Source organism: Anser anser (genome assembly GCF_964211835.1).
Source record: "Anser anser genome assembly, chromosome: 1".
In the NCBI taxonomy this organism is placed as follows: Eukaryota; Metazoa; Chordata; class Aves; order Anseriformes; family Anatidae; genus Anser; species Anser anser.
This window is the reverse complement of record NC_139720.1, coordinates 211,161,077-211,230,824: the sequence shown is the minus strand read 5'-3', so window position 1 is coordinate 211,230,824 and position 69,748 is coordinate 211,161,077. Positions and strand designations below refer to the sequence as shown.

General features: G+C 49.5%; 2 protein-coding genes across 2 annotated transcripts; one reads left to right on the top strand and one right to left on the bottom strand.

The window, feature by feature from the left end:
• Positions 1 to 31,829: 31,829 nt before the first annotated feature.
• On the top strand, positions 31,830 to 52,674 carry LOC310901221 (glycerophosphodiester phosphodiesterase domain-containing protein 5-like). The gene is made up of 14 exons (XM_083840495.1): positions 31,830 to 32,615; positions 33,355 to 33,458; positions 34,320 to 34,413; positions 38,996 to 39,055; positions 40,624 to 40,722; positions 42,043 to 42,136; positions 43,623 to 43,768; positions 44,111 to 44,193; positions 45,053 to 45,203; positions 45,731 to 45,955; positions 46,752 to 46,909; positions 48,642 to 48,789; positions 49,903 to 49,985; positions 51,086 to 52,674. Exons 1-14 carry the CDS (start codon positions 32,433 to 32,435, stop codon positions 51,330 to 51,332), a joined length of 1,875 nt encoding a protein of 624 aa, XP_083696621.1. The 5' UTR covers positions 31,830 to 32,432; the 3' UTR covers positions 51,333 to 52,674.
• Positions 52,675 to 52,798: 124 nt separating this feature from the next.
• Positions 52,799 to 65,259, bottom strand: LOC310892281 (unconventional myosin-VIIa-like). Its single transcript, XM_083819784.1, has 12 exons — positions 64,097 to 65,259; positions 62,834 to 62,987; positions 62,507 to 62,662; positions 62,195 to 62,300; positions 60,795 to 60,908; positions 59,910 to 59,997; positions 59,617 to 59,723; positions 58,510 to 58,695; positions 57,443 to 57,559; positions 56,650 to 56,733; positions 56,258 to 56,377; positions 52,799 to 55,257 (listed from the first exon to the last, which is right to left on the bottom strand). The coding sequence occupies exons 1-12, from the start codon at positions 64,221 to 64,223 to the stop codon at positions 55,168 to 55,170; spliced, it is 1,449 nt and encodes a 482-aa protein (XP_083675910.1). The 5' UTR covers positions 64,224 to 65,259; the 3' UTR covers positions 52,799 to 55,167.
• Between the last annotated feature and the right edge of the window lie 4,489 nt (positions 65,260 to 69,748).

Sequence of the window (69,748 nt, the reverse complement as noted above, 5' to 3'; positions counted from 1 at the left end):
CTGAGGAAATTTGGAGGGTGCTGGAGCAGCCTGCGGTGGATTGAGGCATCCTGTTTGGGAGCAGGAAGGAGCGGGGGGCTCCTGTGCAATGAAGGGGTGCTCAGAGTGAGGACTGAGCCTTATGTCTTTGAGCAACAACCCGTGCTAAGTGAGCTGGAGCTAATCTGACCTGCTGCCAGATGTCTGTGTGTCTTGTCCTGCTGGGAAATAACAAGGGCATTTGCCGTTTTAAAATCAGCTGGAAAACGTGTTTCTCTTTCTTTGTACTGCCTTGGTGTAACTCTCCGGTAGTGCCCGGTTTGTTAGGGTCAGCTCAGCCATTTAGAAAGCAAAGCTGAAACCTTAAATAAAACCTGAATGAATGACCTGCTTCTCCTCCCCTTTGTTTCAATGACGCTTGCAGAAATGAATTGGGGGGTGCTTGAAGGAGTTGTGTTTCTCTGATCTGTTTTAATTAGATCTTACTTGATAGAGCAAAGTGACTTTACACTGAAAGCTGATGCAGAAAGTGTGATTTCTACTGCTTATTTTCACCTGTTTGGAAGTCATTAATGCTCTGAGAAACACCAGTGTGGAAGCAGGATGTAGAGCCCAGCTTGAGGAGGAAGAGGAGGAGGCAGGTGGTGAAATTGACCCTCCTGGTTGCCTGTTGTCTCCCCAGGCAGAGCTTGGTGTCTGCGGCTCCAGGTGCAGAGGAGGAAACGGGGGAGGATTTGGGATCGGTCCCTAAAGCTGCCCTCCCCAGCATCACTTTTACATGTGGGGTCAGTAGGGTGAGGCTGATGACAAGAGCAGGAGTTTATCACCTACATAATTGTGCAAGTGCCTCGTCCCAGCTTGGGTTAAGGAATATTAAGGGGAGGACATGTGTGCCCCCACAAGCCCCCTGCTGTAGGATTTTATCCGCTTGTGGCTGTAGGGCAGAGCTGGGTGCTGGAAGTCCAAGAAACCAAGCCTAACGTGAAGAGGACTTTCCCAGCTCAGCCTCCTGGCGCTGGGAGCCCTGCCGAGCTCTCACAAGCCATTTGGGTGCTGAGCCCCACGTCGGAGGGGGAGCTGGAAGAAAAGGGAACGTCTGGAAGGGGGAGCTGGCAAACTAGTTGGTGGTGGCACTGCTGCGATGTGCATCCCATGTCCATGTCCTTGTCCCACGAGAGCCCGGCAGCCAAACTGTGTCATCCTGCATCCTGCTGCTCCCCTCGTGAAACTTCACAAAGCCGGGCACCAGGCAGACCGGAGGGCCTGGTAACGTACCCCAAAAGTGCCTGAAAAAGTGGTAACGGGGCTGGTGGCTCTGCCAGTATTTCCCTCAACACCATTACTTGAGTGTTTATTTTATTTTATTTTATTTTATTTTAGTCCCATGGCAAAGGAGAGGAGCTTCTGCAGAGGTCCTGGTTGAAACCTTGGGGCTGCAAAATGCTTCCCAACCCCAGTCCTCTCGTCCCACTGCTGCCTTTTTTTTCCACCTGCACGGGAGGGAAATGTACCTGTGGTTATCTCAGAGGGGTGTCCCAAGGCTAAATATGCACTGGGACTCACAAAACCTGCCCTGGATCTTTAAACTTTTACTTTTTCATACCTAAATTTAACGTTTTCACTGGTGGGAACAGTTCTGCAGGGTCTTATTATTTGGGAGCGAAGTGGGGGGAATGAGCAGGAGCAGAGGCAATACGCTGGTAGGTACAAGAGAGGAAGAGAGGGTTATTATCGCATGCTTCAGGGAAAACTGCTGCACTTTATATAAGTGATGTTTTTCCTGCATCCCTGATTTTTATTGCCCAGAAGGGTCCCAAGTTTTGGTCCCGAGGCTCATCTTTTGGGAGAATTTAGAGCTTGAACTCCGTGAGCTTGCCGGGCTTAACCTGGCTGCTCCCCTCCAATTCCTGGGGCTGTGCTGCCCTCAAACAGATCAAAGATCTCCTGAAGATGGGTACTTCAGCTGTGACCGCTTTAGCCTTTTGAATGGGTCTGGTTTGGTTTTGTTGATGGAGTTTTCTTTTGTTAACCAGAGATTCTAAGCCTTGGAGATGGGGAGAAAAAATGGGTTGAGGCAGGATTGCATGGGGCAGCCTTTCTCTCTGTCAAGCCAAATGGCCTGGGGGGGAGCCAGCCCCAGAAAAGGGGCCCCTCAGCCCCCCCAGCCCTCCTCCTTGTCCACATGAGGGCATCTTCCAGGCCTCTCCCAACGCAGCCGCCTTTGGCCTCGCACGGGCCACTCCATCACAGAGCCTTGCTGAGGTCACAGTGGCCACCGCTGTCACGCCTTTGCCCCGGGCCCTATAAAAGAGGCCCCCTGCCGCTGGCCCGCCACTTGCTCAGCGACTCGGTCCTCTGAGAGCCAGCGTAAGCGGCAGGAGGAAGGCCAGAGAAAGGAGCAAGGCGAGCGGCAGCCCTCCTCGGTGTGAGGACCGCGAAGCGATCTGAGGAAGCACCGAGAAGATGGCAGCTAATGGGAGAAAGATGTCTCATGGGCAGAGGGACAGCACCTGCGGCACAAAAGACATCAGTGCCTGGGGGAAGTCTGCTGCCCGGCCCAGAGACGATTATTGGAGATATCACTGGCACCGCAGCGATGCGGGGAACAGGCCGGCCCCTCAGACATCCAGCAGCAGGGGGCCTGGGCCTAACCAGAGGTGCAGTGGTGGTGTGGAGCGAAGACGGGAGCGTGATGCGGAGAGCCGTGGGGAGCAGAGGCGTGCCCATCGGCCAGATCGCAGCGAGGGACCCAGCCGTGGCCGTAAAAGAGATGGCGGCGTGAAACCCACGAATGAATATCAAGTGGAGAGTGGCATGGGACCAGGCAATGGAACTGGGCGACCCCCTCGTTCGGCACCCTGGCCGGAGAACACAGCTGATGGGAGGCATCCCGTGTGGGCAGTCCCAGGCAAGGACTGGCTTGTCCTCCTGCCTGACACCGTGGAGCCCATGGAGGTGGATCCACAAGAAGAGGCGGAGGAACCCATGGAAGTGGATCCACCTCGGCCACATCAGACCTGGGACTACCCCGGCAGCTCTCTGCTGCGTGCCATGAGAGAACACCGGTAGCTACGCAGCAGGGCCCGGCGAGCTCCCTACTCCTCGTCGCGCAGGTTCCATCCCAGGCATTAGCTTGGAGCCACCAAACACCTGGCAATAAAGAACTCTTGCTGATATTCAGGGCTTGTGTGCGTGTTTCTTTCCCACCCGCCAGCCCTTGTGCGAGAGGTGTCAGCCCCTCTGCACAGAGCCTCGAGGAAGAGCACAAGAGAGGACCCAGCTCCCTTCGGGCTGCTGCGCTGGGCTGACAGGAGGAGTCCCCAGGGGCCACCATGCGCCTTTAACATTTGTGAAAATAAACTGAGGGGTGAAAATAGTAGTGTGGAAGCGATTAGAGGTGGCTAATTTCTTATATTAGGAGTGAGTTTCTATACCTGAGTAATTGGTAACGACAGACACGGAGAAGGCTGAGGTACTCAGCAACTTCTTTGCCTCCGTCTGCACTGGTAGATGGGCTTCCCAAGTCTTTCATTTCCCTGAACCTGTAGGTGGAGGCTGGGGGAGCAAAGTCCCACCCACGGTAAGTGAAGAGCAGGTTCGAGACCACCTGCTGAATGTAAACAGGTCCAGGTCTATGGGACCTGGTGACATGAATCCCAGGGTCCTGAGGGAACTGGCTGATGGGGTTGCCAAGCCGCTCTCCATCACAGTTGAAAAGTCCTGGCAGTCAGGTGATGTCACTGGTGAGTGGAAAAATGGAAACGTCATGCCCTTACTCTTCAACAATTAAAACAAAGAATTGAACAAAGAGTGCTACTCTTCACCAATTAAAACAATTAGGAGACGTTTCTTCTCAGAAAGAGCGGTCAGGCATTGGGACGCGTTGCCCAGGGAGGTGGTGGAGTCCCTGTCCCTGGGGGTGTTCAAGGCAAGGTTGGACGTGGTGCTTGGGGACGTGGTTTCGTGGGTGACATTGTTTGTAGGGGGATGGTTGGACCAGGTGATCTTGGAGGGCTTTTCCAACCTTAATTTTCCTATGATTCTATTATTCTGTGATCTTTTGGAAAGTCAAATGCAAATAAGACAGGGCCAAGCAATTTCCACAGGAAGGCTCTCCAGCTTTCTGTCTTCTCAAAGAAAATAATAAGTACCAAATTAGGTACTTAAATTTATTCTGAACACAGTATTTGCTCTAGAAAGCAAATCGTGTTTGAGAGATGGTACATCTTCTGGGGAAATACTATCTCCGGGACTGAAAATACGACCAGATAATGCTGGTGGGTGTGGGTGGAGGGAGGACAGACTGGGCATTGGTTTCTGTTTTCACAGACCCAGGAACAGGCTTGAGAGCATGTGTTACACAGTGTATTACAGCTGCCAAATGCTGCACTGCCACGTTTCACAGCATCCATGTACAGCTCTTTACTGATCACCATCACATCACATCGACAAGTGAGCAGCTCTGTGATGTTGATGGCCTCAGCGAGTCAGATTTAGAAGCTTACTCCTGAACACCTTGTTAACCACAAAACCAGGGCCTCCTTTGCAGCAGCAATGTAGCAGGCAGTGCAACAGGCTAGCTTGTACCACAGCTGTGGCATCAGTACGTGTTGTTTTTGGAGAAACCTGCTGATTTCTAACTTTTTCTTCCCTCCTTCTTTGCTTTTCCAGCTGACTTTGGCTTCTGTGCCCAGATCACTCCCGAACAGAGCAAGCGCAGCACCATGGTGGGGACCCCGTACTGGATGGCGCCTGAAGTGGTGACACGAAAAGCCTACGGGCCCAAAGTGGACATCTGGTCACTGGGGATAATGGCCATCGAGATGATCGAAGGAGAACCCCCCTACCTCAATGAAAACCCCCTGAGAGTAAGCGAGTGCCTTTTTTTTGCCCTCAGGCCTTCGCTGAGCCTGCTGGTTAACCTGGGCTCTGGAGGAGGCAGGTGAACCTCCGCTGTGGTTTCATCACATGCAGCTACACGTCTCCTTAGATGCTGTAGTGAGAAGATTGTGGTCATTTAAGTTAGAAGCCATGACTGGTTCTGGGTGGCAGAGGGCACAGGCTGTTCCTGTTGCAGACCTTCAGGTAGGGTCTGAGTTAATGATGTGGTGCATCCATAATTCCCCCCTTTCTGGAGAGGCCGATAGGGGCACCTTCTGGCCCCAGAGTGCCCGGCTTCTTAAATCCTTGTGAGTGGGGAAGAGAGCTGTCCTTGAATTCAAAGAATACCACATTACTCTTTTATAAACAGGGCTTTTTCTTGCTGGTGCATTGTTCCTCTTTGCATGCTCCCAGTAAAGCTCCAGGTTTAACAAGCCTTTAGTCAGGCTTTGCCCCTGCTGGTGTCTTTCCCTTCGTATTCTTTAATGAAAGGGGAAATTCTATCAGTTTGTAGGAATGCGGCTGCTCTTGGTGTAAGCCAGTTTTATGGCTTTTTTTCTAAGCTAAACAGGACGAAGGGATCTAGAACAATTCTGTTTAACTTGTTTCCACCTCTTTTACTGGAGATGATTTTGGGAGAGAAGCGCAGCAGTGAAGAAATGCGAAAGGAAAAAGTTGGTATGGAGTTAAATGAGGATGGCTAAGCAACGGGGTGCTTTGCTCTCATTTAACTTAACTTGTTGCAGTTCCCAGGCTATCAGACCTCTACCTTGAGATGTGATGAGCAGTGAGCTCAGAAGGCCTCTGCCAGATGTCTGTTTCCTTTTAAAAGGCATCTAGCGATTTTCTTTTAATAGTAAAATTTTGCAGTGGATGAATTCTGAATTTCCTGATTCTTAGAGAATTCTTCATTCCCAAGCAGCAGCAAAACGACTCCACTTGTTTCTGTAGGGTGTTAAGTGCTGCTTGAGAACCTACTGGCCATCTTTTGTAAAGGACCAACTGCATCTTTAGAGTATTGACTTTTTAGGCCTTGTGCATTTGGGCAAAGTATCGAGAGAAGAAAGCCTCCTGTTTCTTCAGGGGTACCTTCCCATGAGGATATAGTTATTGCAGGAGTCGAGCACTGGCAGAGCTGTGCCAGCCAACTTCCCTCTGTAAACACAGTCTGGACTGCTGGTTTTGTCCTCTTAATCCCTTGAGAGGGCTGCAGGATCCAAACCCAGATTACGAGGGTAAAGCAATAAAGGATTGGATCCCATCCACATAAAAATAGGGCTGGCAGCTCCTCTCTTTGCTGAAACTTAAGCATTTCTTCGTCACCCTGATAAGGGTTTGTTTTGGTTTTGTTTTTCCCCATTGAACTGTGGGGAGGGAGAGGAAAAATGGGTGCCTCTGTAATCTGCAGCTGGAGTCTGACCTTCGTAACCTCCTGTTTCTTTGGTGCTTGCTTTGCTTTAGGCCCTGTATCTCATTGCTACTAACGGGACTCCGGAACTGCAGAATCCAGAAAAGCTTTCACCCATATTCCGAGACTTCCTAAATCGCTGTCTTGAAATGGACGTGGAAAAAAGAGGTTCTGCAAAAGAGCTGCTCCAGGTAAGTGCCGGGGAACGGGACGGAATTAAGCATTCTAGAGTGAGAATAGGCATGTGGAGCAATGTCATTTGGGGTCTTAAATACTGCGTCATCTGAAGTCACAAGCACAGCAGAGATAATTTAGCATGAAGAAACGAGCAAAAAAAACCAAAACCAACCAACCAAAAAACCCCAAATCCCTAACGAAGCGTTAACAGAGTACTTTCCTTTTTGTGCTGTACTTGCTACTGGCAGCATCTGTGCAGCGTGTTCTGTAACCAACCTCAAATAATTGCCGTGCCCCGAGCCTGCCAACTGCCGTGCCCCTTAATTCCCGTGGCTTCTTCACGCAGCTCACCCTAACATCTGGCTGTGGTGTTGCGGTCTGGCCATGCTTGTTCCCATTTGGATAACAGGAGGGCTTCCAGCTATCGAATGCTCTGGTTGTCTCCCTTCTGGGGGAGAGTTCCCAAAGCTTTCTGGAAGGGGCACGTCTTGCACTAACTGCAGCAGTTTGGCATTAACACATTTTGCCAGATACAGCTCTTCCTGCAGAGGTGATGGAACCAAGCTTGTGAGAAATCCTCAGTTATTTCACTGAAAACCTGGTGTCTTTGTCTGGACTCGTGAAAGTGAAGGACGAAGCTGCCAGGCTTTTTACCAACACAGATGAGGAGTGTTCATGTGTTTCCTTTTGTCAGACCTCCCACGGGGGTGGAAAATGTGCTTCATCTCTTTGTAAAATAAATCTGTGATGATGGGGCCCTCAGACCTCGCCTGTGAGACAGTTGTCTCTTTTTTGGTGTTCCTTTCTTTCCTTTAGTTTGTCTACTGGGTTCAGCTTTGGGAGTGCTGCTGCCTTTCTGAGGCTCTAATGAAGTATTAATCAGCAGCAGAAAGAATGGCAGTAGATGAAAGCTGACTTTTTCTCCTGGACTTGCCAGCTCCAGAGTATCAGACAGCAGCAGGGTTGTGTTCCTTGGGGCAGGAGAACATTGGGACTGCAGCATTTCTGCCTGCCTTTACCTTTTGGCCTCGGATTTTTCCACCTCTGAAGTGTGTTCAGATTGGGTGGTTGATCCCTTCTGGTGCTCAGAAGAACAGCTTGTGGGCTTCAGGCCTTCACTCGTCTGATTGGCTGTTTTGTGTCAGTCTCTGTCCTCAACCTAGACTTTCTCTGCGAGGCTGGAGTATTGCAAGCTTTCCACTTAACCCTGAACACAGGGAAAACTTCTTCCTCTGTTCCAGATGTTATGTTTTAAGCCTTGCCCCCGAAACAAACACCACATGTGCTGCAAGAAGCACTTTGTGACACCACCTACTGCTTGTTGCATGCTCGATAATCAATATAGTTTAACAGAACAGAGCACCTGGTATAGGAGATGGCCTGACTGGTCCTGTTGTGAATTCCCTGCTGTGCTCCTCAGTCCCAGCTGTTCTGAAAATTTCTAATAGCTTTAGAAGGCCAAGGCAATGTTTTCAGCAGATCTGTGGTGACAGGAAAGGAAGAATGGAGAGATGATTGCTGCAGGAAGCCCTGTGCAATGTTTTGGAACTGCGCAGGTTGCTTTTACTTACACCTCCCTTCCACAAAGAATTTCACTGTAGATTTTGCATGAATTTATTTCCTGGGAGAACTTGCTTGGTCTTGGGAGTGTATAAACATTGGAGAAATTAGGATGTGTTGGGTGCAAAGCTCTTTATCAGTTCAGGTGAGGCCCAAAAGTCACGGTGAACTTTCTTGTTCATCGTGCCTTTTTTGTTTCGCCTGCTTGGAGGTTGTTGGAGTTCATACAGGTCTAGGTCCTGATATTTTGTGTAAACACCAGGCTTTTGGGACATGTTCTGAGAAATGTAACCTTTTTTTTTTCCTTTTTCCTCTTCCTAGCACCAGTTCCTGAAAATTGCAAAGCCTCTTTCTAGTCTCACTCCTCTGATTCTTGCTGCTAAAGAAGCAGCAAAGAACAACCATTAAAGCGGGGGAGCCAGCACAGCCGTCGTGTCAAGCCTTTTAGATGTTCCCTACAGAAACCGAATTACCTGTCCCTGTCCCCTCCCGCTCCTCCTTCACAGGGGTGTTCTTAAAACTTTGATCTGCCTTGAAGGGTAGCAGATGTATCATTTGCTGAATGTGGGAGGGCACGCAACAGGTACGCTGCTGATCTCGCGTAGTGAACTGTCTTTCCATCCTCCTTGATGGGCACGGTAGGGGAAGGGTATATTTTATGGCTGGGAAGATCTTCTGAGAACATCTGAACCTGACCTACCCGTAGCAAAGCCAGTTTGTTTTCGTATTTCTTACTGTGTTTATTTTTAAAGATAATGTGGAGCCTTTAGACCATGTTTATCTTAATAAAGTAAATCTTCTGCTGGCTGGACTCCTCCTGCTTTTGCCAAGCTGCTCTTCCAGCACTGAGGCTGCTCTCTGCTTTGGATGACTTGAGGAGGGAAGGAAGCAGGCAGCAGCAATCGGAACAGCTAAAACAACTGGAAGGGGAACGAGGGCAGGACCATGCAGCCCTCCCGCAGCACCGCTGGATGCTTCGGGGGAGCAAGGAGAAAGCCTGTGTGTGCTTCTTGCAGCTGTTGGACAAGTCGTGATCTTTTTGCCAAATTGTGTGAATCAAGGTCCTTCCCCGCACACTTTCGTTTCAACTCAAGTAATTAAACAGCTTTCAAATAGTTCTGATATTCTAGAAAAATCACAGGAAAAATCAACTGGGATTTCTTTTAGGGTTATTTTATTAGTGCTGTCAGGCTTCGTGGAGACCTGCCCTGTAAGAGAAAGCAAACAGAACAATTGCTCTTAGGAAGATAAGATCTGCCTGCAAGATGATGGTGAAAACTCTTGCTTCTTAGACCAAGGCCAACAGAAAACAAACTGATCATGGACAGTGTTTCCTTGGAAGCATAGGGGCATTCATTTTATTATTTTTTTTTTGAAATGAGCGAGTGAACTGATATCTTTATGCTACTGACTCCTTTGGTTGCTAATGATATGTAAAACAACAGCAATCCTGGAACTACTAGAGAGATCGGGTGTAAACACTGGCGTTATGTTGAACTGTATCCTGATTTTTAATAAAAGGACTGCTGCATTTCTTAACTCGGGGCTGAGGGAGGGTTGGAGAATTCACTGTCACCAGACAACTCTGTCGGATGGGATGGGTTTTCATGTTATCGTCACTGGGTGCTTACAAGCGATGCATTAAGTGATACAAGCTTCTGTAGTCCTGTGGGATAGCGAGTGGCTCTGAAGAGGAGTAACTGCACACAGAGGGAACGGATAAAAGATCTTGCTTTCTCTGTACGTATCGCTTTGGTCATTTCCAGGGTGAGTTTAATCCAGTTCTCCTCTCCCCAAAGCACTTGTGTTGCACAGAAACTCATTCCTGCTTCTTGCTGAGACCTGCTGCTGGATCAGTCCTTTCCTCCCTGCCCTGGGCATGTGATTGAAACATATACATATATTTGTCTTTTTTGGTGTCTTCTCCCATCCTTCAGGCTACAGGGTGGCCACTGTTTGACATGAGGCTGTAATGTCTGAAGCCCATTGCCAAATCTGCTGCCTTCCTCCCCTTGTGTACATTCTTCATCTTCATGTAATACGGAGAGTTTCCCCTCGCAAGATGAATTCCTTGGGCAGAGCAGCAAAGCTGCCAGCCCTGGGGGGAACCTGATCTCTTGATGAGCTCCTCTGCTTGGGGCTGGGGTGGAGATCGGGAAAGGGAAGGCCACTGCCCTCGGATAATTCTCTTTGGTGAGGAGTTTGGTTTTATTTTCTATGCAAGTCTCAAAATGCCATGTGTGCGGTGGAAGGAATGATGGGCTAGAGCTCACTTGATCTAAAATCTAATGTTGCTCTGGTCTTATTGACCCATCAATTGACATTTTTTGACAGCACAGGATTAAACCTGATCCATGAATGTACTGAGTGTTGCTGACTTCCCTTCGCCTTCCCTTCCCACTCCATCCTTGACACCCCTTTGAGGTGAGAGTGGTAATGCAGATGTGCCCTACCTGCGAGCAAATCCGTGAGCTTATTTTTCTGCAGGAGGAAAAATGGTAAAAAGGGTGACTTGTGTTTAAGTTACTCTGCTGGATTCTCTGTTGCCTATTGGAAAGGAATCTGCAGGAGTGACTGTTTCTCCCCATTCTTAAGCTCGTGATGTGCTTCTGTCTCATTGACTTCAGCTGTGAATTGGTCCTTACTGGTTTGGTAAGGACTGAGAGCTGTGCTCTGGGAAGCTGTAAGACAGCGGCTGTAGACCTGTCATCTTCTCCTGTTTTTATTTTACCAACCTGTGATGAGAAAGAAGTTGACTTGCTACTGTGTGCCTAGCCCCAGTTCCAAGTTAACAGATGCATCGTGTTTTCATGGTCTCAGAAATCTTGAATAAAAAGATAAATAAAAGAATGTAGTTAGTTTAGGAGAATGAGATACATTTTTTTTGTCCAGAGATGGATCCTTTTCTCTACTCTTAGGTTCATCTGGGCATCGCTCAGCTTCAGCACTGGTGGCAGCTGCTGCATAGCCTTTTACAGCACTTTCTGGTCACTACAGAGAGCTGTTAGCACAAGTGTCTGACTTAATAATTCTTATTTTTTTTTCTGAGAACATCCTTACTGCTGGGATTTGAACGCAACTTCCAAGAGAAGAGAACTGATTTGGTAGCATTTTAAAATATATTTTAATATACCTACAGTATGAACTAATTTTACTGAGTCTGAACCATTTTTAATCGCAGCCCTTAATTATTTATTTGATTATTAGATTCTCTCTTCTATATTAGAATATGAAATATTCAGTTGTTTGACTATCCATCCTGAAAACCTGCTTTGTTTTTATGGGATCCTCAGCAACCCCATCAGGTTAGGTGCCGAAATGGCACAATGTGCTACAGCTCCCAGAGCTCCTGGTGGTGGCGGAAGGTAAAACTCATCTCTTTTTTTTCCAAAGCACTGAAGATTGTCGTATTTAAGAAGCAGCTGGTGCATTTCAAGCTTCTTATATTTAAAGAGCTGATATGGAGTTGTGTTACTGTAGCCCTAGGTTTTATTTAAACAAATGATTGATTTAAGTTCAGTGGGGCCAAGAGTTTGGGTGAGAGGGGCTGGCTGAGCTGAGATCGCTTCTGAGCTGAGATCTCCGTTAGTATCCTAACGTGTCTGTCTCAAGGTATCACGGGTTGGTATCACCAGATGATATTTACCATGCAAGGATGGGCTGAAGTGGCCTGTAGGCTGCTGGTACTTCAAGTTTGCTGAGCTCAGCTGGCAGTGAAAGGTCCAGCCCAAAGTCCAAGAAGAATGGTACGTATCTGAACGCCTTTCTTAATTATGAGCTTACAGATTCCCCAGCATCTTTCATATGGAAGCTGTCAAAGGTGAAGGCTGAGTCTGTTTGTCTCCCTAGCATAAAATACGGAGACTTTTCAGTGGCTTATTTTGATAGTAATAGAGAACACGTGGATGTATTTTGGGGTTGTAAACGCACTGGATTGAGCGTACAGATAATGTCCTAGGGCGGATCTCATGGTTTGCTGCTTTGCTGCTAATGACGGCTCTCAGCATCAAGGCTGGGGTCTTGGAGAAGCAGGGAGCTGCCGCAGGTGGTGGCAGAACAGCGATGCCGGCGGGGGCTGGACGGAAACTTGCAGCCGAAATGGATGCCCCCAGGGAAGGGGTGGGAGGGCAACAGAGGATGGTGTTGGTCTGAGGAAGAGGATGGTTGCAGGTGTAGGTGGAAGCAAAAGGTAAAAGCTCAGTTTCCCAACTGCTGAGGGAATTTGGAGGATGCTGGAGCAGCCTACGGTGGATTGAGGCATCCTGTTTGGGAGCAGAAAGGAGCGGGGGGCTCCTGTGCAATGAAGGGGTGCTCAGAGTGAGGACTGAGCCTTATGTCTTTGAGCAACAACTCATGCTAAGTGAGCTGGAGCTAATCTGACCTGCTGCCAGGTGTCTGTGTGTCTGGTCCTGCTGGGAAATAACAAGGGCCTTTGCCGTTTTAAAATCAGCTGAAAAATGTGTTTCTCTTTCTTTGTACTGCCTTGGTGTAACTCTCCGGTAGTGCCCGGTTTGTTAGGGTCAGCTCAGCCATTTAGAAAGCAAAACTGAAACGTTAAATAAAACCAGAATGAATGACCTGCTTCTCCTCCCCTTTGTTTCAATGACGCTTGCAGAAATGAATGGGGGGGTGCTTGAAGGAGTTGTGTTTCTCTGATCTGTTTTAATTAGATCTTACTTGATAGAGCAAAGTGACTTTACACTGAAAGCTGATGCAGAAAGTGTGATTTCTACTGCTTATTTTCACCTGTTTGGAAGTCATTAATGCTCTGAGAAACACCAGTGTGGAAGCAGGATGTAGAGCCCAGCTTGAGGAGGAAGAGGAGGAGGCAGGTGGTGAAATTGACCCTCCTGGTTGCCTGTTGTCTCCCCAGGCAGAGCTTGGTGTCTGCGGCTCCAGGTGCAGAGGAGGAAACGGGGGAGGATTTGGGATCGGTCCCTAAAGCTGCCCTCCCCAGCATCACTTTTACATGTGGGGTCAGTAGGGTGAGGCTGATGACAAGAGCAGGAGTTTATCACCTACATAATTGTGCAAGTGCCTCGTCCCAGCTTGGGTTAAGGAATATTAAGGGGAGGACACGTGTGCCCCCACAAGCCCCCTGCTGTAGGATTTTATCCGCTTGTGGCTGTAGGGCAGAGCTGGGTGCTGGAAGTCCAAGAAACCAAGCCTAACGTGAAGAGGACTTTCCCAGGTCAGCCTCCTGGCGCTGGGAGCCCTGCCGAGCTCTCACAAGCCATTTGGGTGCTGAGCCCCACGTCGGAGGGGGAAGAAAAAGGGAACGTCTGGAAGGGGGAGCTGGCAAACTAGTTGGTGGTGGCACTGCTGCGATGTGCATCCCATGTCCATGTCCTTGTCCCATGAGAGCCAGGCAGCCAAACTGTGTCATCCTGCATCCTGCTGCTCCCCTCGTGAAACTTCACAAAGCCGGGCACCAGGCAGACCGGAGGGCCTGGTAACGTACCCCAAAAGTGCCTGAAAAAGTGGTAACGGGGCTGGTGGCTCTGCCAGTATTTCCCTCAACACCATTACTTGAGTGTTTATTTTATTTTATTTTATTTTATTTTATTTTATTTTATTTTAGTCCCATGGCAAAGGAGAGGAGCTTGTGCAGAGTTCCTGGTTGAAACCTCGGGGCTGCAAAATGCTTCCCAACCCCAGTCCTCTCATCCCACTGCTGCCTTTTTTTTCCACCTGCACGGGAGGGAAATGTACCTCTGATTATCTCAGAGGGGTGTCCCAAGGCTAAATATGCACTGGGACTCACAAAACCTGCCCTGGATCTTTAAACTTTTACTTTTTCATACCTAAATTTAACGTTTTCACTGGTGGGAACAGTTCTGCAGGGTCTTATTATTTGGGAGCGAAGTGGGGGGAATGAGCAGGAGCAGAGGCAATACGCTGGTAGGTACAAGAGAGGAAGAGAGGTTTATTATCGCAAGCATCAGGGAAAACTGCTGCACTTTATATAAGTGATGTTTTTCCTGCATCCCTGATTTTTATTGCCCAGAAGGGTCCCAAGTTTTGGTCCCGAGGCTCATCTTTTGGGAGAATTTAGAGCTTGAACTCCATGAGCTTGCCGGGCTTAACCTGGCTGCTCCCCTCCAATTCCTGGGGCTGTGCTGCCCTCTCCGGGCAGCTGCACTGGGGATAATTCCTCTTTGTGTTCCCCTGCTGCCACTGCAAGGCTCCAAGTTTGGAGGCTGAAGGCAGGCAGCACACCCCAGCAGGCATCAGGAGATGGTTGTGGTGCTCCAGCACGGTCCTTGGCCACCATCCCACGTCCTCCACCTCCATCTGGTCGAGGTTTGTGCCACGGTCTGGAGGAGGCGTCCTGTACCTCACCTTGAGAGCTGGGCGTTGAGGAGTGCCTGCGCCTCCGGAGCAGGGGAACAAAGGTGGGGAAAGGGCTGGAAGGCAGGTGCTGAGAGGAGAGGCTGAGGGCACCTGGGTGGAGAAGAGGAGGCTGTGGGGTGGCCTCGCTGCTCCCTGCAGCTCCCTGAGGAGGGAATGCAGAGAGAGAGGCACTGGCTTCTGCTCCCTGGGCACCGACGTTGGGTTACGTGGGAATGGCACGGAGCTGTGCCAGGGGAGGCTCAGCCTGGACAGCAGGAAAAGTTTCTTTACCATGAGGGTGCTCAGACACTGGCACAGGCTTCCTCGGGAGGTGGTTGATGCCCCAAGCCTGCCAGCATTCAAGGGGCGTTTGGAAAATGCTCTCAGGAATGTGCTTTAATGTTTGGTTAGCCCTGAGGAGAGGAGAGGAGAGGAGAGGAGAGGAGAGGAGAGGAGAGGAGAGGAGAGGAGAGGAGAGGAGAGGAGAGGAGAGGAGAGGAGAGGAGAGGAGAGGAGAGGAGAGGAGAGGAGAGGAGAGGAGAGGAGAGGAGAGGAGAGGAGAGGAGAGGAGAGGAGAGGAGAGGAGAGGAGAGGAGAGGAGAGGAGAGGAGAGGAGAGGAGAGGAGAGGAGAGGAGAGGAGAGGAGAGGAGAGGAGAGGAGAGGAGAGAGCAGAGAAAAGAGAGCAGAGCAGAGCAGAGCAGGGAAGAGAAGAGCAGAGAAGAGCAGAGCAGAGCAGAGCAGAGCAGAGCAGAGCAGAGCAGAGCAGAGCAGAGCAGAGCAGAGAAGAGAAGAGAAGAGAAGAGAAGAGAAGAGAAGAGAAGAGAAGAGAAGAGAAGAGAAGAGAAGAGAAGAGAAGAGAAGAGAAGAGAAGAGAAGAGAAGAGAAGAGAAGAGAAGAGAAGAGAAGAGAAGAGAAGAGAAGAGAAGAGAAGAGCCCCCAGGGTGCATGTCTGAGCATCAGCAGGGTGGGTGCCTGCAGGTGCCCTCGTGCTTCCCCAGGTCTAACGGGGCCTTCTGGTGGCCCCATACTCACTAAGCGTGATTAGAGGGAAGGGACCTGTCACCACTGTGCTGTGACAGCTGGTGGGTTTGATAGGTATTGGCACCAGCATCAGGGCCTGCTTAGAGCTATGGGATGAGTGCAAGGTGGCTTCCCCTGTCCTGCTCAAGCTAAAGTCCTCTAGTGGTCTCCAGGACTCGAGCACACTGGGATTGTGCCATAAAGGGCCATGGGCAGAAGGGTGAGAAGCCTCTGGAGAGGTCAAGTGCCACCAAGCACAGCCTGGGCCGTTGGAAACATCGAAACTGGAGCACCAAATCTGAGCCCCTCCAAACTCAGTGGGGCTCAGGAGCAGCTGGTGCTGGTCCCTAAAGGGCGCCCAGCCATGGGGTTTGTAACCCAGGGGTGGGGGAACCTCGCTGTGACGTCCCTGCTGGGTGTAGCAGGGTGTCCCTATAACCCGGGGGCCACCAGAGAAGGGACAAACGCCTTGGTCCAGATTGACCCACTGAATCTGGAGGAGCGTGAGGCAGGAGGCAGTGCAGAGCAGCAGAGCAGGCAGAAAACAAAGCAAAACTTCTCTGTGTTCTTTTCCCGACATCCAGCGGTGTCTCCCCCACCTCACTCTGCTCAGGCACAGAAACGTTTGGCATTTTCCTGAGCTTTTCCCAGGGGTTTTCATTCCTCGCTGCTCCTTGAATCTGCTTCACTGAGACTTCCTTGGACCTTTGGGTTATCACAAGTTGCATCCTCCTGTTTGACCTGCATTGCAAACTCCTAGTTTCTGCTGGGAAAGAGCAAAATGATGACTAAAAGACAGCCATGAAACAGAGAAGAAGAAAGGAGAGGACAGGCTTTCACCCTTTTTTTGTAATGCCATGCAAGCCGGACCACAATGCAGCAGCACCAGCCCCATGAAGGAGAGTAGGCAATGGAGTTACAAGAGGCAGAGCGCTTGTTGCTGTGGGAGGGAGAGCTTTGGGGTGCAGTGTGAAAGTTTCCCTGGCCATACCACAGCCTGTATTTGTGCTCCCTGTAGCTGGGTGTTGCATTGGGCTGTAGGATAAATCTGTGTGGTCCCAGCTGGCTGCCTGCCCGAGGGATGTAGCTCATTAGGAGAAGATGCTCAAAGCCCAGCTGTAAGTCCCAGGGCTCAGGAGAAACTGCCTGGCTGCCTAAAGCTGATTTTTGAGTTTAAATTCTGTCGCTTTGGGTAAGGTGTGCAGCCAGCAGGTCACGGGCTCTAGAAGAAACCTCTGGCACGTCTACATGGGCTTTGCTCCTCCTTTGCTCAGCGTGAAGCTGCCCTCAGAGTCTTTACATTCAGACATGCCCCGTGTCGAGGGTCTGGAGGTATCTCTGCCCGGGGCCTCTGGGCCTGGCCCCGGGCACCCCTGAGCAGAGCCTGGCTCCGGCCTCTCGGCACCTCCCGGCAGTGCCGGTGGCCATGGCTGGCAGCCCCCGGAGCCTCCTCTGCTCCAGGCCCAGCAGCCCCAGCTCTCGCAGCCTCTCCTCACGGCAGAGGTGCTCCAGGCCCTTCGGCACCTCGGGGGCCCTGCGCTGGGCTCTCCCCAGGGTGCCCAGCTCTGGCTGGGGCTGGGGGGCCCAGCGCTGGGCCCAGCACTGCAGGGGCGGCTTCAGCAGCGCTGAGCAGAGGGGAAGGATCACCTCCCTCGGCCTGCCGGCCCTGCTCTGCCCCAGGCAGCCCAGAAGACCACGAGGCCTCTGAGTGCCAAGGGCACGTGGCTGCCTCCCGTTCCACCCGGTGCCCACCAGGACCCCCAGGTCCATTTTTGCAGAGCTGCTGCCCAGCTGGGGGCCCCCAGCACATCCTGCTGCAGGACTTTGTGCTTCTCCTTACTGAACCCCTGCTCCTTTCCACCCCCAGCCCATCGCTAACTGGACCTTCTGCCTTTCGGTGGGACACAGCTCCCTGCAAAAGGCAGACTTGCCTGCTGCCACAGGAGAACAACCCCAGGGGAGAGCAGGGGCTGAAGTCCCCTCCTGCCCTCCTCCTGTATCGTTCCTGCCCATAAACACTGCAGTTTCTGTGGTTAATCTTACGGGGACCTCGCTCCCTGCACGAGTCACCTGCTGTCAAGGCTCCGCAGCAGCTCCTTGTGCAACCCTACGGAGCGGGGACACAAGCTCAGCCCAGGGGTGACCGACCCCATCGATACAAATGTCCCAAGCCACTGGGGGACAGTGGTAGGATGAAAATGTGATTATTTCTCACCAAAATGCAGCCCGGGACTCTGCATCTAGTCAGGCACCTGGGCACCGAGATGTCCCTGCTCCCGGCGCTCCCTGTTTGTGCCGTTCCCCCCGCGGTTTTATCTTCTCCTGACACGAATAGAGGCAAAATTCAGCGGAGTTCAAGGCTGATATCCCCGAGCCGGGCTGTTACAGATGCCCTCTTTATGGGCTCATAAACCTCAGGGCAGGGCTCCAGCAGGTCCTGGTGCAAAGCAGGTCTGGATGAGGTCCATCACGTGGAGCGTGATAACAACCCCGCTCGCTTGCTCTCCCTTCAATGTCAGCTGCTGGAAGGGCTGGGACACCGGCCGGGACACCGGGCAAGGATTTTCTGGTTGAGATAAGCTGCTGAACTCTGAGCCAAAGATACCGCAGGCAGAGCAGCCCCCGCCCTGCCCCTACGTCATCTGCCAGGTGATCGCAGAGCAAACCGAGGGCTTTGCGTCTCTGCACCCAGAGGAAAGGGCAGGATGCAAAAGCACGCTGGTATTTTGGAGGGGGGGGGGGGAAGCAGGGATATTTGCTGGTTTGGGGTAGGGCTTTGGTTGTGTTTTCAGTGATGGTCCTTTCCTTTTTCATGGTCTGCCCTTTGCTGCAGGGAGGAGTTTTGTGCTGATGACGTTGCTCAGCCCTGTCCCCTTTTTCCCCACATACCCAATGGAGCCTGTCCACACCTTGAGGATGCAGCAGCTGGAGGAAAGGCAGCCCGGGCAAGGACCGCAGTGAAACTGGGCTCAGCACAGCCACAAGCACACCGCTCAGGAGGATAACCCAGCACATCAACCCCAGAGACTAAAACTGCTGGACACCCACCTGTCAGGTACCTGGGGAAGCTGCTCTTGCTGCTCCCTGCATCGTATCAGTGCCATCAGGCTTCTCAGTCTCACCCTTCCCTGCCCTCGCTATCAGTTTTCCAGAAATCAGACCATAAACCAAGTAATTTATCTACAGGCTTGCACACAGCCCCACGCCGTGCCTCTACCCCAGCCAGCTGAGTGTTAGCTTGAAGGTGGTCAGGAATAGAAACAAGCAGCAACAGAAACAGCTGCTTCTGCCTTCGGCAACCTTTTGTGGCTCCCTCATTATTTAATATTCTAACTCCAAAGGAAAATGATGGTACTGTAGGATCTAGTGCTACCCAAGGATTACCAGTACTGCTTTTACAGTGGAACTGTTATATGCCCTTTGCTCGTCATTAGGTTTCAGAGTGAATCAGGCTGTCATCTCTGTGGCCCATCTTCTAATCAAAAGTTTATATTTGTAATGTGATCTGCCTAAAAAACACTGGGCCATCATTTCTGCCCCCTTCTTCTCCTCTCCATTTAGACAGCAGTTTGCTGAATTTTCTTTTCAGGGACCTTCTCTTCATCCAACAGGAAAAATCCCAGTGTAAAAAGTGATGGGGATGAAAAGCCTGCAGTGGTGGCATTTCAGGCAGCCCTTTGGGGCAAGGGGGGATTTTTTTTTTTGGCCTCTTGTGCAGTGGAGAACTAAATAGAAGTTGGAGCTGTGTAAGGTAAGCCTTATAGCCTGAGAAACTTCACGGATATCCCTCCAAAAGGCCACCATGCATTGGAAGTTACAAAATTCAACCGCACAAACTGCTCTTGTTGCACTGATCTGCCCCTCACCCCCTCCAAAGGGAGTTATGTCTCTAATAGGATTAAGATCTTAAAGCCAAAAACCATTGCAAAATAAAAAATAAATAAAATAAAATAAAATAAAATAAGCACTGTTTGCATCTGGGGCTGCTCAGAAATTGTGTGCTACAGATTCATGCCCCGGGCTCATGGCTGCAGGAGATGCTTTCCAGGAGGAAGCTTGTTAGTTTTAATTCTGAAGATCAGCAATGTCTTGCCCAAATCGCCTTTGGGATATCTCCTCGAATCCCAACCTGCGGGCACATAATTCTGCCAGGGCAGCGTTTTAACACCAGCCTCTCACATTCTGGGTGGTCAGGGCGTGGGACGGATAAAACCCGGCTTCACCCACGAGTCCCCAGCTCCTCCAGGAGCCATGCCCCCATCCCACGATGGGATTTTAATTTTCCCAGCCTCGGGGGGCTGAATTTATGAAGCCTCACGTGGCCCCTCCTACGGTGGGAGGGACGGCTCCGGCAGCCTCCCTAACACTGGGTGTCACACAGCGGTGCCACCATTCGGGTCCTGAGTGTCACGGGCAGAGGACACAGCGATCCAAGAGCAGCAGAAAGCAAAAAATAACCCCTCCATGTGCGTCCCGGCGAGGTGAGTTACCTCCAACGTCCTCGTGCTAAAGATTCCCCCCACCTATGTGAAATGCATACCTCCTTGCCCGTTCCTGCCTGCCCTAAAAGTTAGCTTTGCGAGGGGGAAGGTGGATTTTTAGGACTTTTCTTGTATTCTTCGGAGTTTTGAGAGTGTTGGTTGGCGTCCGACAGCGGGGCGATTGTCGCAGCTGCTGCCTGGGTGGCAGAGAAACAAAGCCCGAAAAGCAGGAGGATGGGGAGAAGCGGGAACAAAAGGGGATTATTTGCAAAGGGGGGTGTTCCCGGTGACTTCTTGGAGAGAAAAAGGAGTTTAGGAGTCCGGCTTCGCTCTGGCACCCCTGCCAGAGAAGTTTGCCGTCACCTGTTGAGGGGAGGAAGGGGAGCTGGGGAGAGACGTGAGCGGTGGGTGGCCGGTGGGGCTGCTGGAGCCGGGGGCTGGTGGGAGGGAGCTGGCAGCTGAGCATTTGTAATGCCTCGGATAAAGGGCTGTTTCCATAGCAAACGGGAGAAAGGAGCCTCTCTTTCTTTCCGCGAGCTTGCCCGGCGTGTGAACAGGGAGGTCGTCCCGGGAGCAAATAACCCGTGAAAGGGCAAACATCTGGGAAGAGCTGCAAATCATCGAGACCTCTTAGGGATGGCTGGAAGGGGGCAAAGGCTCTCGGGTCTGCCACCCGCTGCGAGCCAGCTCGGATGGGCGACCTCTTCCCTTCCCCAGGCTGGGTGCCCTGGCGCAGGGCTGAGTGCTGGTGTAAATCAGGAGCAGCTCGGTTAGCTGGTGTCAACGCGGGGACCAATTGGGGTTGGATAACGCAGATTTCATCTGGCTGGAGGTCCAGAGGGTGTACATCACCCTCTCTTCCCTCCTACTTTTTCTTTGGGAATCCAGGTCTCCAAAGGGAGTCTCTCTCTGGACTTATTCTCCGGCACATGACACCAGGTGGAAGGGTAAAGGAGAAGGGAAATAATTTCCTACAGCTGCTCAAAGAGTTTAGCTGCATTTAACAAAAGAAAATGCAGAATGTGCTGTGGGACCAGCTGGATTTTAACTGAAAAAATGCTCCGCATGCGAAGGGAGCCAAAGCTGCCTCTTTGCAACTTTGCAATTGAAATGTTTAAAAGGTGTGCAGGGTTTCCAGGGCGACCTGGAAACTTTGCGGAGAAATAGAAAGCTGGGTTTCACAGCCGGTCCCGTGGCTTTCTTATCACAGAATCACAGAATATGGCATGGCATTGGACCGAGGAGGTGACTGGATGGTGTCTTTTGGGCTCGAGGTGTCATTAGGGGTGATGAAAAAGCAGCTCTTTAATCTTGGTGATCACTTGCTGCGGGACTGCGTGTGTCTTAGGAAGTTCCTCTGTGCAAATAGTTGATGTATGGTGGTGTTTAGTGTGATAAAATAACAGCCAAGACATACAAGAAGCATTATTTCTCTACATTTGTAGCTTTGGGGCAATGAGGCTTTGTTTGCTTGCTGTGCAAGAGCCCAGAAGCTTCAGAAAAATATTTGTAATAATCGTGTGCAAGCGGCTTCTGAAGGCATCACCCATCAGCTGAGGTGCCCTAACCCGGCACATGGGCTCCTGCATCCTCCCCACGTGGAGCAAATCCTGCCCAAGTGACCTCTTGGTGGCTTGGGACAGGAGGGTCTTGGACTATTTCAGAGAAGAGTGGATAGGATAAGAAGTTGGGAAGATCCTTTGGGCTCCAGATCCCACAGGAAGGGAGGCAACGGATGGAGCAGCTCGGAGAGGATGCCTGCGGTGGGCTTCACACCAGGCTGAGCATGGGCTCGGCTCGGACACCCTGTGCAGGGGAGCAGAGGAGGCTGCCCGAAGGAGGAACACCTCTGCAGGCAGGACACGGCACGGGAACAGCTCGAAGCACCGCCGTGTGCCTGCATGCTCGGGCTGGAGCCTCGCTGCTTGCGTAGACCTGCTGTGGAGCCAGTCCCCTCCTTACCCTCCCGCCTCATTTCCTCCCTTCTCAAAACTAACTGCAAAAAGCAATCCCTCGTCCCTCCCGCCTCCATCTGCTCTAATTAAGCTGGAGGCCCCTGGAAGGTGTTCAGCCCCCCGTGGTACCGAGCTGCTGCAAGTACCTCGGGTCCATCCCCTGCCGCTGCATGATTTTGCAGCCGCTCTTAATAACAGGACTTATTTTGGAAGGTCTCCAGAGTCCGAGAACTAAAAGCCACTTTAGAAAAGAAGGGGAGGGGGGAGGAATTGGCAGGAGCAATGGCTTTTTAAAAGGCTACTTATTTCTTAAGATGTACTTGCTACTGATTAACCTTTGCTCCGTGATTGCTTTAATTGATTCATGCCTTAAAGCGGTCTGAGAGGTTCTGCGGGGTCAGCGCTCTCCGAAGTGCTCCGTTTCCCTGAAAACTTCTTAAAGCTTCTTGCTTAGGCAAATCCCAATTTGGGCGTGAAATGCAGGTGAACGGCTCTGATCCATTTTTCTTCCCCTTCCCCCAAACTACACAAGCAGTGCTTTACCTCTTCCTTCCCTCGCCTGCTGCCAGGCTGTGCCTGTGTTACTGTGTTATGGTGACTGTTGGTTGGGGCTTGATGTTTTGGGGCCATTCCACAAGAATGAGGCACTACAGCATTGGGAACTACCGCCTTCAATCAGCCTGTTGAACTTCTGTGGTCCCCGTGACTGCTTCCTTTAACCATGCATGGAGAAATCCTGCATTTCTTCCTACTGCAGCGGGGACAGACCCAGAGCAAAGGCAGGGTTTCCAGGCAGCAATGGGCTTTGGTGCCCAAGGGCCATACTTAAATCGAGGCAACTTGGGAGGCCCAAGAAATGGTGCTTGGGTTTTTTGGGTTGGAGTGATGAATGTCCTTATGTCTTGGGCTGGATTCATGCCCTGGCACTCTGGCTGTGTTCATCCAACCTGTTCAAGATGCCTGCTCTTGGATGGGTTGAGTTGTACCCATTCCTCTTCACTCCTTGTAACCACTCAAACACGGAGGAGATGGGTCCTAGAGGAATTAAAACAGAGGAATTGAAACACCCACCACAGACTCTACGGCTAAATAAATTACCCTCTTCTGATCTGTTGGGATGTGAGCGCTGCTGGGTGTTGACCCAGCAGAGCCAACCATACCCTAGGTCCTGAGGTTGTCCATCGGGGTCCTGCACGCTGGTTTTCTGCATGAGGTGGTGCCCATGCGATGAAAACCACCATGCACCTGCCTTGCTGAGCAGGCCCTGGAGATTTTCACGATGGGTGAAAAAGAAATGAGCTGTGAAGTCGTCATCTGCTGCTTTCACCGTGCTTTCAGCACGCCCCTGCCCCATGGAAAATGGCACAGGGAATGACTGCTGATGGAGATGTTCATGAGGGGGAAAAGGAGGCTCTGGGTGATGGCTCCACCACACTGGGAGGCTGGAGTCAGGATGGGGATCTTGGGCGTGGATCTTGAGTGTCAGGCCATCCTTTCCCTAAATCCCTTCAAAACTATCCTGCGATGACTTATGCAGAAACGCGTAGCACTGAATTAGCCAGAAAGGGGGGTGCGCTGGGAACAGCGGGGCGGCATTGTTACGGGGTAAAAACGGGCCAGCCCTGATGCATATGGATGCTGCGGATAGCTGAATAGAGAAACCTCCGGCCGACGGCGTGGAAAGCGTCCCTTCCTCCCCTCCTTGCAGGGCTGTTTTGCTCCAAACCCTGAACTTTAACACGGGCAGCCCGCGGGAGGGCCGGCGCTGGGGGCTTCGGGCGGTGACCGTCCAGGGCCCCCGTCCTTTGTCCTGGCTGAATAGGGCTCTGCAGAGCCGCCGGCGGAGGTATGTGATCTGCAGACCTCTTTTCTTCTCCCCCTTTTGGCCGACTGACAAAGTCTTCCCTTGGAGATGGCGCTGGCGGCATTGCGCTGCCCTCAGCAGGGCTGGGGGGGCCGGCGGGGGTCCCCCACGCTGCGTCCCCATCTCATCATCTCCCCTGAGCAGTAGGGCACAAAGAGCCGCTTAGGAATTCCCAGGAGCAGAGTGGGAGCCGAGCCAGGATGTGCTGAACTGCACAAAGTGGGATTTATCTTCAAAGGAATGTTTCCCCCCTTTTCTGAGCACCATTTTTAATTTTTTATTTTTTTTTTGGCTTCCAAGGGATTTATTCCTCCTCCTTCCCCAGCCCTTTTTTCTTCGCTGTGGCCACTTTTCAAGGGTGGCGGAGACTTCTTGGAGAGCTGGGGGCCACCCAGGGGCACAGCCCCAGGCTGAGCTCCACGTGTGACCTGAGACCGTGCTGAGCACAGCCCCATGCCCTGCACCACCTGCAAAGTTGCTATGAGCCAGGTGAGGACAAAACCCTCCTGTTGACCATGCCGAAATGTGGGGAGCAGCTTCCTCTCAAACCAGTCGCTTTGAGTTTCAGGCTTGTTTTCAGGCTTGACCTGTAGGTAGGATCTCCCCAGTGCTCCCCATTCGCTCTTGGCATGACCAAAATGACATGTGGACACGGACATCTCATAGAATCACAGCATCATTAGGGTTGGAAAAGCCCTCCGAGATCATCTGGTCCAACCATCCCCCTACCACCAATGTCACCCACCAAACCGTGTCCCTAATCTCGGGGCTGTCAGCTGCCTTGTGAATGGGGCCGACATCTGGCTTCAACCACCTCCTTGTGCTCACAGCTGGAAGCTCACAGTTCCCGACCCTTTTGGGGGCTAATTTCTGCCTTTGCCCACCTGTAGTGCCCAGAGGAGGGAATCCAGCTCCCCCAAAAGACTGGACATCCATATAACGGACATGTTGAGCAATGTGGGGCTGTAGCCCAAGCTCATGGGTTACAAATCAGCTATATGAAGGCTCTCAGGGTAAAAAACAGAAGAAAGGAACTGCTGATGGCCCAGCAATGGGGCCAGAGCTACCTGTGTGCCACCCCACATGTGGTGGGGCAATGCCGTGGCTGTTCCAGGGTGTTTTGGGGGGCTGGCCACCACGGTGGCTAGTGGCCCGAAGAGGCAGGGCAGGTAAAGACACCGTGTACGGCTGCCCAGGGAGTGCCCTCTGGTTCTAGGAGGGATGAGTCTCATGTAGGGAGGCTCGAAGCCCACCCCAAGCTCTGGTCTAGCGGGTAATAACCCCCACAAGGTCCTTTAACCCCAAATTTGATGCTGTGCAGTGCATCATGTCTCTAGGGATATGCAGCAAGGTACCACAGGACAAAAAGAAGCCTTGCTTCTGCATTAATGGATATTTAATGCCACACAGCATTTCCCTCTTCACTTTAAGCAAAAAAAATCTCCTGTCCCAGCCGGGACATCCCACCTCATTTGCTGCTGCTCCAGCATCGCGTGCGAGACGCTGGCTGCTCAGCGGGGGATTTCTCAACCCTTCAGCTTTCTCGTGGGCGTGAATGAAACGAGCCTGAAAGGGAAGTTTGGGAAGCGATGCGATCCCGGGGCTCGTTGCAAGTGGAGCCCTTTAACACCCCGATATCTGGCAACCCTGGTGTGCAGATCTGGACTCTCCTGGGGCACTACCCCTGGTTCTGCACCTACATAGTCCCACCTTGTTTCCAGGCCTTATAATTCGTCTTCTAGGAGAAAGAAAGAGCCATGTCCTATGAGTGAATGTCGACCTTTTATTTTATTTTACTTGAGTTTTCTGATGTTTTTCAGGCCCTTCCATGGCTGAACTGGACCCTCTCCACATTTTAGCTCATGACAAATTACAGGAAAGAGACACCACAGCATAAAAACCTGCTACGTTTGGGTCAACACTTGATGTCAGAGTTTAGGACTTCATTATTCTCAGCCAGAATTTTCTCTCCCCCATTTCTCCCCTTGGCCCTGGAGCATCCCCTCCCTGGAGGAACGAGCCCCAGGGCAGGGGTCGGTGCAGCTTCTGCCCTCTCCTCCTCTTGTCCCCCCATGATGGAGGGGCTGAAGCTTCAGTCCTTGGGGTCCTGGAGACCTGAGACTGGCATGGGCTGAAGGCTGGGGGTGGCCTTCACTCGAGTGGTGCGGTGGAAGTTTCTGGAAGGACAGTTGGGGCTGGTGGAACCTTCCGTGAGGAGGGTTGGGGCGGGCAGGACTTCCCAGAAGGACAGCGGGGTGAGCTGGGTGGACCTTTCTGAAAGGTAGGTGGGCTGGAACCTCTCTACAAGCAACTGGCAGGCAAAAATAATTCAAACCCCGACCCGACGGGACAGCTATGCTGGGATTTACCTCCTGTTCCCCCTCAAAGGAAAATTTCTGTAGATGAAAGCATCCCCATACGTGCCAGTCCTACACCTTTGCTCCTCGAAGATGGAGGGACTGGGGCAGCAGGCGAACCTCTGCAGACCCAAAACCACGCGGCCCTTTTGGGAAGTCTCCGTGTAACGAGGGATGGCTCCAGCCAAAAGTCCAGCCAATGCTGTGGCACTTGGGAAGTCTTTCTCCACCCCTTCTTTTTCTTCTTCCTTTTATTTTTATTTTTATGTCAAGCCACTAAGCTACTATTCATTGCCTTTATTCTAAACACTCATTTTGCTCCTAGCAGGAAAGAGGGAAAAATCTATTGTAGTGCTGTGAGGCCCTTTGACAAACACGACAATTTCCCCTTGCCTGTTTCAACACAAAACTGAAAGCATTTGCACAAAATCCATCGCACATGCTCTGAGGCTTGGCCAATAATTTCCTAGGCACGCATTCGCTGAGGCAGCCCGCAAAGTGCTTTGAAGATGAAGAAAACCAGCTGTGATTTGTGATGATGATGATTAGGATTAGACGAGGGTTCTGCAAGAGGTTGTGGATAATGAGTCAACCCCGGGGGCTGGGGACAAACTTGGTCAAAACACGAGAGCGTACTGTGAGAGTTTCTTGAAGTGAAGGGAGACCAAACAATTTTTGGGGAAAGGAGAGGTTTAAAAAGAAGTAATTTGGGCTAAAACGTGGTTCAACTTTGAAGCGTTCCTTCCTATGATGAGCCCTCTGAAATAAAGGCAGGGATTAAGGTACCTTTTCTGCTCCAGACTCTCATGGATGATGCCTGGCTTTGCTCTGAGGTGAGCCCATCACCATCGGAGTGATGTCTGCTTCTCCACGCAGGGATATGTGCAGAAGCCTGGGGCTGGCAGAAGTGTTTCCAAAACCGCACCGATCATCCTCATCAATTGGGGTTCCTGTAGGGCTTGTCAAGTTGACCCCCACCTCCACCCCAAAATACATGGTTGGTTGCCTCGGAAAATCCATTTGCCTGCATCCTCAGATGAATCCTGGTCTAACCAGCCAGTGTGGCTCGTGTTGAGCAGGGTACAGCACCCCTTCCGAGCACAACTCACGCTGGATGGCTGACCTTTGAGCCCCAGCACCAAGACTGCTCTGTAAGTCCCTCTGCAACCCGAAGAGATGCAAAGCTTCATCTGTATTTTCAGGTTCATTTGTCTGAAGCAGGCGTGATTATTTATGACTGTTCAAACTGCGGAGGCATATTGCAAAACATGGGACATTAACCTTGCTGGAAACCTCCCCAGAGCTCTGAGAGCCACAGCCACTGCATGCTGGAGGTGTACAAGAGCACACAAAATGAAACGAGTATTGTTCCTGCAGCCACGGGAGCACTTATTCCTCATTAACCCCTTCTCTTTCCATGTTCATTCATTATTTTCTGGGGTAAGGCCCAGCATTTCTGTGTGCTGAGGGCTGTCATCTGCCTCAAACCGACAGCTAATCAGTCCTCAGGGCTACTTTGCACACACTCGAGTCGAGCTGCACATCCTCCCTGGGATCCCACGCAGAAGCAAGGCATAATTAGGGCTAATAAAGAAGCTGTTGAATGTCTTGCTGATAAATTATAATTATCACCTGCCAGGGAAAGGAAAGGATGTATATCCCGTATCACAGGGAGGTGTTGACTAGTCGTGTTTCATATCAACCTTCTTCCTTCCCTGTGTCAAACCTCTTCTGTTTTCTGAAAAGAAAGTGAAGGCTGATGGCAGTGGAACAAGAGGAAACCAAGGCTGTGATCCAGATCCTTGGGCACACCGTGAGCTGGAAATGTAGGTTTAAGGGAGGCTCTTTGCTGAGTTTTCTGGCTGGTGGCAAGGTCTGTGTGCAGCTCATGGGGACGGTGACCAACCAGCACCATGTCTGGATGTTGATTTTAGTCCTTCTGATTTGTTGGTGTGATAATGTTGAAGATTCCCAGGTAGAGGGGCAGGGTGTGATGTCCCCAGAGAGCAGAGGGATGGCACTGGGGGTCCCTGTGCCAGGCGACTTCAGTGGCATCTCCACCATCAGGCGAAGGAGCTGCAGGCGCTGGGAAGGCTCAGCCTTGGCACAGGGTTTACTTTCTCTCCAAATTCTGTCCAAATTCCTTAGAAATGGGATGGGCAAAGCATGGATCACCCCTACCTGCCGCCTGCATCAGGCTTCACAAAGCATCATGATGCTGAGGAGAAAGCATGGACTTCAAAGCCTCAAGGAGAAAGCTATAGGTGATGCCAGGTTTGGCTTCTGTACCTGTTTACCACTCAGAAGATGAGTTCCCCAGCTCTAAGCATCAGATAATAATAATAATAACAATAATGAGGCAAGGATCCTCTCCTTGCTCGTGCGCTTGCCTCTCCAGCCAGCTCTGCTTGCACTACCTTCTGCATCCAGGCTTTGCAGCTGAATATATTTCCCAATTTTTTCTCCAGCTCATTTCTCCACCACCCCCCGGGCTAGTTCTCATGCTTTTCCTCCCTCTCTGTCGAGCAGTGGGAAATGAGCAGCCCCGCTCAAATGCCTGCAATTACGGGGACTCTTATCTGTGAGCAAACAGTCTCTGTTTGCAAGGGAAAGACCTGAGGTCTCTTGGGATTATGGAGCTGGAAAACATGTGTTACTGCTGTCATGGCTCACTTGCTGAAGCCCTAAACTTTGCTCTCCTGCTGATGCATGTTTTCCTGCTTGCTCTTTGCTCCCATGGCTTTCCCAGTGAATGGATTTGGGGTATGCTGTCCCCTTTTTCCAGCCATTTACTTTTGCCTGGTGGAGCTGGGGAGGGGTTGCAGGCAGCCTCCAAGTTTTAGGAGCACTCTGCTTCAAATCTAGACCAAGCACTGTGAGGTCTCTTGCTGTGTCCTAACAATGGCTGAACTGCTCCAGATCCTCGTGTGGCCCTCCTGTCTTTTGGACTCTGCACCCACCATATGCTGCAATGTTCTTTGCCCCTTTATCCCAGTTGCTGGGTCCAGAAGCTGGGATATTATCTTTGTTGGGATCAGGTGCTAGTGAAGTCAAAGGCTTCAGTGCTTGATGTGGTCTGAGGCATTGCAGTTTCGGCCATACCTTGGGAGAGATGTTTCTGTGGCTTCTGAACGCCCCAGTGCAGCTGTAACAGCAGGCTGGAAATTTGGGAGCAAGGATGAGTTTGTGGGATGGAGGGTCATGGAGAAAGCGAAAGGGGGCAGAGGTGTGAGGAAGCTTGCATTAAATTAAACACGATATCTGAGGACACAGAGAAAGAGAAGGACGGGGAGGCTGAGGATTTGAACCCATTTGGAGCTGAGAGGGACATTTCTGCCTGCCCTTGTGTGAAAGGCCTGGTTTTCTTTATCCCTATCAACCCTTTCCTTTGAATTTACACATAAATGCCTTCTTTATTCGATATCTCAAGCATCTCCTGTGCTTTGCTCCCCAGTGGACCCAGCAGTCCCTTGCAGCCGTGGGGCTCCAAGTCTCCCATTTGCTTTTCCAGTGTGAGCCCCGCATGCCCAGTGGGAGCAGGAGCAGCTGTGGGGCAAGTCATGATCTGGGGCTTAGCAGGGCACGTTCAGCTTTGGCTGAAAGCTTTCTGCTCCCACCAGCTGTGATATAATGGCTTTATTGGCATCCCTGGTCTCTAACCTCCGGCAGCCTCTTGTACTTCTGGATGGGGCTGGCAAGTCACTGCAAGGTCTTCTGTGCATTGCTGTTTCTCTTTTGGGCAGGATAGGATTTCAGCCCCAGGAGCTCTCATCCCCTAGTCAGTCCATGCTGGAGAGGCAGAATGGTAGAGGATGATTGAGGATGATGGGCTCCTTCTTATAAACAGCTCTGAAGACGTTTCCTGGGTTGCAGATGTTCCTCGGTGCAGAATTTGCAAACTGAGATTCCGAAACTTCAGCTTTCTAAGTGTCATTTCCCAAAAGGATGACAAGCAGTGGGTGCCAGGGTCCCCTGAGGACATTATCCGGGGTCCCAGGGCTCAGCCGTGAGACAAGATGAACCCTTTGAGCACCGAGGGCTCTGAGATCTGCACATGGACATCCCAAACCCACCTCATGCTGCCAGGAAGTGGATCCTCAAGAGGATTTCTTGGTTTGTTTGGCCGTGGTTAAGACTGAAGCTCTCTTAAAGGCTGCTACGTGAATGTTTCCCATTATGTGAGATGTTGTGCTTACCCGTTCCAAAAGCTCCAGCGAGACGGCAGTCATCCAAACAGTTGTGAAATACGTAACAGAGGAAACATTTACTCTCCTCTCTAGATCCATCAAGATCAGGTCGTGAAGTGGTGGGCTTAAACTGTTAGACATGAGGCCAGGCACTGAAAAAAAACTGTTAATGGTAGAGCAAATTCAGAGAGGATTAGCCTGTCTTGGGAGCTGGTGGTATCTCCATCACCCTTTTTATGAGAGAGCTAGTCTAACATCTCGACTAACATCCAGATTTAACATCCCGCCAGCCAGATGGAGAGGACAATGTGCTGAGGTCTCTGCCATCAGTTTTCCTGTCAAATCCTATACACTGATGGATAAATATCGATGTGTGAGCCTCGTGTCTCCATTAAGAATGCAGTAGCAAATTTCATGGTCCTCTGACAGCAAAGCTGCTGGTTTTGAACCAGTGTCTTCATTGCTATTGCTGGAGGGAAAGGATGAAGCATTAAATAAAGGGCTGGGGAAAAAAACGATGCTGTGCTTCACTGATGGGGAAAATCATGGTCTAGGGATCCTACTAGAAGGTAACAAATACTGCACCCGCATGGCACATGTAAACCTTCTGGTAAGAGCTCTGAAGGTTCAAACGTATTCAGAAGACACAGCTGGGGCAATTTGGCAATCGCTGGGCTTATGCCAGGTATATTTTAGTCCAGGTGACTAGGACAGCAGGATCAAATGTCATCTACACCACTCACCGGTGGCACAGAGCCCACAAACCCTCTGTGCTGGGTTACTCAAGAGCAGGCTCACCATGTCGCCATGTGAGAGCAGCATCAATTTTTTACCAGGGGGTGACCTCCTGCTGCCTCCGGATCTGATGCTGGTGAACTGAGTGTCGTGGATGGGCAAACACCTCTGTCTCAGGAAGGCATTCAGGGCATGGCACATGCGGGCACTTCTTGGTTAGGACCAGCCTGATCTGACAACTCTTGTGCTTCATTTCCATCCCCTCTCCTTTGCAACCCAGCTGCTGTTAGGCTGGGAACATATAGCAGGAAATACATGAGGAGAGCATCATTTCCGTTTTAACTTGCATCTTGTTTTATTTGTGCCTTCTGCAAACTGATCATAGGGCTGGATTTTTGGGGTTGTTTTTATGTAGTGTCAATTTGCAAGCTGTTATCCATTCATTTCTGCAAAGAAACGCAGGACTTGGAGTTGTTTGCAAACTATTTACATGTACATTTTACCCACGTGTGTAGTGCAGCAATCTGTTCATTTTTGCTCTTAAATTACTGTTATTACATCAGATAAATTAAGGGGATTGGACTCCTGAGCTGGGACTTTGCAGCAGATATGCCTGCATCTGAACATGACCGGTATGGACTCAGGGGCACTATGGCACTTGGAGAGCATCTCAGGCTATCTCTGTTCTCCAAAGAAGCGATGGATAGCGGTGCCTGTTCGTCTGCCAACACAGGACTATTTTTCCTTAATGTTTCCTTGTGGTCTCGACAGTGCCCTGCTGGGCAAATTGCTCTTTGCTGGCACAACCCCTGTGCTGTTTGCTTCACTGCTAACACCGGCTGCAACTTACCACCGGAGTCTTTGTTTAAAGTCCCGATTATGAACAGATCTCCCATGTGTGCATCTTTACAGCTGTTCTTTCTGGCCTTCCAACACGCTGCCAGTAGAGCTCTTTGAGTCAGGAAATAGTTTTTCCATCAGGGATCGGTCTCTGCAGCGCTGCAGTTTTTCTGGGATAAGAGGGCTGTGTCCTGGGAGAGTTTTGGTCCCTTTCCTACCTGAACTACTTAAACTGGTAAGGGGTTGCAGAGAGGTCACAGCGATATTGAGCTAATTCCCATGGCTAAGTTCATCTCAGGTTCATCTGACATTATTTGGGAATCTGCATGGAGGGCTAAAGTTAATGATTTCCTTTCCCAGAGCTCCCTGTAGAGTCAAAGGGAGGCAGAGGTTCCCTCAGAGGTGATGCAGAGCACCAAAGTTATAACCACTGACCACTCAGGGGACTTGAAATGACCGTACTTTTCTTCTAGACATCTCTCTCAGGGGTGTAAAGTTAGGTGGGGTGTCCTCAGCCACCTTTCCTGCTGGTCTTTGCATCCTCTTGGGAACAATTCCTCTCCTTCTGACACAAAAAGCTTACCCCGAAGGCAAGGAGACTCACATCAATCTTGTGACCTCATTTCAGGAGGAAGATGAGATAAAGCTCTTCAGATGGAGGCCAGTTCCACCAGCCTCAAGAGGATCAAGTTTGGGAAGCTGAAGGTGGTACGTCGGCACTTGCTGCAGAGGTACGAGCACCAGCCCTTCATCTCCTGCCTGGCGGGTTTCTACAGCTGCCGGTGGAAGCGGTACCAACGCAGAAGGACCGAGCCTGGGAAATGCTGCTGCAAGACGGTAAATTAGCTCAGAATCAGCAAAGACATTCATTTCTGCACTGGGAAAAGTCAGTCCAAGCTGAGAAGCAGTTGATGCTGTGGGTCAAAGGCCTCACCTCCCTTAGAGCCCAGCGCGGTCTCTTGGTGTCCTAGATGGCAGCTCCTGGGGCTGGAGGGCTTGCTGTGCTTCTCTGGCAGGCTCAGTTTGTCTGTGCCACCATGGAGAGAGTGTCCCCGTGTGGCTGGTGGTGTGGGGCAGCTGCGGGTCCCTGTGGTGCCAGCCCTGGTCCAGCAGGGCCACCCCGAGCAGGGGGCCCAGCCCCACGTCCAGGCGGCTGCTGGAGATCCCCAAGGAGGAGCCCCCAGCCCCTCTCTGGGCAGCCTGTGCCAGGGCTCCGGCACCCGCCCAGCCCAGCAGTGCTTCCTGAGGGGCAGAGGGCACCTCCTGGGCTCCAGGCTGGGCCCGGGGCCTCTGGGCCTGGCCCCGGGCACCCCTGAGCAGAGCCTGGCTCCGGCCTCTCGGCACCTCCCGGCAGTGCTGGTGGCCATGGCTGGCAGCCCCCGGAGCCTCCTCTGCTCCAGGCCCAGCAGCCCCAGCTCTCGCAGCCTCTCCTCGTAGGAGAAGGTCGGCTTCAGAAGGTCCAGCATCAAGCCACGTGTTTCACGGACAGCCTAGAAGCAAGCAGTGTCTGCTGTTTGCTCTGCTTGTTTTGGAGTGAACGAGGCTCTGACCGATTGTCCTTCTTCTCCCTCTCTAGCGGGAATGCGTGTTTTTCCCATTGCTCGTTGGAGCTTTCTGCTTTTCTCTCGTCTTCCTGTACATGTGGGGTGAAGCGAAAAATGACTACAACAACTTTGACTGGTAAGTGCCACGTTTTCCTCCTTTCCCACTCGGGTTTTAATGAGACACCCCAGGTAGGCCGGGCACTTCAGTCACGAGCCAAAGCTTTGGTCCCTTCACATCTTGGTTCTGGCACCCAAAATGAACTCCCAGGGTCTGCAGAGGTGCTGAGGCTCTGCCCTTTGCTTGGCTACGGTGTACAGGTTTAAGTGTGGATTTGTGAGAAAGATAACAACCGCTGTTGCAAAAATGGTGAATGAAAGGGACTAAATGGCTCTTTCCTTCCCTTAGTCTTCTTTTCTTTTTTCCTGTTCCCTCTGAAGAAGCGTAGTGGCTGGCATCAGAGATATTGCAGCAGCTATCTCGGAGCAAAGAGAATTTCATGTTCCCAGTCTGGAGACAGAGAAATAACCAGTGTGGTTTTATGCAAATCCTTTCCTTCTGCACTGTGTAGGTAGCAGTTATGTAAATCTGGCCCCTAGAATTAGATGCCATCCAGATAGCTCAAATACCATGAGAAGGGGAGGTGTAATAATGTTATTCATTGTTATAATATATATATATATAATGCTATATATTGTATATATAAATATATAATATAATATAATATAATACAAATATATAATAATAATTATATTATATATGTAATATATAAAATATATATGTAATATATAATAATATATAATAATGTGTAATAATGTTATTCAGGTGTAATAATGTTATTGAGCCTTTGGATAAAAAGGAAAGCTTCCCTCTCTCTCCTTGGGATACGCCTCTGTAGCTCCTCCAGCTTTCTGGCATTTTCTCCTTCAAATATATTTTCCCTGCAGCCCCTGTGCTAATGTGCCACAAATGCTATGATAAGGTTTTATTGCTTTTTAGGTATAACTATGGGAACCTGGGCTTCTGGTTCCTCTGGTCTCTTGTTCTCCTGGTAGTGGCCGCAATCCTGTTCATGTACATCGCGCTGCTGTTGGTAAGTAAGGCTCCTGTTAAGGAGTGAGTTACGGGCCTAGAAAATAAATACAGGGATGGTTTAATGTATCAGACCAAAGTTCAGCCTAGTCCTGACACTTGACAGTAGCTACCTGGGGAGGACTGGGAACACAATGAGCATTTGTGGTACTTTCTCCCACCTGCGGATGAGCATTTTCAACACAGGTGTCTCTGAGCTAGATGTAGGTTCTGTGATTTCCCTCAGTGATTTCCCTTTGGTGAATTTGACCCATTTCTCCACCAACACAAGGAAAGCTGTGCCGGTATTGGTTATGTGGAAGCTGAGTTTTGTTATTTGACAGCAGGGAAGTATGGAGATCTGAGTCTTGTAGTGGTGATGGGTTGTCAAAGTAGAGTTATTCCTCTAACCCTGAAGTGTAAAGCTCATGAGAAGAAGGGAAACATTATCACTAAAGCTGCCTTGATTCTCTCTGCCTTGCTGGAGGGCTTGTCTCCAGTTGGAGACCGCAGATGTGGTCACAAAACACTCCTTAAATTTATGCCCAAAGAGGTTTATGTTCCTGAGGTCTTCACTTTTCCAAACTGCATTAAATTTTCCCCACTTTCAGTCTCATTCCTGCTCCAGCTTGCGTTTTGAGATGCCAGGTGCTGGGGCTGACGCTGTGGCTTTGACTCACCTCTGTGACCAAGGCAACTGGCTTTTATCATCAGTTCCTGCTGCTCCTACCCGTTCATTGACGTCTCATCATATAGCCAGCCTGTAAATTGCCCGTGGCAGGGAACCTCTCTTAGCCTTGCTCACGCAGTGCCCAACACAACAGATTTCCAAGGTCCTTTGTCCCTGCTGAAGTACAAATAAATAGTGATTTTATTTCAGTGCTAGCAATAAAATAACAAAGTGAGAAATAGGACAGCTGCTTGGCCATGCTACAAGCAATCAATAGCATTATAAAAGCTGTGGAATAACTTATCTCTAAGTAGGTCAAATAACAATATTTAATTACAAGGATTTTGAGGCGTGCTGGTGGCTGTAGAGCTTAATCTCTGTTATTTAGCTAGGTCTACCTAGCTTTCCTGGTGTTAATGGATCAGTGTGGGTAGTTTGGAGGTTGCAATGTTACTTTGGGCAACTCTGAGCTTTGCCAAAGATGCATGTGCGGTCAGGATCCATTTGCTCCTCACCTTCATGAAGCTGTTAAGTAACCCACCTAAAGTCACTGGGTATTTCTAAGGGCACTTGCCCTTCTTGCTTGCATCATTATGTCCATCGTGCCTAATTTGGCAAGACTCCTGCATGCACTGATGTTAAGTTCTGGGAGGCACAAGGCTGTTTGTGCTCCTGCTATCTCAAAATGTGCAGTGGCTTTCCACAGAGGCAAAAGAAGCCGGGCATGGCTACAGCAAGTCAGGGACCTCCCACCTTGGGGTGCATCAGGCTACTGCTATCCCACCAAAAACATTCATCTCCAGAGGTTCAGCACTCTTGAGCAACCACAGCCAGCTGGCACTTCCCTGAGCACTTCTCCCTCCTACCCAAGTGATGTTCAGGGGGCGTAACACAGCAGAAATACCTTCTGCATTGAGCCACTGGTGGTTCCTGTGATGTGTGACTTCCCTACAAGACTGTTGGTATCACGCATCATAGCTAGACTTAGGTTAAACCATGGTCTGTTCTTCACCAGGTCTTAGGCACACGTAGAAACCCTTTTTGAACCATGGTGGGCTGTGACCACGTTGGCTCCGTGTGAAAACTTGCTTTTGCCTTGTTTCCTAAGAGGCTGGCTGTGCTGCCTGCCTGTTATTTCTCAACAGTTTTTGGCTGAATCAGCCAATTTCAATCACCTGGGACAGACATCCTGACCTGCAGGGACATGGGATGGGGATGTGGAGGAGGGAGGATTCCACGTGTTGCAGGAAGGACCAGAGATCTTCACCCAGGCAATGCTTCCTTGTGATGTTTTGCATCACTAGTCCCGTGTGTCAGAAAGCTGAGCACGCTGATGCCCTTGCTGGAGCAGAGTTTTTACAGCAAGCAGTGCTTGGCGTGGTTTTGTTTGTGAGCATCGTAGTCTCTTCCTCCACCCAACTGGGGCCTGGAGGCCTCCTTCCACGTCCTTATTGTGAACCACTGAAGCAAACACTCTTCTGCCCAGCAGCCACCAGTGGCTGAACAAAGTGCTGCACAACAAAGCACTTGCTGTCTGTGCAAAGGCTCTCTCCGCCTGCATGCATCAGTGTAATTTTCTTCAGACAATCAGTTTCAATTAATTTAATTGTTATCACTCCCAAGGCAATCTTCTCATCCCCATTAGAGCTAAAAGGTTAAGCTGCGGGGTCTTGTTGTAGGACAGTTCAGGCTCAGGGGAGAAGAAAAATACTTTCTTGTTCAGTCTTTCAAACACAGAAGATGATATTTGCCTCTCTGCAGTTAAACACATTCATTCCAAGGGGTTTTGGGGAGGTAACTCCTGACTGTATAATGTAAAGGGGTTCAGATGTGCTGGGGCCTCTGCATTCATACGCTAAGAAGAGGACTCAAAATTGTACATTGGCACTGAAGCCCAAAGAGTGACCTCAAGCCTTCATCCCTGAGAGACTGGGGTGTCATGGAAGCTCTGAAAGCCTGCATTTTTTTTTTGCCAGAAAGTGAATGTAGAAACCTGGCTTGTGCTGTCAAGCCCCCATTGCAGTGAATCCCAGGGTATGTGTAGGAGCAGTTTGGAGGAGCCAGACCTGCTGGTGGTGGTTGTCCTTTGGCCTGAAGAAGTCTTGCTGTAGGTGGAACCGTGTGAGACACTGCTAAACACAGCTGCTCTCCATGGAAGAGCAGATCAGACAGGTCCTGAGGCAGCTTTTGAGGAGCCAGAGCACACAGAGGACAGATCTTGTCCACATCACATCATCTCACCGGTCCATCAAGACGTGTTCTCCTCCAGTGACCAGTGGAGCAACTGCAAGAGTTCCTGCTTCACCATCCGAGGATGAAAATTGGTGATTATTCTTCTTGTAAGCTGGTAATGAGCTGTTACCTCTATCCATAAAAACGAGCTTTTCCTCCAATGGCATCCCCAAATATGCTGCATCTTTTGTAGGAAAGTTACACAGGAGTAGCAGGGGAGAGTCTAGTTGAGCACGGCCTCTGAAGTAGGCGTTTGGATGCACCTTAGGCAAGGACCAAGTCTTCGTAACATTGCTTGCCGAAAAGGGGAGATTTTTAAAGTGTCTTTTCCCTTCATTTTTCTAAAATGGCTTATTTAAATGTGCCTGGTTTAAGATCTTCAGCAGTAATTCAGTTCTCCGTGAACTGCTCCCGCGGTTACTCATCATGTCCTAGGTGCAGGATTCAATTGAAGGAGGCTGACATGTCAAGTAGCACTTAAAGGCTGATCTGTATTCTCTGCTGAGCTTCTCTTGCCTCAAATCAGCATCATCCTGGAAAGAGAGGGTATTTGTAGCTGGGTCAGAATCACCTTACATTCCTTTATAGTTGGGTTTCAGGAGAACAGCTCCCCTTCCCAACACATTATTACCCTAAATCTCTTTGTACTGCTTTCACACAATCCCACTGTGTTACAGTCTGCAAGGACCTGGATCATAAATTATCATCTCAGTGGAGCACTGATGACTGCTAACAGATGTTTCTTCTCTAAACCTTGATATCTGGTGATACTGGTTCCCAGACCGTCCCTTACACTTGTTGGGAAGCTTGCTCCATGCACCGGAGCATAGACCCACGTGTTTGCACAGCAGCAAGGCGTCTGGGCTGGTGAAACTCATCACAAGGCACCTGGGCTGGTGAAACTTGTCACCAGGTTCATCAGTTGTCTGTGACAACCTGAAGCTAGTCTCCAGAAGAGCCACGGACTGGTTTTCCTCATCCTTTACTTGGTGTTCAGGGCATCTCAGGTTGTCCCCTGCCCTGGCTGGGGTTTTTGCTGTCCTTAAGGGACCCTGATCCCCAAGGGCTCCAACCTGCCAGCAGGGAAAGGAGCACACCAGCCATAGGGCCACAGCTGGGGATTAAAAATTAACCTAATACAAACCAGAGGTTTTGAATCTCCAAGGCAGTTTTCCACGTTCTGAGATGTGCATTTCTTGCATTTCTTGCAATTACTGTCACCGTGTGCTTTCCTTTGCTCTCTGCTCTGTTTTTCTGTTTGTTTGTTTGTTTGTTTTGTGTTTTTGGGTTTTTTTTGAGACTTTTATTCCCTGAGCTGTCCCCCATGGATGATGTGCCTTTAGTGACAACAAATACATGGAAAAAAAGTAAGGTTGCTGCTCTATTTTTCATGTCATGGCTGCTGGCCCAGGCCATATTCTATCTATCAGAGTGCAGTCACAAAGCGTGTACCCCAAAATGCTCAACTATCTGTCACCCATGAGAAGGTTTTGACCCTACAAGGCAGTTTTGGTGAGTGCTTGGCCATTTCAGGAACATATTTACTGTAGCAGTAACCGCTTCTCTCCATCCACCTGTCCTGCCTTGTCATTGTGCACAAAGGTCTAGAGTAAAGTGACTTCCCTATACAAAAATAATTCCAGAAATGCCTCATTTTGTCATTTTGTACCAGGATGCAAACAATCTCTTCTTGCTTTCCCAGGTCCTAGCGATGTGTTTGCTTGCAGAAGGTCAGCAGCTGTACCTGCACTGGAGTCACAAGGTGGGGAGAAAGTTTTCTGGTAACCCTAACCATGCTTTAAACCATCAGCCTGTGGTGTTTCCCTGCATGCAAAACAGCTTAGATCATAGGAGAGAGGGAGGAGGTTAATCTTAGGAGGCTTTAAATATCCATACTAATGATATCTCCAAGTGAGCTAATCACCCCAAGCTCCCTGTGCAGTCAGATGAGGGAAATGAACCCTCCGAGGATGCAAATCATCCAGCTGGTCATAGACACTTAAATTGAGATGAGATGAATCACACCTAAAGTACCTTTTTTCCCCACTGGCTCTAAAAGGAGCCCGTGGTGACTCACTGAGGTGAGGATGTCTGCATTTAACATGTCTACATGTGGTTGCATGTAGACAAAGGCAAAGTTTCCATGAGGAGCACAGCGTAAGTCCCTGTAGCAGGACCCAACAGCTTTAAAAACAGTGGCTGCTTCCTCTGCAGAACAGAAACCTGGCTTTTCCAAGGCATCCTGGTGCCCCGTGTCTTTTGGTCTTGGGGTGGTTTTGGAAAAGCCACGTGGAGTTTGGAAGGCATAGAAACAACTCCTCAGGGAGCTGTTGCTGCAAAATGATGCTTTAGAAACCACCTTTCTTAAGAACTTCTTGAAAGCCAGGTGAGGCTTTTAAAAAATAAGCCATGAAGCTTAGGGGAAAACGTAATAAGATTGCAAATCTTGCCGTGAAGGGGAATAGTTGAATGTCAGAATACTCCATCCTCTGTTTCTTCATTTACACAGTGGAAACGATCAATTTTACTATCAAAAATGGGCTTCCAGAAGATCCAGAAAGCTGTAGAGCAATTTGTGGAAAACACCAACACTACATCCCTATGTGGAAGAGATTAGGGACTGATTATTAGGATGCTGATCTGTAGGATCTCCCTGAAGACTAGTTAGGGCCTTGGTTCCAGTTTCTACTTGTGTTTAGTTCTCAGCAGACAAATAAGGTTCCAGGAAGAGCCTGCCATCATAACTGCTTGGTACCAACCTGGGCAAGAAGCCACAGCACAGAATGAGCTACCCCTTCACTTTTTTTTAGTTAAAGATTAAATTCTTATTTCTGAACTACAGAAATGTTTGCAGTTGCTGAAGCCTCTTCCAAAGCAACTCAGCATAAGGAAGCTGTGCTGATGTCTCTTTTGGGTTTAATTTGGTGCTTCTGAGTTCAGCCAACTACAGGATTTAATGATAGTTGTTCATCTAGGCTCCATCTGCATCAACAGACAGACAGAGGCATCTCTCATCGTAAAGCAAGTGGAAATGGATCACCTCTGTAAATTCCTCTCTTTCTCCCGTGACTAGAGAGGGAGCCTTGAGGGCTGACTCAGGTTAGGTACTTAACTTGTAAAATCAGTTTTGCCGTACAGAAAATCCAATTTATAGCACTGTGGGTCTGGTTTTAGTCCCATTAGATCTCTTTGTCTATGAACTAGCACAGCGAAGCTTGTGCATCCCGAATTTATTGAGTCCAAGCTGATTAAAGAAGCCTGTTAGGCAAATAGATTGCACACCCTATGCAGAAATACCAAAGCTTATTAATGTCCTTTGTATCTCCCCAGATTGGGACTTTTCTTGTCCTGGGCTTCTCTATCACAGCCCTCTTCATATTATCTGTACTCTGGGGAGATCAGTGGAAAACAGTCCGCCTCTCGTTCCAGGTAAGAGGTTTGTTTGAAAGGAGGTTCTTTGAAAAAAACAACTGGTTTCTTGAAGTATTGTGTGGCAATCAGTGGAAAATATTCCATATGGTAAATGTTTTTCACATGGGTTTTCCTGGCAGTCTGTGCAGTTTTGCATAGACTTTTATTAAGACTTAACATTTCCCGTAGGAAGGAAGGAAGCCAAGACCTGAGGTTTGGTATCAAGCTATTTGTTTGATATAACATGTCTCCTTTGGGGAAGTCGTATCTTTTTTTCCCTTTTTTTTGGCAAACTTGTTTTAAGTGCACTGTTAATTAGCAGGTGCTGAGGGCAGGTAAATCAGATCCGTTTGGCTGGTGGGGTTACTGGAGTGAGAACTCACTCCCTACTCAGCTCATGCCAGCTCAGCAGCTTTTAGCATTAGCCCAATTTCAGTCTCCTGCGACCCAGAAGAGCTTCATCCCCTGAGGATGGGAATCAGGGCTAATGCACTGGCAAAGGTTAAGAGAAAGTGTCAGCTTTTCCTCCCCTTTTCAGACTCTAGGGGAAGAGGATGGGGAGAAGGAGACACAAAATCTTTTGGGTTTCCCACAGGTGTGGTTTATTTTGGGTGTTCATGCCCTTTGAGATGCTTCAGCTGCTGTTCCCAAAGGACACCAGTCTTTAACAAATCCTGTGTTCTGTCCACTAGCCCTGCATAACTATCTCAAATATCCTGGGCATCTCAGGTGGCACCTTTGTTTATGCAACTGCATCCTGCTTCTGGTCAAAAGAAGTTGGGATCAGGTATCCAGGGCAGACGTTCTCACACACAATGACATCTCTCAATGACTTCTGCTTTTCTTCAACCCTTACATTTTAGAGAGTTGGCCAAGCGATAGGAAAGGCTGAGGAAATTCCGGTTTGTTGACATTAGATTGATGATTTAGTTGCAGTGGAGATGACTGTTACATGGATAAGATTGGACTGGATTAGATTGGATTAAAACTGGTGCTCTCTGGAAGATGTTCACAGGTTATGACGTAGTAGTAAAGGTGATTGTTTGCCAAACCATCCTGGACAAGGACAGACTTGTCCCTTTTGGCTGGTTGAGAGGAAAGGAGAGCTTTATACTGAAGTGAGGAGCACTCCTCAGTGCGGGGAACCAGCCAGGCACATCTCTCTGCCCTGACTCAAGAGGTGTTCTGTGGATCCAACCTGGGTGTGGGAGAGAAGATAAACTGCTGATGTCCACAGCAGGAGCCCATCTATGTGGGAGGCTGCAGCTGTGTTGGGGCTTGTTTCTGTCTGTATCCACACTTCATCCTTTGAATAAAATCCTTTTTTCTCCTTTCCAGATCACAGCCCCCTATCTCCACATAGGGGCAATAACTATCATGGTCCTCCTCTCCTGGCCCATGGCTCTGTATGCCATCAGAGCAGACAAGAAAGGTACAGTAGCTCTGCTTCCTGCTCCCTGTATGACAAAAGACACATATCAGTGTGGAAAATCAAGCGTGCAGGAGCTGTTTCCTCCCACATCCACATTCCAGCTAGAGTTGAATTTTAGTTTTTGAGTATTCCAGAGAAATCAGCAGGGCTGGGGCTTAGCCTATGCACTGTCTTGGGCCTGTCCATATTTGTTAGTGATTTGCATGCTACCTTGCAAAGTTTTGGTGTATACCAAGGTTGTGACAAGCCCTAAAGATAAGGAGATTAGCAAAAGTCCCCAAGTTCTAGATCATGCGTGAAAATTTGGTCAGAATTTTGCAGGAGAGAGCAACCAGTGTCCAAAATTGCTATGCTCAGTTTCACTGTCTCAGAAAGTCAGTCCATACTAGAGGATCTTAGGAGAAGCCAGATGAGATGGGGAAAAGAGTTTTCAGATTGGTTGTTAAGGAATTTTGCTTTCCTTTCCTGGTGTTATCCCTTTGAGAGCTCCAGGAAGTGTAAGGGCAAGGAGTCAAGAACAACTGCAGAAGAGCCTGGCTCTGGCTCTTTTTCTCTGACCCAGTTTCTCCATATATCCAGTGTTGTCTACATGACACCCATCTGCAGATGTTGATTTGTAACAGAAACCATTGACTTCAGACAGAATGTGCTGGTGGGAGCATTTTGTTTCCTACCTAGGAATTTCTCTACATTTAACTGCAGCTGGGGGTAGGGAGGAACATGTTGGGACCCAAGACTTTACAACCCACTGTGCCTAATGGTCACTCAACTCCATACATTGACTTGGTGTAACCCCAAGTTCTTTCAGAGCCACTAATACAGTGTGCAGAGGGGTGGTGGTACACACCTAAATAAGGAATTTTGGTGCACAGGTGCTTCTCAGAGGAACTGTTTCATTCTCTGAGGTGAAGGTTGCCCGCTGGGACTCTTGAGTAATATGTCAACAGACTCCAGAGACCATAGGTAATGAGTTGGCAGGTTTCTGAGATGCAGTACCCATGCAGCCAGTGTCAGTAGGAGACTGCATGTCACGTACAGAAAGCCAGTGACAGCAGTCTGAAGAAACCAGGGAAGCATTCACCTGGAGGGGAATGAAACTTTAAAATGTTGCCTGCTCTTATTTGAGTAAGAAAAAAAAAAAAAAAGCATCCTTCTGTTGAGGATCATTCCTCTACAGGTAGGGGAAATTGCATTGCATCATCTCTAATGAAAAAGAAATGAAGGCTGTGTCTTGCTGGACGGCATAGTGAGATGCAAGTGCAGCACAAAACTTGCAATCCTAGCCTAAACAGCCCAAATCCTTCTTCGTCCTGGACTGTATTGTTTGGACAGACGGTGAAAATTAGGGGAAGAAGGGATGGAAAATGGGATGGGACAAAGCCCAACAGTTACTTAGCTGGAGGGCTGTATTAAAAGTCAAGCTGCAAGGCAAACGCTGTGCTACCAAATGGATTAACTCTAGCATTCCTCCTTCAAATTTTTGCAGTTGTTCAGGTGGTAATTGTTGGTCCATACCTGGCTATCCTTCTCTTTCTTTTCTTGATACCTCTGGGGATGTACTCTCCTTGCATCAGAGAGGAGGGGACACTTGGACCAAAGCCAGCCCTCATTGGACACCGCGGAGCACCGATGGTAGGTTTGGAGAAGCTATTTTACATCATTTCTTCATCCTGTGTGCTGTTGCCTTCATCATCATCATTTTTTCCCCCCAAGAAATCAATGGAGGGTGGAAAGGGAGACTTTTCCGTTTGGAACTGTGTGCCAAATGATCGCTCTGTGCGTTTGCTAACAGGGAACCCTGAGAGACATGGTGGGTTTGGTGGCTAAGGTGGAAGAAAGCAAACGGGAGACTTTAACAAGATAATGGTGGTCCTTTAATACAAAACAGGCGTTACAAGGAGACAGAAAGTATTTACAGAGTCCTCCAGAGTGTGTCTAAAGCCAGTCTGCTCATGGCCCATTTTTTTTCCCCAGCTGGCACCAGAAAACACTGAGATGTCATTTCAGAAGACAATTGAACATGGTGGGGATGGTCTTGAAACAGATGTCACCATTAGGTAAGGGGAAAACATAACACTTCCCAAAGCAGATACTTCTTCTAAGAGTTGCCTTTGGAGAGTTGCCATGTAATTTTGGGCAATTTGGTTCTGCCAACGGCTGGGACAGGGTCCCTCAGCTGCTGCATGATGCTAAGGGCTGTGGGAGATGGCTCTTCTCAATAAGCTCTTATCTAACAGTCATTATTTCTACAGTATATTTTAAATACTTTTGCAACATACAGAGACAAGTTCCTACTGTAGTCTGACTTCCAGGCCTCACTGAAGGTCTTATCAGGCCTAGAAACCACCAGAAAATTGTATTTAGACCTGTGCCATCATTGATATAATTACTAGACCTTTAATTACCTTTGTGTATGGGACTCTTTGCCATGACCTTCTAACCTACTGGGCAGGATGAGCAGTTTCCAGGCACTAAGTAACTAAAATACTAATACTTAGGTGTTCTATTAATAAAGACCTTTCTATAAAAGAGAATTTTGCCTTTCTATCCATTCAAACTTCAGTCCTCTGAAACCTGTAGAAGCACTTTGGTGTCAGCAGAAAGAGCCTTTGGCCACAAGTTACTACCCATTTTCTTTTAGGGGCTGGCAGGCATAAATGTCACCATCTCCACTTTGCCCCTGAGGAAAATGAGTCACAGTGAGGTACAGCTTCACCAAGGTGACCCAGAAATATTTAAGCTTGAAATAGTTTGGTATCTTGAGTGTCAGCCTTCTTTCCTACCCTACCCTCTGCTCTAAGGGAGGCTGTACTGCTGCATTCATGGTGGCCCACACGTTGTTCTCACCTGGTTTGACTCTGCTTGTGCCATGAATGATCTCCACTCCAGGTGACCTGAATTCTTGCTCTCCAACAGCTACGACGGTGTTCCTTTCCTCATGCATGACAGCAGCCTGAGGAGGACAACCAACATCAGGGAGGTCTATCCCAACGACACTGCTCAAAATGCAGCCTTGTTCTCCTGGGATACCCTGAAGGAGTTGAATGCTGGAGCATGGTTCCTTAAGGCAAGCACCATAAATGACTGTGATGTTGTAGAAGAGACACTGGCTGGCTACAGCTTATTAGTATGAAAGTTAGGAGAGAAACTTTTGGTTGAGCCCACACTTAGTTGGTAGAAGTCATTCAGTTGGGGGTCTCCTTGCTTTGTCCTTTTGGCCTTTAGGCCTAGGAGACCTATTTTGTTTGGCTGGTGGGTGTTCTTGTAGCTCCTTATCATGGCAGCAGCAGAACAGATGGTCTGGAGAAAGAAGAAAACAGGTACTTGTGCAAGGTGCTGTGTGTAATACGGTTTACGTGATGGGACAGAGAAGAACAGCAGAGCTAGCTACACAATTTATGTCCCAGAAGCAGTGTCATCTGGGTTAATTATCCATGTTTCTCAGGTAGAAGAGCTAAGCAGAATAGAATATCCTCACCTACTGAGGGTTGATGCCAAACTTTTTCGCTTACAGAGGTATGAAATGTTTGCATGCAGCTTGCTCCTAGATATGACTGGCTGACTGATTTCCTTTTTACATCTGTTTGTTTCTAGGACAAACCCTTTTCATGCATGGGCTCACTGTCAAGGGCAGATCAAAACCAGGCAATGAATCAGTCAATTTACAAGCTAAGTAATTTCTTGCGCCTCGCAGACAGTCAGAATAAACTTGTTATATTTGATCTCTACCGCCCTCCAGAGAAACATCCTTACAGGTACTCGTGGATCAACAGAACCCTGGAAGTCATCCTCAATGAGTCCGGGATTAGACCCCATCTGGTAGGCTGGCCGCTCTTCTTTGTATCCCTTTTTCTTGTTCTCTGAATTGGGGTCATACTTGGCGTGACTTCACGAGCATGCAGTCTTTCCCCTTGCGTCCCAATTGTTTTCAGAGGCATCATTTGGAATATACTTCTACTATCAGTTCCTCAGCAGGTACAAAGTGGCATAATGCTACAGCAACACAGGAAATCAGAAAGTGTAGATATACCCGGTGATGCCTTAGGCCCCTAACTGTGTCCTTTCATCATTGTGATAATTGTCAGCGTACACCCTAATAAGCCACCTATACTTATTTTATATATTGCATAGAAACTCCTGGTTTAAATTAAAGTAGCTGGGAGCTTTATTGCCTTCCTCCCTCACTGTTAACTCCTTGCTTAGGATGGATGCTAAATCCATGTGGAGCAGGTTATATCCATTGATGTCCAGAGTTAGGCTGATCCATATCTGCTCCCATGCTAGGATAATGGGAGAAGAGGGTATTTTCTGTTGCCTTTCCCATTCACCAAAGCTGCCTTTTCATTCATTTCAAACACCGCGTCTTTTGTTGGGCTGTGTGAAATGTTCTCACTGATTTCAAGTCGATAAGAAGGAACAGTGAATACTGATTTCTTGATGAAAGTGACTTGCAAATTTAAACCCTGAATCTAAATGTGCTTTGATCATTTCAAGAAATATATCATTTGACAGGCTGGGTTAAGCCCCTCAAGATCGTATCTTTACTGGATTTGTGTGAAGGGCATGGCATATTAGTGAGCTCACTGAATTCACCAAGTCCTCTTGTTGCCTGCAGGTCTTATGGTTGGAGAATGATATGAGGTCCTTTGTTCACTCTGTTGCTCCCGGGTTTCAGCAGACAATGGGCACTAAAGCCCCAGTTGAAGACCTATTGATGGACAATATTGTCAAACTCAATCTGGCCTACACTGAAATGTCCAGTGAAGATATCCGGTAGGTTGCAGTTTCAGCCCGAAGTGCTGTTGTCTAGAGGATGTTTGCTTCATGTGTGTGGCAATGCCTCCCTCCAGTGACCAGCTCTAGGATCTACAGCATTTTTGGCAAGAGCTCTTTTAGGTTAAGTGGCCAACCCTGTTACATTTTGGAGTTGAAGGACTTTATTTCATTCCTACTGTATACCCCGTGTAGGGCCAAGAGGTAGCATACGTAGCAAGGAGGGTAGCACCCCTCCTTGTCCAAGTCCATATCTACTTCACTGGGATCTGAGGATTTGCTGACTAGAAGGATGCAGGTGTCTCCAGGTTTCTACATATGCCATCCTCAGTATTGCTAATAATGAACCATGGAGAATGAACAAACAACTATTTAACCTCCTATGGCCTCCACAAACATCGGTGTGAGTGCATAATGCTGTGGTGAGAGAACACAACACTCTTGTAGATGGTATTTTGGAGACTTCATTATTGTCTCTGTTGCTACCAGTACTCTGTTGCTTGGGACACACTAACAGTGTAATCTCTCCAATGGAAAGCTCCACATTTATTGAAGGATTCTCCAAAATGGTTGTCTTACATAAACAGATATTTTTAAAAACACACATGAAATGTCTTACCTATCCAGCTCTCCTTTTGTAAACAGGATTTTTTGTTCTTTCCCATGCTCAAAAGCATTGAAAAATAATTAAAAACAAGTATAAGAAAACGTTTAGCCCTTTGGATAATAATAATGTTCATGTTTTCTTAATGATAATTTTCCCAACATTTAAAATGCTAGCTAGATCCATCTGGGTAAATCTGGGTAAATCCTGGGCAGACTGTAGATAAATTTACAAATGCTCATACTGATGATACATTCCCTTAGTGTTATACAGAGAAATGGTATCACTTCATATTAAATTTCAGTAACTTATAAGGACATCACAAATGGCCAGCTGTTGCTGCAAGCATAAGAAATGTGAATAATGACCTTGAAGATTATTTTAAACACACTATTGGGAGATGACAAATGCATTTTTAGGTGGAATACTGAATATGAGCTGGCAGCCCCCAGCTGGATTGTCCCCCTGGGCCCCGCTCTCGGGAGGCCCCCCCTGCAGCGCTGCGTTCAGCTCTGGGCCCAGCACAAGGACACGGAGCTGCTGGAGCGGGCCCGGAGGAGGCCGCGAGGATGCTCAGGGGCTGGAGCAGCTCTGCTGTGGGGCCAGGCTGAGAGAGCTGGGGGTGCTGGGCCTGGGGAAGAGAAGGCCCCGGGGAGAGCTGCCAGCGGCCTGCCAGGGCCTGCAGGGGGGGCAGGGAAGCTGGGGAGGGACTCTTTGTCAGGGCTGGGGGGACAGGACGAGGGGCACCGGCTGGAGCCTGGCAGGGGGGAGGCTTCGGGGAGGCGTTGGGAAGAAATTCTTCCCTCTGAGGGCGCTGAGGCCCTGGCCCAGGCTGCCCAGAGGAGCTGGGGGTGCCCCAGCCCTGGCAGTGCCCGAGGCCAGTTGGAAGGGGCTCTGGACAACCTGACCTAGCAGGAGGTGTCCCTGCCCATGTAGGTGTTGGAATTAGATATTATCAACCGATTATTGGCTGGTTGGGCTTCCTTTTTCTGTTCCTGACCTACGTCCTATAACAAGTTAGGACAGAATTGCCATACAGAATTGCCAGCTCTCCTTGATTCAGCCCAAAGGAAGTACTAACCTCCTTGCTTTTCTTAATGAAGGCAATTGCCTCTTGGTCTTTTAAAGGAAATACGCTGAGGCAAACATCACCACCAACCTCTATGTGATCAACGAGCCGTGGCTCTTCTCCCTGGCGTGGTGCTCGGGGGCACACTCTGTGACCACTAATGCTGTCCACACGCTGAAGAATCTCAGCCAGCCCCTCTTCCTCATGGTAAGCAGTGATCCTCCCTTGTTCCCGGGGTACAAAATGGGGGGCAGATATTCATGGCTACCTTTAGAGACCATGGGCTGATTTGTGCATGAATAAAGTCCCTCTGCATGCAGACAGACTTAACATGAACCTGGTTTACCTCATTCCTCTGAGCCATACCAGGTATCATCACCCTCATTTCCTGGTTCTTCTTGGTCCATGGAGAAGAACCCTGGTTGGCTGGACTTGGAGACTCAGGCCTGACATGAGGGAAAATAAGTCATACTGAAACTTGTCTAGGGTTAAAGGAAGGGGCCTTTGAGGGTACATGTGGATATCGCATGAGGATTTCAATCTCTAAGCTTCTAAAGAACCTTATTGCTGTCAAAAGTTCCTAAATCCCAGGAACGCCTACATTCCTTCTCAACTTGGTCTGTTGTCACAAGCCCAAAGGGAAAAAAAAAAAAAAAACCTGCTGTGAGGAACTTTTCACATTGCTTGTCTGCCCTCTACTGTGCCTTTGACAACCTATAGGGCTACGGAGCACCTGGGTCACTGGTCTCACCAGAGTCCCTGCATTCAGGTTACCACTCTGAATGACTGGTTTCACGCTCTTGAAGTAGATTTTACAGTGCTTCCATCTCCCACCCAGAAAACCGCATCATTTCAGTCCATTCTGAGGGCGGGAGTGGTCTGATGTGAGGACAAATCTTCAGATGCTCTTGGACTTGAAGCAGGAGCCAACCCAGCCCCTCTCTGGTTTTCACTTAAGTACAGTTTTTCCAGGGGCAGCCAAATGCCATCTGTTGATATTAATGTCATAGGGAAGCAAAGGAAACTACAGGGCCTGCCTGTCCAAACAAGTCCCTGTTGTATTTACTGTGATGTGGTCCAGTCTCCTTGGCCACCCAGCGGACTTGTCCTTATTGAGACCGATGATTTTGCACCAACACCCACTGGCAGGTGACCTCTTTAAAATGCCACCAAATACCTTAAACACCGTAAGGATATTACTTCACATGCACACCAGGGAGCTGAATTGCTAGGATCAAGAAGCAAGGAGGAGCTAGAGCAGCTTTCTTGCGTATTTCGGGGTCCTTGGTGTTGGACACGTCCTCTGTTGTTCCCTTCCAGACGCCGCAGCAGTACAACATCATGTGGATCCTGACGGACCTGGCCTCTGTGCTCCTCATCTCACTCATCTTCGCTCTGCACTGGTAACTACTGAGCTGCTAGTGGCCGTGCTAGCCTCATCTGTTGTCCCCCTTGGAGGAACGAAGGGATGCTTTCAGTGACCTGAAGGGTTAAAACTGCTCTAGAGGACATCTTCCTCTTGAAGAATTAGAAAAAAAAAAAAAAAAAAAAAAAAGGCCTTAAAGTCTCCAAAAGCCTCTGCACTGCTCCTGCTTGCTATATATTTCCCTTTCCTTTTGGTAACTCAGACATCACCAACCCGAAGGATTCAGTGCAGACTTGGTGTGTTTAGAGTAGCAGCAGAATCCAGTTATCAAAGCTGGAAAACGAACTGATTTTTCTATTTTTTACTATTTAGATTATTTGGACATTGGATGTAACTTAGGAGGAGAGCTCTCATTGTTAACATTTGTGCACCTCATGTCTCTGTCTGCATATATCAGAGTCACTGAGGAATCCATCCTCCCAGACGAACTATCTGAAATATGAAATATACCCAGAAATACCTGAGTGTCACAGACACTATTTTCTTTCTTTCTGTGCTGTCCAAGACATTATCTGTGTTTAATAACGGAGAAACTGGGGTCAGGCTGCTGGATGCTCAGCTCTGCCGTGGTTGGATCAGAAGCCAGGCTGTGCTCCTACAGCAGGAGGTGCTGGGCTCAGCTCTTCACCTGCCTGTGGGTGGGTGGAGGGACCAGACCAGCCAGCTCGGGGCTGTTTTCTGCAGGGGTGCTGGGAGCACAGCTCTGCTGCGGGTCACAGCAGGGGGAAAGATCAGGAAGATCCTGGGTGAGCAGCCTGGCTTGCTTATAAGCATGGCGTGGTTATGTGGAGTGCTTTGGTGTGGAAAAGGAGAGACAGCTATAGTTTTGCTTTGGAAGCCTGGAGAGGGATTAGTCAAAAAGGCGCCTTCAAAATGCTGTTTTACACGTGAAACGTGGACACTTAGACATCACAGCTGTGCATCAGGATCCCTTCTCACTAAAAACTTGAGCAAACCCTCAGGTACCAGGCCAGGTCCTGCCCTGACAAAGTAGAAAAAGGGTGATCGGGGCTCCAGGGAGCTGCGGGGCGAACCACAGCAAGCAGTGGCCTGATCCAAGCACTTTGCCCCTGGCAGGTGGCGAGAGCGGAGTTTCTCCTGCTGTGCCCACGATGGTGGCTCGATGCTGGAGAGCGGCACCTACAACAAGTTCAGGACAGGTGAGCGGGGTGAGGGGGGGCAGGAGATGGATCCTGCTCGGGGTCACCTCTGTCACGCCCATGTCGTGGTGAAGGATGGATGGGTTATCTCAGCATGGGTGCAGTGCTGTGGTTCCTCCCCAGTGATGAACATCACTTTTCATCAAAGCCATGAGCAACCTTGAGCTCTGCTTCAAGCAGAGGTTGGACCAGAGAGCTCCAGAGGTCCCCTCTGACCTGCTTTACTCTGGGATGCTGTGAAAAAGGAACAGAAGGGCACTGAGCACTCTCAGATCTCCACGGCAAGGTGGGGTCTGTTGGGGATACCCCCATGCGCCAGATTTCTGGACTAAAGGAGCAGACAAAATGACCCAACCTGGGCTGCAGGATTTTTTTGGGGCAAGCTCTTTGCTTGTGACTGCTGGCAAAATAGCTGGAGGTGTGTCAATAGCTCACTGCTTGTCTTCTGTTGCAGAGCTCAGCAACATGCCTGCTGTCGTGGCCTGACGCGGGCAAGGAGGAGGTGCAGACCTGCCATCTCGCGGAGGATCGGAGAGCAAAGCCTGCCCTGCTGCCCCTTCCTGCGGTGCAAACAGCAGCCTGCCTGGCAAGGGGGAGCCATTTGCCACCACGACCCCGATGGAGATGAGCACTGACCTTGTTCTCCTGTTGCTTTCCTCTCAGTCCCATGCCTGGCAGGGATCCCCGGGGTGTAAGGGAGCACAGATGGGGCTGTGTCCATGACGAAGCTGTGCACCACGGTGAAAGGATTAAACCTCCCTGGCAGGATTCGTGTAGGAACCACCATTTCCCTCTGAGACCACTTGTATCTCATCCTGTAAGCCCTCCTGCAGTGTGTAAGCCCTCTGTTTGTGCAGCTTTGTTTTTATCTTCGCTGCAAACACCCGAGCACCCTCTAGTCCTCCTTGCCCTTGGTTGTCCACATCTCTCCAGTCTCCTGTCCACACACTCCCTTCCTCCTCTCAGGTCTGCTCCAGCCCCAGGAGCTCCCCAGCCCCACCACGACGGTCAAGTGCTGCTGGATGGTTCACCAGGGTCTGTGCCTCTCCATAACACAGGCAGGGACAGCTTAGGTTTTCCTTTCCCCTCCTCTAGTCCTGCCGTAAACCCCAATGGGACAGACTTCACCCTGGCTGTGGGTGAGGGAGTATTTTCCACAGATGCTAAAGGATTTCTTGGTGCCTTGGCCATGTGACTACCGGGACAGTAACCAGGAGCACAACACTTCTTCATCGAGCTGGGTGTGAACTGGTTCCACGAGGGGTCCTGTTTGCTTTTCCCTTGGGAAGGTCTTTGTTACCTGCTCTGCATCCTGGGATTTATTCCGATTTTCATTTCTCCCGGTGGCTGCTGGCACATACGGGGAAGGAATTCCATGCCTTGTTCTGCAAGGGAGATGTGAACATCTCCAGGTTTAAGCCATACATTTCTACTTGAACAGATAATAAAAACTTTTTTTTTTTTTTTGTAAATTGTAGGTGATGTTTTAAATACAGTTTGGCTCTCCAATCCTGTTTTGTTCTTATTCCAGGGGATTGGGAAAGGGGAAGAACGTGGCATTCAGATCATCATCATTCAGAGGTGTGTTTTTGCTGATTAAACATATCATCACAAATAAAAGGTGAAAGGGAAGTACAGGGTTTCAAAGTTAACTGTGCTGAAAAGCACTCAAACCTTTCTAAGCTTGCAATTTTGAGGTATTTTGGAGGCTAGATGTGCAAAAAAGCAGTAGCTTCCCTTGGAAAAGGGCAAAAGGATTGGTGTAGAGCAGCTCCAGATCTATGAAGTGTGCAGAAAGGATCCTAATGATGGTGTTAGCTCCCTACCCCCCTTCTTAATTTTCTTAATTTTTGTGTCCACTGACAGTTCGCTCCCCGTTGCCGGATATTCTCACCAGGAGCCCCGTTCCACCAGAAGTCCTCTCCCTGCTGAGGACCTGGGGGCCCTGATCCCACCCGTGGAGCCACCACCACGACCGCACAGTGCAGGACAGCCTCCCGCAAGCCACTTTATGCCTTTTAATGAGAATATTTCACTTGGACATACGTTTTTTTTCGTGTTACATTGCTCGGTGTGAATACAAAGAGGCCAGCAGATGCTAATACATATGACACACAGGCACACGCACACAAGAGTCCCAGCACCCCCTAAATGGTGGGGTGCACGGGAGGCCAACAGAGCTGTGAACGAAGGGACGAGGGTGGCGGTGGGGGAAAGCTGGCCCAGACCAGCACTGGAGAACATTGCTAGGCTGCATCGTCTACTGAGCGTGTTGTGGGCGGCAGGGGTGGCTGGAGGCTCGTCGTGGTGGTAAGGGGGATCTCCTAGCAGCCCTGGCTGGCTGGTGGACGTCTCCAAGCAGCATTTTGTTTGCTTTGGTGGAGAGACCGAGGTCCAAAGCCACTGCTGTATCCCCGTCAGATGCCGTGCTCCTGGTGGCCTGGCAGGTAGTGCTCCTGGTGCCACAGCGCTGGGAGACTGAGCCCAGTAAGCCCAGCAAGGGTTACTTGAGCTTAACTGGTTAGTGACACCAACATCAGCTCTCAGCAGACACTTCTCACCCCTCCTGATGCCACCTGCCCAGGAACGTGCTCCTCTGAAGCCTGGATTTTGGAAAGGTACCCCATGCTCCTTCCCCTACCTCCCCCCAGACACGACATGCCTTTAGCCTCCTCTCTGCTGGCAGGTCCCAGCTCTGGTCCAAAGGAGCTGCTCCACACTGCGTGGTGCTGGGTGGACGATGGGACAACCAGCCAGCAGATCGGCAGGGCCAACCAAAGATGGAGAAAAACCCACTGAAATCATGGGCCTGTGCTCTCTGAGAGTGCTTCAGGCTCCAACCGGGACTGGCAGAGAGCCCTTTTATACAGCAACACACACAAAAGCACAACAAAATCATTAAGTTTTTTCCAGCTGTGATGGCCAAGTCCGTGTTTAGATCAGAGCCCTTTCTGCACATGGGCTTGGCCACAATCTTCCAAGAGCAGGAACTTCGAAATCCCTACATCCACGTTGAAGCTTGCAGTAAAGATCCTCCCAGGGTTAATTTGTCTGGACACAAGGGGGGCAAAAGGAGATGACATCTTCTGAGCTTCACTTCCAGCTGAGCCCTTAGGTTGGGGAAGATGTGCCCCAGTCACTGGCTGTCACGGTGCCAGGGGGATCCTAGGGCGAGGAATTGTCCTGCAGGTCGCCCTCAGCCCTGAGTCATCGTCCAGATACCAGCGCAAATTGCGGGATATTTTTTTTTCTTTTTAATATTTTAAAAAATAAATAGAAGAAGAAACAGAACTTTAAAATTTGTTCTTTAAATATTTCCAGCATTGCACGGACAGCACTTCAGTACTCTAGCCTGTTCGATCAGTGGTTTGTTTGTTCTGATTCCTGGTTAAAATGTGCTCCTCCCAGCCTGCTTTTTCTTCCTGTCCTTAAGAACACGGTGTATTCTTCTGTGATGTCAAAAAACAAGCCCCGCAGTGTTCATCAGACACCTTTCCAGCATGGACTGGGGCTCTGCTACTCCTCTTCAAACCTGAAATGCCCATAAGCTCACCAAAAGCCGTTAGCATCTCGATAGCTCTCTCTTTACTTAAAATAAAAACACAAACCAAACCAAGCCACACGCACACGCACACACACACAAATCCTCTTCCCAGAGCCTTTTTGATGGCAGCTGTTGGGTTCAGGCAAACGTCCTGCCGGAGTTTCTTTGCTCAGTCACTGCCTGAGAGCGGTGGTGTCCCCTGGAAATCTTTGAGGTTTAAGGTGGAGTCGGGGTGCAGGGTGGGGAAGGAGGACGGGGGGTCAGAGATAGTCATCCTCGCTCGAAGGGGAGGTGGGATTGGAGCCTTCGAGGTCAGAGTCCAGCGAACTCCCTGACGGCGTTCGGCTCATCTTCCACATCTGGGAGGCAAAGGTTCTCCCCCAGCTGCATGGGTACCCCACAGCCCTCAGCTGGCGAATTAGCCCCATGGCCACCTGCCAGTGGCTTCTTGCAGTTCACTTGCTACCCTTTGCACTCCTCTGTTTGCTCATGGCTGTTAGCATCTGGCTGATGTACGAGGTCAAAAGATCATCCATCTTGTAGCCCTGGTGAGGAGAGAGAAGATGTTACCTGCCTTTATAGCACAGCTTGGTCTCTGGCTCATGCCTCTTGAACACACTTGCTACAAGTCGTTAACTTATATATATGTTTCCAGGTATATTTTTCCCTTCTTTTTTTTTTTTCTTTTTCCTTCTTCCTTTTTCCACAGTTCTCCTTGAGTGATATGGCCCTGACACAAGGATCAAACACAATTTACAGTGCAAGTCTCTCCCAGGAGGCTGCTGAGGCTAAGGATGTGTGGAGCTTTGGAAGGGGAGTGGATTTTTCAAATGGCCAAAAATAATGTGAACGCCCCAAATTAATAACAGGACAGGACTTTTTATCCTACATGCTTTGAGTTTAAGATAGACTAAGCAGAAGTGTTTTGTTTTCTTTTTTTTTTTCCTTGTGGCTGTTAGTAGGTACAAGCTGGGCAAAGGATCTTGGTAAAAGGACACCCCCTGAGCCCACATCTGCTTTGATACGTTTTTCACTCCAGTGACATGGAGCAGTGTCCCATGTTCCTGGGTCGGCAATGCCCCAAGAACCTCAGGCTTGCCTGTAACTTGGAAGATGGACCTAATGAGAGCCCCAGTTGCTTGGGCAGAGCCATGGTGTGAGTGCTGCTTGTTTGCTTACTACAGGCTTGTCCAGTGCTACTGCCCTGGGGGCAGTGGCAGGGAAGTCTTGGATGAACTCTGTGCTGCCATAAAGCTCTCCATGGATGCATAGGAGGTGAGGCCTTACACACTTAACATATCCCCATACTTAATATCTAAATCATCCCTAGGAAAAGCTGTTCTGGAGATAGCAACCAGACAGTGCTGAAATCAAGGGGAAAAAATATAAAAATAAAAAAAGAAAAACACACATTGATGGGTCTTCTATGAGACCACTTTCAGTCCAGAGAATCCCTGAGACATGGCTTATGGGAAGCAGTTTATTTTAGCCTGCCAAAGTCAGGATTTTTTCTAACTGTGCCCATCAATCTTTAACACTCCTTACCAGGGATGTCTCGCAGAGCAGCTTGCTTCCCCTCACCAGGTTGCCGATAGTTATATGGAAGTAGGTGTTGCCACTGCTCCAGTTGGAGATCTTGGTGAAGGGGTGAGTGATGAGAATATCCTGGTGGGAACACAAGACTCACACTCAACACGAGAGCCTCAACCTTTAACTTTCCTTCAAGCAGACCAAGGATGTCTGCTGAAATGAGAATATACCATGGCCTCACAGGAACAGCAGTGAAGTGCAAGACTGCGGATCCTCCATTCTCGTGGAGGACTGCTCTACTGGAAGGTCCATGTGGCTGGTGGAATAGCACAGCCTTTGGGATTAACCCTGTAAGGGGTTGGGGAGTTGGCTCAGGAGCACCTGGTGAAGACCTCAGTCTTGCTTACCTTGGTTTTGGGATCAATGAGGCTCACTCCATGCTTATTGATGGCAATTAGAAGGATTTCTGGATAATTTGGCTCTGTAGTTTGCTGTTGGAAATGAGATGAACTGGTTAGGGGAAGCGTCGTGCTAAATCAGGTGCTTTCCTATTTCCTCACCCAGTATCTTCTGCCAGCATTTGCATTTACATTTGGCAGCTAAATCACTCTGGGTGGAAAAATCACAGGATATTATTCAGATCCACTATGCCATCTAATGAACATGACAGAAATTAAGGTGCCTAAGTTCAAAGATATCATGAACGGTTTCAGCGTCATGTTTCCACACCATGCTTAATGTATGGTCCCTGAGTATGGGGGGTTGCAATAAGGTGCCCAGAGTTCTTGGACTTCATCACTACTGGCCTCCCCTGCCTGTGATGGGAACCTGGTGCCATGATGGGTGATCTGGATTGGGTTCACAGTGTGTGCAGGTGTGTGAAAATTACACGTTCCCCTTTCCCTTCACAAAACAGAGAATGGCTCTTGCCTCCTCAGCAGTACAGCTGCGAGGATAGACCTGAAGAGGACTGAGATACGTTGATGCTCTACAATGCCCCAGTATTGTAAAGAGACAGGGCAGCCATAAATGAGTATCTCAGCCCTTTACTGATGGAGAGACTTACATCCTTTCCCTGTCTTATCAGGGTTGTTCCACTCCAGGCACTGGGACAACCCTGCATACCTGGAACCCCTCCATGATACGGGACTTCTGATACTGTCTCAAAGCTGCCAGGGAACCCCCAGGCAGAGCAGGTACCTTCACTTCAAAGAATGCTGATCCAAATGTAGGCCACTTGAAGATAATCTTTAGGAAGGCAAGCTTGGCTTCTTCTCTCGTTTTGCCTGCGTGCTTATTGTAGTATGCCACGATGGACTGCAACAGAGAGGACAGCAGAGCTGGAGGGTTTGCATTACCTTGGACCAAAGATTTTTGCAGGTAAAGAAGCATCATGCTACAAAGACGGACTATCCTACCAGAAACCATAATTGCTTCACGGTAACTGGGCTTTCGCTGAGATTCATTAACAAACCACAGCATATGGTGAACCTGTGATCAGTTCTTCCTGCCTATTAGCTGTTCTCAGATGGCAAGTTTCTTGGGATGAGTAAATATTAATTGGGCCAAGAAAGTAGCTGGAGAAGTTTTCCAGGTGGAGACATCTATTCTAGTCTCTGCTCCAATGAACACTTCACAGAAGTGTTGGTGGGTCACTGGAGCAGAGCCTGGAACTAAAGTAGGTCCTTTCTTAGAAGCTGTACTGATGACTCCATTATAGGGATTATAAATTTTGATCTTTCAGTTTTGGGAGCAGAAGGGACTGAGGGGACTTCGACACAGAGAAGCCAATAATTTGCTTGTTAGACACATGGCCAAGTTCAAGTCCCAGCAAACAGAAAGGACTTACAAGATTGTTTCTTGGCAGTGAGACATCTACATTACTTTATGGCCTAGACTTGTCCGTACCTGTGCCACAGCTCTCCTTGTGTAAAGCGGGGAGAATTGCCTTTCTGCTCAGCAGTCTGCCTTCAACAACAAAGCTTTACATGAGACCATCCCCTAGATGTGTCCATACAGCACTGCATCCACCACTACAGTCACAGCAACGTGCAGCACAAAGCCCACAACGTGTGTGTGTGTCTGAACACATGTACAATTCCTTCTCTTGGTGCTGTTGGAGAGATTGTGGCCCTTTTAAGGCTCAAGAGGGACCATGGGTCACTCCTTCTGGCAACCTGACTTCAGTGTTGAACATCAGACAAGTCACACGAGATGCTGGGTTTCCCCCCACCAAGCCTGACCTATGACTAAAGCTGCTGTTTTACCCGCTTCCAGTCATCTGGAGAGAGCTGCCGGACGAGGTCCTGAGGCACCAGCTCCTTCAGAAGCTTGGGGATGCTGGGGAAATAGGATTTGTCATCCTCAAACTTCACCCGGTAGATGAGAGCTGCCAACTGCAGGACCTCTTCCCGTGTACACTTGTGGTAGCCGCGCAGGTACTTTGGTAACTCCTGTATGTGGAAGAAAGCCATTCAGAAATAGAGGGGGTGACCTCAGACCTTCACCCTCTGGTGCTAAATCACATTTTTGGAGGTCTCCAGCTCCTGGATATGAGGCTCTGCCTTAGGAACACTCATAGTTGTTGTACCAAGTGTGGTGGACAGGCAGCTGCTCAGCTGAGACCACACTTGATGTCTAAAGATCCTCTCTGGCCTGAAACGTTCTCGTGTTACAGGGTGGTCCCTGTGGTAGGTATCAGATGTGTGAACCTACAGTCTTGTTCTCCCTCCCTCATTGCTGAAAATCCAACCCTTGTAATGGACAATTGGAATTGAATGGGTTTTTTTTCCTCCCTTTATTTTTCCTTTTCATTTTTTTTTCAATCTATTCCCCCATTACGAAAAGATGCTTGAAAATGTGTCAGGTAACTATCAAAGCATCAGAGGCTATGATAATATTAGGATAATTGCTTTATCCAGGCAAGAACACAGGGAACATCTGTGTATTTGCATACTTGTATGAAAAAGCTTTGGGACATGCACATGTCTCTTTCTTCCCAGATGAAACAAGTGCAGAAGAGCTGCAGCTTCTTGACTGGCTGCTGGGACCATCACAGCTCACGCCCAAGAATGAAGGAGCTGAAAACCTTCAGAATGCTTGTGAATTTGTACTCCCTGCTAAGGCTGAGTGCTACTGTGTCCCACTTCTTGCTACTTTCCCAAGAACATCTGGCCCAAATCTCAGCTGAGTTGGTTGCCTTACAGTGCATGAAGCCTGGTCCTTGCCATACAACCCAACTGTTCTTCATAGCTCTCTGTTGAAGGCAGGACTTTGTTCTGTTAAAAGTAAAACTTCATGCATCTGCACATACACAGTCTTTCCACCCTAATTCCTCCCAAAGTCTCTGCTGCTATCTCAGGTTCCCAGAGCACCTGGTAATAGTGGAAGATCGAATCTGCCATCGAATCCTTTCCAGGCGTTGTGTTGGTCCAGAGCTTTTTCATGAAGAACACTTGGTAGGTGAGGGAAGGCACTATACCTGTGCGAAGGAAGCAGGGAGCAGATCTGAGAGCAATGCTGAGAGCACCAGCCAGGTCATCTGTCAGGTTTTGCCCCCAGGGCTGGCACGGGCAGCACAACCACAGCAGCGTGGCCCATCTTTAAAAGGGCTGGAGGGCTCAAGGAGGGCTGTGCGTGACCCCAAAGGGAGAAAAGTCACTGTTACCATCTTTCGCTGGTCTTGCTTTCTTTATCCAGTCCGTCAGGTGTCTCACAAAGTCAAAGAAGAAATCGCCCTCGGGCACACTGATGACCTGGGGGCACAGCACATGGTTACAAAGGCTGAGGAAGCAGCGAGAGGCCACAGGCAGGGCTGGCTGTTGCCCCATCTCCTGCAGTTTTTGCTCACTGCTTTGTCTCAATTAGACTTCTCTGCTACAAACTGCTGATGCCAGAAAGCCATTGCCAACAACTCGCTCTAATTCCACCCATTAATTCTTATTGCACCTTCCTGTTTCCCTGGAGCAATTAATTTCCCTTCCTGATGACTATCTCTGTAGATTTCTTCCAGTTGCCCAAGGCAGCTCTAAGCTTGCACATTTTTCTTAATCCTTATAAACCAGCCAAAACCAGGACACCGTCTCAGCAACATGGGTCTTCTACCTCTTTCTCCTGATGGACCCTATCTCCTTTGCCCCAGATCAATGCAGCATCACAGGAACAGCTACCCAGAGGGGACCAGGCTGGCTCCATCTGGCAGTCCCCATGTGCTCTTTAACATTCAATTAATTCGCAATGCAGTGACCTTTTTGGGCAAAAAATGACAAAAATGACAACAAAGGCAAAAAAAGAGTGACTCTTGCCTCACTCTGGATCACACAGGGATTCGGTGGGCCACAATTAGTGTGAGATCCTGCACATAGGGTGGCACTGGCTGCATCACTCAGTCAGCAGGACACAGCAGGCTGCCACAGTGCTATCATCGGGCATTAAAGCCACCTGCTCTCAACACAGGAGACCTTTGCCTGTTTGTGTTTTAAGCCCTTTGGGATGATTGCTGTGAAGCACCGAGTGTTTTGGCATTACCCCAGCCTCTGTGTGGGTCACTCACCTTGTCAGAGATTTTGACGAAGAGGCTGAAGCCTTCAGAAGATTTTAGGAGCAGCCTGTTGGAGATGTTCTGGCAGAAATCCTTGGCTTTTGTGCTGGACTCCACCTCAAATGTCTACAAAGAAAGGAAGATCATCACCACTGCTACCTCAAGATTAATTTCTGCTTCATGCTCTCTTCGAGGAGCTCTAGGCTCAGATATGTGAAAAGATGTAAGTGCCCACCACCAACGAAAGAAGTGATTTTATGGATTGTGGCTCTGGACATGTGAAAAGGAAATTTGCAGAAGTTCAGCCATGAACTTCTTATTGGGAACTTATTGGGAACTTAAACTTCTGCCAGTCCCATGCATGGCCACGTTTGCCTGAACCACCAGAACCCATGTTCCACCTACCATGAGAGAATGGCCTGGAGCTCAGTGCCACTGCCCCTCAGTGCAAATGCGTGTTGTACCACAGGGACACTACTTGGCCAGCCCACCTGGGTGACTGCCATGGTCAAAGGGACCACAGACACGTGCCGAAGTCCCCTCTGCCTCCTTCTACTGGCTCTCACACAGATGCGTGTGTATAAAGCAGCTTATTACTAGTCACATAGAAAAAATACTCAGAGTGATAAGAAGTCCCAGGAGATCTGTAAAACCCCGTTACAGAAAAACATGGGCACACACACAGCTACTGGAGAAGAATACCCTTTTCCCTTCATGGGTGTGCACTGCTTTTCACATAAACTCCCTTGGAAATACAAGAATTTAGTTGTGCCCAAGGGCATGATGAAAGAGAGGAGCAGGCAAACCTCACTGGGAGACTAATCAGTAGCATGAGAGAGCAGTACCTGCAAGGACATGCCTATCTGCTCCAGCCTCAATTTATCTACATGCCTTATTAATGTCTAAGGTGATTAATGAAAGGTTCCTGAGTGCAGATGTTATGATTTCTGCATCATCTCAGGTCAGAATGGGGAATAATTTTAGTTTCCTTCTTGCCAGCTCCCAGCCCAGTCCCTGGGACTGGTACCCAGCTGGGTATGGTTTGGTGGACTGAATCTGTCAGTTGAGGCTGCAAATAACTGATGGCCAAGGCCTGTGAACCACTGAGGGCGTGGATGGAGATGAACACATCCTGTTTCTCTCTTCCTGGAGTCAAAATTTGCAGTGAAGACTGACTCAGCACCCATGTCTGGAGAAGGTGAATTGCAGGAAATCAGACCCCTGAGCTCCAGTCTTCTATCCTGCCTCACCAAGGTAGATAAGGATGGATCTTTCTGATGCTGCTGTTTCAGACTCTTCTGGGAAGGCTGAATTTTTTCTGAATCAGAAACAACAGTAGCCTTTTCTGGGATTTTAATAAGAAAATTGACATCCATCCTGACAAAAATGAAGTTTCCTTCTATCCCATTTACCTCATCGGTGTCATCAGGAAAGTAAACCCTGTGGAAAATCTGGGTGGTTTTGTGTTGAATGGCTTCCACTTCTACGAGATGGGGAGGGTACTTTCTGGATCCATTCCTGCAAAACAGGGAGAGGCAAGTGCCATAGCATCAGCAACATCCTCCACCCAAAGTCCTTTTAGTTCAGTTTGGCTGAATGCAGAGAAAGGCTGTGAGCTTCCAGTGTCCCTCCAACTACTACCAAAACATCTCCTACTTGTAATTTCTAATGCATATTTGGATGCTGTGGCATGGTCAGGACTAGGAGGTCTTTTGGTGCTGTACCTTAGGGCTTTCTGGAGTCTTTGGATGCAGTCTGCTGCCAACGGGTGATGTTTTCGGGACTGCAGAAACCTCTGGACATGGGGCAGGAGGATGTTACTTGGAGGGAAAAGGCCTGTACACAACCACAGCAGCTCCCAGCCTTTCTCTTCACTGTACCTAAACGAGGAGAGATCCAGGAGGAAAAAAGTTATGGCATGGACACTGCTCTGTGCTTTGGCATGGGTGGGTGGTTCTCAGCTAGAGGGGAGGAGACATGCTTAGGCTCCAGATCTCCTTTGCCCAACAGAGGCTAGTGTCTTTGGGCCAAGCAAAACCAACGACTCTTACTTGATGTGGTTGTCCGTAAGCTGCTTCAGGGTCTGGCAGTAGATTTCATCCTTCAGAGGCTCAGCTTTCAAGGCACCTTCAAATATTTGGTCTGTCAGCTCATTGACTGAGCGGGTCCTTTTGGATGGGTAGTCACCCATGTACTTCAGCACTGGTGGGAGGCAGGAGTCAAGGATCAGCTAAGCGGGAGGTCTGGAGAAGCCCTTCTGTTGATGATGTGATAAAAGACATCCCACATTTGACTACAGAAGTGGCTGCAATTTGGTGGAGGGGGCACAGTGGTAAGGCTTTAAATTTCTTTAGGAGATGTCCAGCAAGCTCTCTCTCTTTTTCATGCATCATCTCAGGTCAGAAAGAACCACTTTGTGGTTGGGATGTAGGCCTAGGAAAGTTCTGTGACTACTGTGTTACCTGATCACACATAGTGATACCACTATAAAAGACCAGATTTTCAGCTGGTGTCATGAGGCAGAGCTCTGCAGACAGCACTGGAGCTGTGGTAACATAAACCAAATGATGACCTTCACCACTTCACCATATTGTACCTATTCTGCATGACAACAGGTCACAGTATTCTGAATAAATGTGTTTAACATGGAAAGGAGAATGATAAAATTGCAGATGTTCTCAATTTTTACCAGTCCTTTTAGTTCCTACTACTGCTGTTATTTGCTGCTAGGAGGAAAACTGTAGCAGCAGTAACTGTGCTGTAGCATCAGTACCGGGTTTATACCAACAGAACTGTTCGAACTAAAGTCTGTATCCTAGAGCAAAACCCTACCAAAACACAAAGGCGACTTCCACAGGTTAGATTTATATTTGTACTCAGCTTCTTTCTCCCATGCTGTCTTTATTCTGCCAGGAAAGTGATACTCAGGCATCAAGCCCTGTCCCTGAGGCCATGAGGACTAGTTTGTATCCATAATGATTAGGTCTACTCCCTTCTACAGCAGATGCATCCTGGAGAGTTGAAGCAAGCCAAAACAGAACTGTTGAGTTAACCGCTAAGCGATGTGTACCTGCAAGACTCAGTAACTTACTCCCTGGACCTTGCTTATGGAGAAGACACCCATCAGCTCTCAAGGATGCTCAAATACAGATTTCGGGATCAGATCCATCTCCAAGTCCATGACATGGTCCCAAAGCCCTTAAGAGGGACCAGAAACCTTTCTATGGGCTTTAGTTGGGTCTCTGAAGAAGCTGCTCAGCCCTTTGCCTGTCAGCCCTGTTGCCCAAGGGGTGCCCCAGGAAGTGGAAGGATATCAATGAAGGCCATGCAGGCTTCTTGGGACAGCTCCTCGCTCCCCAGGATCTTCTTCAGCAACGGCTGTTTGATGGGCTCACGGGTGTAACACCACAACTTGTCCTTCCCACGGCTCTTGGTGATCATGACCCTGCTCAGGGTGTGCTTGGGTGGTGGCCTGGTGGCAAAGGAAAAGCAAAAGGAAAGGTGGAGAGGTTACAGGGATAAAATGGACTGTGTGTAACCAGTGCTTCACCTGGAAGGCTGTTCACAACACCAGAATAAAGAACTCTTACACCAAGTGGCTATTCACAGTTTTACAGAGTATCTGTCTCCCGCTGTGTCCAAAGGTAGTCATTTTTCCTTTCCTAGGGCTCAGAAAAGTCCCTTTTGGACCCTACCCAAGCACCTTTTCTACTGAAATAAAAAAAAAAAAAAAAAAAAAAGCTTCTAACCACAAGAGAAGGGGTGATGGCAATGGGTGGTGAGGGAGATGGGCAGCAACAATGAAAGAATATTGCCCAGTAGAACAAACCCACCAGGGTGAAGACATCTCACAGGACTTGGTCTGTCTCCATGGGCTGCCAACCCCTCTAAACAGGAGCGGGAGTTTTTTGATCAGTCTGGTAAGCTACATTCAGCAGTGGTGCATGCTTTGGAGCTGAGATGAAAATGTCCCCACGTAATTCACCTGCTGCCTACGTGGTCTCAGGCTGTGTAAGGGATCACTGGGAAGGAATACTAGACCACTAAGCACAGCCTCCCACAGATTCACAGATTCACAGATTTCTCTAGGTTGGAAGAGACCTCAAGATCATCGAGTCCAACCTCCGACCTAACACTAAGTACTCCACTAAACCATATCCCTAAGTTCTACATCTAAACGTCTTTTAAAGACCTCCAGGGATGGTGACTCCACCACCTCCCTGGGCAGCCCGTTCCAATGCTTAATAACCCTTTCGGTAAAGAAGTACTTCCTAACATCCAACCTAAAACTCCCCTGTCGCAACTTTAGCCCATTCCCCCTCGTCCTGTCACTAGGCACGTGGGAGAATAGACCAACCCCCACCTCTCTACAGCCTCCTTTCAGGTAACTGTAGAGAGCGATGAGGTCGCCCCTGAGCCTCCTCTTCTCCAGGCTGAACAAGCCCAGCTCCCTCAGCCGCTCCTCGTAAGACTTGTTCTCCAGACCCCTCACCAGCTTGGTCGCCCTTCTCTGGACTCGCTCGAGCACGTCCATGTCCTTCCTGTAGCGAGGGGCCCAAAACTGAACACAGTACTCGAGGTGCGGCCTCACCAGAGCTGAGTACAGAGGCACAATCACTTCCCTAGACCTGCTGGCCACACTGCTTCTTATACAGGCCAGGATGCTGTTGGCCTTCTTGGCCACCTGGGCACACTGCTGGCTCATATTCAGCCGACTATCCACCAATACTCCCAGGTCCTTCTCGGCCAGGCAGCTTTCCAGCCACTCATCTCCCAGCCTGTAGCTCTGCTTGGGGTTGTTGCAGCCCAGGTGCAGGACCCGGCACTTGGCCTTGTTGAACTTCATACAGTTGGCCTCAGCCCATCGCTCCAGCCTATCCAGATCCTCCTGCAGAGCCTTCCTGCCGTCGAGCAGATCGACACACGCACTTAGCTTGGTGTCATCTGCAAACTTACTGAGGGTGCACTGGACGCCCTCATCCAGATCATCGATAAAGATATTAAAGAGGGCCGGCCCCAGTACCGAGCCCTGGGGGACACCACTAGTGACCGGCCTCCAACCAGATTTGACTCCATTCACCACAACTCTCTGGGCCCGGCTATCCAGCCAGTTTCTAACCCAGCGAAGCGTACGCCAGTCCAAGCCCCGAGCAGCCAGTTTCTTGAGGAGAATGTTGTGGGGAACTGTGTCAAAAGCCTTACTGAGGTCAAGGTAAACCACATCCACAGCCTTTCCCTCATCCACCAAGCGCGTCACTTGGTCATAGAAGGAGATCAAAGATCTCCTGAAGATGGGTACTTCAGCTGTGACCGCTTTAGCCTTTTGAATGGGTCTGGTTTGGTTTTGTTGATGGAGTGTTCTTTTGTTAACCAGAGATTCTAAGCCTTGGAGATGGGGAGAAAAAAGGGGTTGAGGCAGGATTGCATGGGGCAGCCTTTCTCTCTGTCAAGCCAAATGGCCTGGGGGGGAGCCAGCCCCAGAAAAGGGGCTCCTCAGCCCCCCCAGCCCTCCTCCTTGTCCATATGAAGGCATCTTCCAGGCCTCTCCCAACGCAGCCGCCTTTGGCCTCGCACGGGCCACTCCATCACAGAGCCTTGCTGAGGTCACAGTGGCCACCGCTGTCACGCCTTTGCCCCGGGCCCTATAAAAGAGGCCCCCTGCCGCTGGCCCGCCACTTGCTCAGCGACTCGGTCCTCTGAGAGCCAGCGTAAGCGGCAGGAGGAAGGCCAGAGAAAGGAGCAAGGCGAGCGGCAGCCCTCCTCGGTGTGAGGACCGCGAAGCGATCTGAGGAAGCACCGAGAAGATGGCAGCTAATGGGAGAAAGATGTCTCATGGGCAGAGGGACAGCACCTGCGGCACAAAAGACATCAGTGCCTGGGGGAAGTCTGCTGCCCGGCCCAGAGACGATTATCGGAGATATCACTGGCACCGCAGCGATGCGGGGAACAGGCCGGCCCCTCAGACATCCAGCAGCAGGGGGCCTGGGCCTAACCAGAGGTGCAGTGGTGGTGTGGAGCGAAGACGGGAGCGTGATGCGGAGAGCCGTGGGGAGCAGAGGCGTGCCCATCGGCCAGATCGCAGCGAGGGACCCAGCCGTGGCCGTAAAAGAGATGGCGGCGTGAAACCCACGAATGAATATCAAGTGGAGAGTGGCATGGGACCAGGCAATGGAACTGGGCGACCCCCTCGTTCGGCACCCTGGCCGGAGAACACAGCTGATGGGAGGCATCCCGTGTGGGCAGTCCCAGGCAAGGACTGGCTTGTCCTCCTGCCTGACACCGTGGAGTCCATGGAGGTGGATCCACAAGAAGAGGCGGAGGAACCCATGGAAGTGGATCCACCTCGGCCACATCAGACCTGGGACTACCCCGGCAGCTCTCTGCTGCGTGCCATGAGAGAACACCGGTAGCTACGCAGCAGGGCCTGGCGAGCTCCCTACTCCTCGTCGCGCAGGCTCCATCCCAGGCATTAGCTTGGAGCCACCAAACACCTGGCAATAAAGAACTCTTGCTGATATTCAGGGCTTGTGTGCGTGTTTCTTTCCCACCCGCCAGCCCTTGTGCGAGAGGTGTCAGCCCCTCTGCACAGAGCCTCGAGGAAGAGCACAAGAGAGGACCCAGCTCCCTTCGGGCTGCTGCGCTGGGCTGACAGGAGGAGTCCCCAGGGGCCACCATGCGCCTTTAACATTTGTGAAAATAAACTGAGGGGTGAAAATAGTAGTGTGGAAGCGATTAGAGGTGGCTAATTTCTTATATTAGGAGTGAGTTTCTATACCTGAGTAATTGGTAACGACAGACACGGAGAAGGCTGAGGTACTCAGCAACTTCTTTGCCTCCGTCTGCACTGGTAGATGGGCTTCCCAAGTCTTTCATTTCCCTGAACCTGTAGGTGGAGGCTGGGGGAGCAAAGTCCCACCCACGGTAAGTGAAGAGCAGGTTCGAGACCACCTGCTGAATGTAAACAGGTCCAGGTCTATGGGACCTGATGACATGAATCCCAGGGTCCTGAGGGAACTGGCTGATGGGGTTGCCAAGCCGCTCTCCATCACAGTTGAAAAGTCCTGGCAGTCGGGTGATGTCACTGGTGAGTGGAAAAATGGAAACGTCATGCCCTTACTCTTCAACAATTAAAACAAAGAATTGAACAAAGAGTGCTACTCTTCACCAATTAAAACAATTAGGAGACATTTCTCCTCAGAAAGAGCGGTCAGGCATTGGGACGCGTTGCCCAGGGAGGTGGTGGAGTCCCCGTCCCTGGGGGTGTTCAAGGCAAGGTTGGACGTGGTGCTTGGGGACGTGGTTTCGTGGGTGACATTGTTCGTAGGGGGATGGTTGGACCAGGTGATCTTGGAGGGCTTTTCCAACCTTAATTTTCCTATGATTCTATTATTCTGTGATCTTTTGGAAAGTCAAATGCAAATAAGACAGGGCCAAGCAATTTCCACAGGAAGGCTCTTCAGCTTTCTGTCTTCTCAAAGAAAATAATAAGTACCAAATTAGGTCCTTAAATTTATTCTGAACACAGTATTTGCTCTAGAAAGCAAATCGTGTTTGCGAGATGGTACATCTTCTGGGGAAATACTATCTCTGGGACTGAAAATACGACCAGATAATACTGGTGGGTGTGGGTGGAGGGAGGACAGACTGGGCATTGGTTTCTGTTTTCACAGACCCAGGAACAGGCTTGAGAGCATGTGTTACACAGTGTATTACAGCTGCCAAATGCTGCAGTGCCACGTTTCACAGCATCCATGTACAGCTCTTTACTGATCACCACCCTTCACATCGACAAGTGAGCAGCTCTGTGATGTTGATGGCCTCAGCGAGTCAGATTTAGAAGCTTACTCCTGAACACCTTGTTAACCACAAAACCAGCCCTCCTTTGCAGCAGCAATGTAGCAGGCAGTGCAACAGGCTAGCTTGTACCACAGCTGTGGCATCAGTACGTGTTGTTTTTGGAGAAACCTGCTGGTTTCTAACTTTTTCTTCCCTCCTTCTTTGCTTTTCCAGCTGACTTTGGCTTCTGTGCCCAGATCACTCCCGAACAGAGCAAGCGCAGCACCATGGTGGGGACCCCGTACTGGATGGCGCCTGAAGTGGTGACACGAAAAGCCTACGGGCCCAAAGTGGACATCTGGTCACTGGGGATAATGGCCATCGAGATGATCGAAGGAGAACCCCCCTACCTCAATGAAAACCCCCTGAGAGTAAGCGAGTGCCTTTTTTTGCCTTCAGGCCTTCGCTGAGCCTGCTGGTTAACCTGGGCTCTGGAGGAGGCAGGTGAACCTCCGCTGTGGTTTCATCACATGCAGCTACACGTCTCCTTAGATGCTGTAGTGAGAAGATTGTGGTCATTTAAGTTAGAAGCCATGGCTGGTTCTGGGTGGCAGAGGGCACAGGCTCTTCCTGTTGCAGACCTTCAGGTAGGGTCTGAGTTAATCCTGTGGTGCATCCATAATTCCCCCCCTTCTGGAGAGGCTGACAGGGGCACCTTCTGGCCCCAGAGTGCCTGGCTTCTTAAATCCTTGTGAGTGGGGAAGAGAGCTGTCCTTGAATTCAAAGAATACCACATTGCTCTTTTATAAACAGGGCTTTTTCTTGCTGGTGCATTGTTCCTATTTGCATTAAAGAATTTTATTTATTTGCAAATAATAAATTTTATTTATTTACAATATTTATTTGCAAATAAAGCTCCAAGTTTAACTAGCCTTTAATCAGGCTTTGCCCCTGCTGGTGTCTTTCCCTTCGTATTCTTTAATGAAGGGGGAAATTCTGTCAGTTTGTAGGAATGCGGCTGTTCTTGGTGTGAGCCAGTTTTATGGCTTTTTTTCTAAGCTAAACAGGACGAAGGGATCTAGAACAGTTCTGTTTAACTTGTTTCCGCCTCTTTGACTGGAGGTGATTTTGGGAGAGAAGCGCAGCAGTGAAGAAATGCGAAAGGAAAAAGTTGGTGTGGAGTTAAATGA

What these genes read in the sequence shown, in the direction of transcription:
- LOC310892281 (XM_083819784.1), bottom strand. Translation starts at nt 64,223, where the DNA reads ATGATCACCAAGAGCCGTGGGAAGGACAAGTTGTGGTGTTACACCCGT. An exon ending in TTCCTGATGACACCGATGAG is followed by an intron (nt 60,909 to 62,194) that starts GTAAATGGGATA and finishes CTTTCTTTGTAG; the next exon opens with ACATTTGAGGTGGAGTCCAG. An exon ending in AGCAAGACCAGCGAAAGATG is followed by an intron (nt 59,724 to 59,909) that starts GTAACAGTGACT and finishes TCCTTCGCACAG; the next exon opens with GTATAGTGCCTTCCCTCACC.
- LOC310901221 (XM_083840495.1), top strand. Translation starts at nt 32,433, where the DNA reads ATGGAGGCCAGTTCCACCAGCCTCAAGAGGATCAAGTTTGGGAAGCTG. An exon ending in ACCTGCACTGGAGTCACAAG is followed by an intron (nt 39,056 to 40,623) that starts GTGGGGAGAAAG and finishes GTATCTCCCCAG; the next exon opens with ATTGGGACTTTTCTTGTCCT. An exon ending in CCGGGATTAGACCCCATCTG is followed by an intron (nt 45,956 to 46,751) that starts GTAGGCTGGCCG and finishes TGTTGCCTGCAG; the next exon opens with GTCTTATGGTTGGAGAATGA.